At 38.0% G+C, this 65,051-nt stretch overlaps 1 protein-coding gene across 2 annotated transcripts; it reads right to left on the reverse strand.

Moving 5' to 3' along the window:
* Nucleotides 1–5,412: 5,412 nt before the first annotated feature.
* On the reverse strand, nt 5,413–28,412 carry PCF11 (PCF11 cleavage and polyadenylation factor subunit). Of its 2 annotated transcripts, none has more exons than XM_039231790.1 (16): nt 27,762–28,412; nt 23,913–24,038; nt 21,856–22,044; nt 21,306–21,500; nt 19,359–20,476; nt 18,792–18,972; nt 18,202–18,685; nt 16,104–17,668; nt 14,511–14,610; nt 11,244–11,363; nt 10,652–10,757; nt 8,623–8,806; nt 7,953–8,108; nt 7,611–7,703; nt 7,034–7,069; nt 5,413–6,139 (listed from the first exon to the last, which is right to left on the reverse strand). In XM_039231790.1, exons 1-16 carry the CDS (start codon nt 27,951–27,953, stop codon nt 5,924–5,926), a joined length of 5,061 nt encoding a protein of 1,686 aa, XP_039087721.1. In that variant the 5' UTR covers nt 27,954–28,412; the 3' UTR covers nt 5,413–5,923. The 2 variants fall into 2 exon arrangements, with proteins under 2 accessions (XP_039087721.1, XP_039087722.1); XM_039231791.1 differs by having other exon boundaries at nt 18,595–18,685; nt 27,762–28,409.
* Nucleotides 28,413–65,051: the final 36,639 nt, after the last annotated feature.

Consider the following 65,051-nt stretch of genomic DNA (forward strand, 5'->3'; position numbering starts at 1 on the left):
ATTGCGGATATTAGGGACCTCCAAAATTAGAAGTGAATTTAGCATAGCCTTATAGGCTAATTACAGGCTAATCTTGAAAATTGCCTTGGACAATTTTCTGGGAAAATATGGATTTCAAAAAATTGACTCGAGTTAGAAAACTTTAATAAAAGAAGCATAAAAGAATGCCCTACATATCCCTGACAAAAGTCACCAGGAACAAAGCATAGAAAATGTAGTATATCCCAACTATGAAGGTAGCAGAACAGTAACAGAGTCTAAACAAGGATACTGGGGGGAAAAAGAACAGTGCAGTGAGGCTTATGAATATACATGCAAAAAACTTAAGGAAACTATGAAGCCAGCAGTACATTTAGAGAACAACATAACCAAGTTGGGTTATGGTCATGGATGGTCAACATAAGACATGTGATGAGAATTTTCTACATTGAAGAAGAGAAACTATATAATCTTAATTGATACTGAAAATTACTGATTTTTTAAAAAATATTAAGCAAGTAACAAAAGGAAGCTTAACTAGATGAAGGGTATCAACCAGAAATAAACACACTTAGTGTCATGGTCTAGGTTATCTGCTCTCATTCCTGCAATTAGATTGTTCTGAGAATTTGGGATCCTGTGTAGTAAGATAAGGTATGAAATCGGAAAGGAAGAAATTAAGATATATGATAATTTTATCTGGAAAGTCTAAGACAACTAAAAAACTATTAAACATTGGAAGGAAGATAGTAAGCTCTCAGCAACATTCAGAAGATTTTTTTATACACTATAGAATAATCAACTTTTAAATGTAAGGAACTCATTCACATTAACAGCAACAGTGGTGAAATATTTTAGAAATCTATCAAGAAATAAGGAAAACCTAAATCAAAAAACCATAAAATTTCATTTATGGGTGTTAAAGAAGATCAAAATAAATGGAAAAATAATGCTGTGTCCCTACATGAATAGGCTCAGCATTGTAACGATAAGATTCACCTCATATTATAAATTTGTTGCATTTCAAGGAAAAACATTAACAATTTTTAGTGAAGATCAAGATAGTTTTACTTTTCTTTGAGGTTTTGGGTTTTTTTTAAGTTCATTTATTTTGAACGGGTGTTGGGGCAGGGGGAACAGAGAAAGAATCCCAAGCAGGCTCTGCACTGTCAGTGCAGAGCCTGACATACCATGGATCACAGCTAAGCAGAAGGATGCTCAACTGAATGAGCTACCCAGGCTCATTTTTAAAATGATTTTAAAATTTATCCGAAAGAATGTATATGCGAGACTAACCAAAATGTTTAAGTATGAGAACCCAAATACACATCAGAACTACAAAGCTAGAGTATTTAGAACAGGGAGGTGTGGGAATAGGACTGGACAATTCAGTTAATGGAACAAACTAGAATTCAGAAATCTCATGTATGTTCATTATAGAGGTGGCATTTCAAATACAGGAATGTAGGCTCTTCATTTCCATATACAAAAATTTCAGCAGAATTAAAGGTTGTCTTATACATCTTAGGAAGGCCTTCCTAAGCAATACTATCCCCAAAGACCACAGAAAATTTATAAACATTTAGAAAGCTACAAGGTATGCTACCATGACGTTGAAATTAGGTAGGCAAGGTTTATTATCAAGTCTGAGAGAATCACTCCAGAAAAGTAATGTGCAGAGATAATTAAAAATACCAAAAGCAAGTGCACCTGAAACTAATGAATGTTGTATTACTTGACATCAATTTGAAAAAAGCAAATTAACAAAAGATACTCAAACTCATGAGAATGCTCTTTGCACATCATTGATAAAAACTAAAAGATGGATAATGTCTATTGGAAGAGGTTGACTAAACAAAATACTGTGCTGGTGAGAGATTAAATTGGTGTGACCCAAGGACAATTTGGCACTGTCAAAATCCTAAATATACATTGAATACTTGGGTGACTTGTATATCCAGTTGTAAAATCTTAATAAATTAATCAGTTGTAGCAGAATAGTCATTGCAGCATATAGTTGTGAATAATTAGACACTTGAATATCATCAGTGAATAGGTAAATTATCCTACATTCATGTGAAATGTTACACAGTTTTAGAAATGATCTACATCATTAACAGGAAAAGATACAGTGAATTTTTAAAGAGGCAAAACAATACACATGCAATCTGGGTATTTTTAATTTTTTTTGTAAAATATTTTTCAAAAAGATCTATATAGAAGTTTATAGAGCAAGAAAGATGTGAAAGGAGACTTTATATTTGATTTTTTTAATTAAAAATTCTTCCAAAGTAAAAATACAGAAGGATAGGAAAACATGCACTACTGTATAAAGCACAAGAAAATACTTTTTAAGGAGTATATGGGCCAGGAGAGATTAAGAGGCTAAGAAAAACACACTTGTTTTGGCAAGGAGTCCTTGGAGGCGAGATGTAAAAACCCAGGATGCACAGGATTTCAAGGTAAGTGAGGGACTGACGGAAGGAAATTTCTCACATGAATCATTCCAGAACACACTGAAGTGGGCATCTCAGAGAAATGGGGACTCTAAGTAGGAAGCTTGTGGTTCCACCTCTCCGGTTTTCCAAAGAGGGGTCTGCCTAATCCCCCGTAGATGGCATCTATGTTCCAGAGGAGGGAGTAAAACCAATACCAGGTAACCCTCCTCTCTTCTGTCTAGGTATTCTTGCTTCCCAGGCAGCCTTGCCCTCCCTCTCGTGCACACCTGCAAACTGACTAGGCACTCCATGGGTGCTTTTTGGTTCTTACTTAATGTGCTCTTTCACACCTGCACAGCAAAGTGACCCTGTATAGGATTAGGAGAAATCCCTACTTCTACAGTTCAGGCCTTTCTTGACAGTAACCTAACTTTCCATTTCTACCTCCAGACTACTTCCTCTTTAGTCCACTAAATCTTTCCTCTTGCAGTCATGGTTAGATGCCGCCTTATATTTTTCTGAATATTCTGTATAAACCTCATACAGCATTTAATAGTTGCTAAATAGTTTGTAAAAAAAGAAAAAAGCCAGGAAAACAAAGTGAACTTAAAGTGTTCTATTTTAGGTTAAACTGTTACATGAAAATTTTTGAGTTTTTATTATATAATTGAGTCTTTTTTTTTTGGCCAAAGCTTATTTTATTTTTAGCTAAATAAGATTATATTTCACTATTTCCCAGAACATTGAAATTCAAAGTTTTAAGTAAGCAAATTATGTTGAAATCAGAACATTGTAGAGAAAGTATAAACAATAAAATGTGTAGGTTTTAGGAAATAAAATAATCCTTTTATTCTCACAAACTTCAACAATAACTAAAAGACAATATTCCATCTTCCCTGAGGCGTCCTTTGGCTTTCCTTGCTACGCTTTCCATTGTAGATTACTTACTAGTTCTAGTTCCCAGGGGTATGTGTTGACTGTTACTTTTCCATCATTTGGGACTATAGTTTAGTGTTGCTTCCTCTAAATGCTATCATATCTAGCTGTTCATTAAAAAACAACATTGGTGTTTCTTTAAATTAACATGACAGTATTTTCAGGTATAACTATGGAAATTCTTAAATGATAAAGGCTTCAATGAATGAGAATCTACTAAATGAGACCCTCCAGAAATAATCTGTTCTTAATATTCACTGATTATAATGCAGTGAAATTTTGGGGCCACACATCTAAATCACTACCCAACATCCAGCTTCCTATGTAAAAAACTAGGAATCAAAATATCCATTCCAAATGTAAACACTTGTAATCATTGTCCCTCTGCCACCCCAAAGCTAATTCTTTTTGTGCTGTTGATAATCTCTTTCCAACTCTTGAGATTGGTGTCTTCGTCTAATGAATTCCTTTTAATACACCCATTAACATCTTTTTGTCTCATTCTAACTACAATTAAATCTCTAGTTAAATTTCATAAAAGAGCAGCTCTTACTATTGTATTACCTCTTACCCACACAACCCATTGCAACTATTGGTGGTTTTGTTTTTTACCATTCTGATTTTATTTTTTCAATAGGGCTGCTTTCTCCCCTTCCCACCTAGGACTCTAAATTTTGTTCCCCAAGGACCTGTCTTGACCTTCCTCCTTCGTATGAATACTCGGTACACTGGTAGGTTTGACTCTCCCCTTTTGATTGTCATACTTTTAAGCCTTTGGTAAAAGTTATGGTCTCCCCAAAGGCACAACAGAAAATTTTGCCTATGTTTTTGGATGCAGACCCCAGCATTTTTCCATGACATTGGTTCATGTATATTCCTAAATTCAGCTATCACATAATGTGCTTTTACCTCTCAAATCCAGTGGACATCTAACAGTTTTCTGACTGAACCTTTCTAGAATAGCATTTGACAATCTCTTGTATTCACTTGATTCTTAAAAGAAAAACACGCAGATAGTATGTTTACAATTTCTAGTGGCTCCCGTGCTCACCAGTGTAACACAAACTTCTAAGCATGACAAAGACGACTTCATAATTTTCTCTTCAAAATTGCTGGGTTTTAATCACATAAAGTTTTTTGAAAACGTGTTTTCAAGATTTTATGTTTGCTGTCCATTCTCCATGTATACCCTTCCCGCAAATGTGGACTCCTAGTTATCCTCCAAGACTCAAATACCACCACCTTTATAGTCTTTCTTAACCCACTTCCAGGTAGTTTAGTGTACCTACTTTGGGTATTTATTTTTTTCATTGCAGAAATAGTATGTAATAAAATGAAGCAGAACCAAGTCTACATTCTTGTTCTACAACTTTTTGAGTGATTCAGTCTGTACACTGGGGACTCCATCTACTATGTAGGATTATCTATAAACACCACAGAAAATATATGTAAAAAGTTTGCCAATGCCTACCACATAACTGCTCAACAAACTGACTTTCACTGTTTTGTATGCCCATTTCTGATAGATGACAGGAAAGGTTAATCTTGCATCTCAGAGTCCCTGGATTATATATAGCAGGTCCCATGTTCAGGTTTTAAAGAACAGAGTGATAAAGGCGTAAGAAAAAGATGTCATATTCTAAAGCCATTGAAGAAATAAAAAGATACAAACGGAAGTTTCTTCATCATTCTATTTATTACATGTATGAATATTAACATCTCATGGTATCCATCTAATTCAGTCAAAACCAACAAAGGAAAAAGGTTAACCATGTTTCAAATGAACATTCTTACAGATTCCCCTGTAACTTAAAATATGTTCATCTGCATTAAGTCGCTTGACAAATCTGAAAAATGTCACTTAAAAAAAAAATCACCTTTAGTACTTAAATATATTTGTTAATCGCTTGATGGCATCAGTGTCCAAGTTCAATAAAAGTTGCTTCATTAGATACTTTTCAAAAATGGACATCTGGATGGTTCTCTATAGCTGGAGAGATATATATGCAAAGTCCTATTTCAGTTTAAAAAATGTTTTCAAGTCTGGCTTTTCTATTTGAGAAAAGTCCTGCAGTGCTCTCTCACAACCCTCGTTTAAAGGATAAAACTAACCAGAATTTGCTTCTTTAATCATGGGAAGCTACTAGAAAAAAAAATCTCTTCTGTTGACGTTGCTGTTTAATTCCATTTTCACCCAATAAAAAGTACAGAAACACTGTCTTTATTTGATGGTGTGCATAAATATTACACTCCATGGATAGCAAAAATATTTTTTATTTATAATTTACAGTTTCACAAGTGAAAATCGTACATTTTTTACACATACAATTTCATTTTGTTAAATTTGCACACATCTACAGAACTTTCACACAACAAGCACCTGAAACTGTGCAGGCAGTAGGAAATGCAAATACTAAAATGTATTTATTAACCAAATGATAGCTGAAGGCCCTGCCTCAGCTAGACAATTTATATAGATATATGTCTATATATACATAAAAAATTCTTCACCTTCTAGATCCAACAGCAGCTTTTTTTTTAAAAAGAAAAACATACCTTTCTCATTTTATTTAAACTGACTCGACTGTATCATTTTCTGTTTTAATTTCAGTGGGTGTTGCTATGCTTTCCTCTGTACAAGCTGGTGGGGTATCAATTCGTTCTTCCTTAACTTTGGGACTTTCACAGGATTCTTGCAATTCATTTTTGACAATGTTCAACATAATGTTCAAAGGGTTTTCAACTGGTGTCTTGCTGGGAGATGGTGTACAATCAAATGAAGATGTCTACAAAATGAAAAGTCCTGTGAGTTCTAATTCAGGTTCAAAGTACCACATTAGTTTTTTAAGAACCTTGTATGGACAAAGAAACATACACATACCAAATAAATAATACCAGCTTCCCCATACAATATGTCATAAAAGCAGCCATAAATAAGCATTTAATACATACTTAGCATGTCATAAATAAGCATTTAATACATACAGTGATCTAAGAAAAGCAGTATCCACTGTCAGGCCGAAAGAAGTTGATTAGACTATACCTAACCCCACAGGGACAGTAACCCCTACAAGAGCCTACATATACTCTGGAATTGTGACTATCCTAATTTCACATACTCTGACCTCACAAACCATCAAATATTCTAGAAAGTCTATTCTTTTGATGACCTAAATGTATCTTCTAAACTGCTTTTTTTTGGGGGGGGTGGGGAGGAGATGGAGAGACAAAATTCCAAGCAGACTCCACACTGTCAGCATAGGGCCTAAAGCCAGGCTCAAACCCATGAACCACAAGATCATGGCCTAAGCCAAAATTAAGAGTCAGACGCTTAACTGACTGAACCACACAGGTGCCCCTCAAACTCCCTCTTGAACCAGTTAGTGTGTTTATTGAATTATGTTCACATCACGATCCTTCTCATCTTAAGTTCCCCTCACCTTTCTCTAGGCCTACTGCTTTAGTAAAAGATATCAAGACTCAAGTGAATAGAATGCAAGGAATACAGAAATTTGAAAATCGATCTATCAATCTAGCACCAATATTTAGTGAACAACCTAAATGCTACATCAAAACACAGAAAAGCTCAATAAAGCTTACCAACATTGCTCTGATGCAAAAAAAAAAAAATAATTGAAAATAATGTACATGAGAACAAACAGTAACCAAAAAGAACTTACATTTTGATAATCCTCATAACATGATGGATGATAAATCTGAAGCAAAGAAAAAAAAAACAGTTAAGTGGGTATTCACATGTATATTCATTTCTAATGGACTATTCTGATGGGATTTTCTATTTACACCAGAAAAAAAGCTATCCTGAAAAAGTGGCACAAATCACTTGATCACAAATGTGGATAAAACAGAAACTTCATCCCAGTTTCTCCTTAATCTTGCTTCATACATTTAAGTAGATAATATGGTATACTTTTAAGTATACTTTTAAGACACTAACAGTTTTTTATGATGAATTATGAAATCAAAATTAAAATGATGTGGTTTAGGCAAAAAGAAGACTGACTAGATTCAGAAGACCTACTCTGGATTTATCATTAACTAATTATGTGACCTCTTATATAAAATGAGTATAGAACCAGCTGATTGCTAAAATAACTTCCAATTCAAACACTCTATAACTAAAGTCTAATATCTTTTTTATAAAAATCAAAAAGTAAAAACAATTTTCTTTCCAAGTGATGTGCTAGTCCCTACAAAAAAATCTAATCTTAACACTTTTAAAGAACTGAAAATTACCTTTCCATCTACTCTAATAGCATTTTTTAAATGCCATTCCTCCTCTTCTTCATCCCAGTATTGTTCAAACTGTTCTTGACAGATTTCACAACTCTAAAACAGAATCATAAAAATGAAATTTACAGAACACATTCAATCACCTTAGGTAAAAATATATAAACATTTTATTAAAAGGAAGAAAATTTAAGAGTTATCTGAAAGTTCAACATCTAAATGCAAGATAAGCTCTAAGAATTTTGCATTCTTCCATGCAAAAATAGTCAACATTTATTTTGCTGCTATTGGTCACTGATAAAGTCAGGGGCATGAGCAGAGGTATAAAATTTAATATTCTTTTGTTACCTCAACTGCTCCAGCTGGTCCAGCAGGTACACTTTGGAATTCCTTTTCTTTAGCAGCCTCCTGAGTTTTGAGCACGACTTCTTCGTGCACCTTTTCAAAAAACTGGCTCTTTGCACGTTCTTCCAAATCAGCTATTTCCTCAAATTCTATCCAGTCCTTAAAAGGAGTTGATTTAAAAAGAATATTTTAATTTGTTTCTAAGCTTTTACTGTTTATCTTCAATACCATTGAAAGATAAGGGTACATTTGTCTACAAGAGGCTTTAATATTGATTATTTAAAATTATACCTTCTCTATGAACCCCGTAAGAGACAACATAAAGCAACTACTGAACAATTAAGATCTTAATGTTCATTTTTCCATTACCTCTAGAGTGACAACTACTAATTCAAAGAAGATATATTTCACATAATTTTTTACCAAAAGGAACGTCAGGAATACAGAATGAAATTGAAATTGAAATTCTAGAGCCTAGTAGAAACTTATGTCCTACTCTTATCTCAACAAAAAGTAAATACATACTCTTCAAATTTATTTTAAAAACCTAGGGATCAAATTCCATTCAGAAAACTGATGAGATGGCTCCCAGCAATTATTTAAACTACAACACTTTTTAGAATGAAATGATTTAAAGGTTATAAGATGGTTTGGAGGTACATTGATTACTTACTGTTAAACTGTAGTACCAACGTCTATGAGTGACTTTTCTGCTAACATCTTTTTCAGTTCTATTTTGCCGATAATGCCAGTCCAAGTGGTCTGCATATACATCTGTCTGTGATGTTGTAAACCTCATTCCACAAGAGTAACACTGAATACCAGTGTACAGTCGATTTATAACACTATCATAACGTCTATTTTGAAAAACACAGAAATCATCTTTAGTTCTGATAACGTGGCAAAATGGCCAAAAGCTGGTTGACACAATACCCAAAGATCAATATTGTTCTCCAGTATCATGTCACTGACCCTCTTTTAATTAACTTTGGTGAACTGTAGAACACGGAATCTATCCTATTGATAGGTCTCACCCAGTTATTTCCTTTCTAGCGAAAAACGGAATGATCATCTGCCAACTAATAAGCCAAAAGCTGGCCTGTTCTTAGGTTAGTGTCAACATCAAGGTGGATGTGGCAGATGGGTATGGCAGAACAAATGGATTTCACCTCTTCAGATCTTTGGAATTCTGAATAACTCTACTGCCCCACCCTCATCTAAAGAATGATAAAAGTAGTACAGAAGAAATAAGAATAGTACAGATAAAAAGAAAAATTAGACTAGTGGTAAACTGAGGTCAGCATCAGTTCTTACAATTCTGAGCTCCCTATCTGGAAAGAAATAGGTACCTAGACAAACTGGATAAATATGGCAGTTATGAACTGTTAATACTAAATAATGATTTAATAAAAATGGTTTTATAACTATATGGGGAAGAGCTGGGAGGACAGTAAAAGAGCTAGCAAAATCTTCATTTTTAGGAAGTCAAAAGATTGTCTAAATGTGATAAATAAAGAAATGTGACAAATCAGAAAAATATGTATCTGTTAAGAAAAGGAGAAGTAAATGCAAGGAACCATAACAGCTCAAAGTGGTTAAAAAATGGTTCTGGGTGGGGGTGCCTGGAGGGTTCAGTTAAGCATCCGACTCTTGATACTGGCTCAGGTCGTGATCTCAGGGTTCATAAAAACGAGACCTGCATCCAGCTCTGTGCTGACAGTGTGGAGACTGCTTGGGATTTTGATTCTCTCTCTCTGACACTCCCCACTCACACTCTCTCTTTCAAAATAAAAAAAAAAAAAAAATTTTTAATGCTTCTGGGTAAAGAGTAATGCCAGAAGAAAGGGATACTATCTTTTATTATAAGTCTTTACTCTAAGACTTTCATTATAAAGCTTTAATTATATGAATTACAGTTTAAAAATTGATTTTAAAGGTATAATCCACTAGGTGTCTATATTTTTATAAAGTATTCACAAGGACATAATAAGTCCATAAAGTACCTTTAATTTTTTTATAGGAGTAATACAAACAATAGAGTATTAGGAAAAAATACGCAACAAATGTTAAAAGAGTGGTTAGCAGTAAAGTGGGAATTTTAAGTTAAATTTATTTTTTTTATTTCATTTATCTGATTTTTCTAATTTTCTTTTTTTTAAGTAGCCTCCACACCCAACATGAGGCTTAAACTCACAATCTTGAGATCAAGAGTCACATGCTCTACAAACTGAGCCAGCCTGGGGCTGCAGAATTTTCTAATTTCCTACAATGAACATGAATTACTTATGAAATGAAAATAGATTTTTTTTTAAGTTCTTAAATACTTAAATCAAATACGGAAAAAATGATGAAGAGAAATGGAGATAAAAGGAAGACATGATTATCAATATCTAATATTTTAACTCCTTGTATTTCCTATACCAAACACAGATATTAAAAAATTTTAATTTGAGGATGGTCTCTTGGCCTAAATACTTGTGCAGCAGACATATTTTAAAAGGAAATTTAAAAACATAAAGGCTTCTTGAAGTTTGTTATGTATATTTTACTACATTAAGGAAAAAGAAAACGCTTCCTAAATTTTATAAATACTTATAAGAGGGGTAAAATGAATAGCGCTAATAAAAACATCCACTTTTTAACTAATTGAAGTCATTGTCCCATTTATCTTGGAAAATTAGAAAGAAAATTAGATTACATACTGTTTCAATTCTTCAATTGTAAAATTGGTAAGATCTGGAACATCTTGATCCTCATTTTGATCTTCCTCTTCTTCAGGGGCAGGCTGAGCAGTAACTTCATTTACTTCTTCAATTGGAAAAAAAAAACCAAACTTCTCAATGCCATTCTCTAAGCATTCATTATAGGGGAATACTATAGTGTTATAAACATATAGAAAACCCTATTTGTTTATTCATTGTATTTACTGGCCAAGGAAACAAATACAATTCTTCATTTTGATAAGTGAATTTAGGTCTGATTTCTTAAAAGTCAATTTTCATAACATTTTATTTCATTAATTTTCATATTATTTTAAAAAGCAAATCAATATAAAATAAATAGTAAAAAGTCTGCACATGGTATTTGCAGGGATGTTAACTGAAACAATGTCTGCTATAAAGGTACCATCTTAGAAAATTTTACAAGTATTTCATTATAAACCAATTATATTTGATTTTCAGAAAAAAATTAATTATTCAGATTTTAAGGACATTTATAACATATTATCAAATTATATCAAATCATACACATTTAATAAAGTTTTGTAAACATGAAATATAGAACCATACTCACGGGTTGTAGCTGAATCTGGCTGCGACAATTTGAGAATTCCTGTTTTTAGCAGTTTTGAAAATAATTCATTTACATCCACCTGACTGAGATGATTATCAGGATATGCCTTAGGAAGGGCTCCTTTAAAAAAAAAAGCACTCTTAAAATGAAAGTAGAACTCAAAGATGCAAAATTATACTAAGCATTCTTCAAAGTTTTCTTCAAGATGTCCTTATCAATAATAAATTTGGGGATGCCTGGGTGGCTCAGTTAGTTAAGTGTCTGACTTCAGCTCCAATCATGATCTTGCTGTCAGTGAGTTCAAGCTTCATGTCGGGCTCTGTGCTAACAGCCTGGAGCCTGGAGCCTGCTTCAGATTCTGGGTCAGCAAATCATCATCTCTTAAAAATATATTCTAGGGCAAATATTGAAAGCTAACCCTAAAAACACTGATACTTCATAAAATTTTAGAAGTATGTATAAGTACTGTAGAAATAGTTTGATTGAGCAGGGCTCAAACCCACAACAGTGAGCTCATGACCTGAGTCAGAATCAAAAGTCTGATGCCTCACTGACTAAGCCACACAGGCGCCCCAATCACTATTCTTTAAATCAACTGTAAACACAATATCTTAATGTATTTGTATGTCACTATTATCTATTATACATCTCACTACACCTCTAGAAAAACGTTCTGAACTACTAAAAATTTCTCTTAGTGATAGGAAATTCAGTTTGCATCCACAATACCCATAATCCCCACCCTTAACCACTGCATACTGTACGCTTGGCACAATCCATTGTACATTGTGGGCTAAATAATATTTGTTGAAATGAAATGTCTGAATACATGAACGAATAAATTAGCCTCAATAATCAATTACAATACCAATTCACATTATAGTTTGACATTTACATTTCATTGGAATTCGCTACTTATATGTTTCAGAGGTGTAACCAGCTATTCACAAGTCTGTGGGTAGCCAAGTTGAGTGACCAAGGGCATTAACTATGGAAACAGACTCCTGGGATTCTAACTAGAAATCCCATTTTCTAGTGTGTGACATGACCAAGTTGCTTATCTGTGGCTCAGTTTCACAGGTAAAGAAGGATCATCCTAGCACAATGCCTAGCATACAGCAAATGATCAGTATGTTTAAATAAATATTTACTACTAAGAAAGAGGTGTTTTTACTTTCATTTTCAAGAAGAAACCTTAAGAGAAGCTGAATACAGAACACCAAATACTTTTCACATCTCTTTAGGAGTGAGCAGAACTTGAAGATGGAAGGCATACCTAACATCTCACTCATTACCTCCAACCCAGAGGAAAAAGATTTGATTTCCTCTGTGACACTGCTATGCCCTGTATGTATACACATGCACCCCAAGGTTGTAAAAGCAAAAAGAAAATTTGCAGTTTTTGCACATTATCTCATGCTACCAACCCTAACAGGACAAATCCTCTACTCAACAAGAAAAACGGAGTTCTACAAAAAATACGTTAATACAGCACATGTTACAAAGTACTTTTGCATATACTACCTTGTTTGACTCTTAAAAAACAAACTTCCCAGGCAAATGATGAATTTATTGTCTGTCTAGAGGAAGCAACTGAATCCCGGAGAGGATATTTGCGTATACCCTGCCTACGTATAAAGTAGTAAAACATATCCTCTAACACTGGTCTTCTGACTTTAGATCCTAATTCTTTACTTCCCTTTTCAATACGGTGACAACAACAAAACAACAAAACACTTAAAGATGTTCATTTATCCTGTTAATCTAGAAATTAAAAACAAAGTTTTCAAACTGATTGCATTAATTTCTTGTGATGACATAATTTAAGAACTAAAGCATAAACTAGAACTTGACTGCCTAGGATTTCCCTAGTTACTTCAGAAGTTTTGGAAAACTCCCTAAATTTGTAAATTAAATACTGCCATGCTAGAGCATGTTTCTGAAAATGCCTATCTTAATTATTAAAAAAAATAAAGCAAGTACCACTACAAGTTGGTTGGGTTAGTTCTCAATACACTAAAACTTTGTAGTTATTTATAAATCACCATAATTTATATACTTCCCATTTTTTCATATTAAATTTAAAATTCACTTTTTAAGTTTATTTATTTAGGGGGGGAAGAAAGAGAAAGAGAAAGAGAGAGAGAGAGAGAGAGAGAGACAGAGAGAGAGAACAAGCAGGGGAGGGGGAGAGAGACAGATGAAGAGAAGAGAGAATCCCAAGCAGTGTGGAGCTTGACTGAGGGCTCAAACTCATGACCTGAGCCAAAATCAAGAGTCAGACGCTTAACCAACCAAGGCACCCAGGCAGCCCAAAACTAAAATTCACTTTTAAAGCTCTCATATCCAATACTGTTACTGTATCCATAACAATCGTTATGCCTCATCATACAATAACAAAAGACCTGGCTGGGGACTCATAGTTTTTCTCCTACTTCTTTTTTTTTAAAATTTTTTTTTTAATGTTTTATTTATTTCTAGGAGAGAGAGAGAGACAGCGTGAGCAGGGGAGGGTCAGAGAGAGAGGGAGTCACAGACTGAAACAGGCTCCAGGCTCTGAGCTGGCAGTCAGCACAGAGCCCGACGCGGGGCTTGAACCCACTAACCGTGAGATCATGACCTAAGCGAAAGTCGGACGCTTAACCGACTAAGCCACCCAGGCGCCCCTCTCCTACTTCTTTTTGTTTCTGTTTTTTAAAGAAAGAAAGCTCTACGCCCAACCTGGGGCTTGAACTCACAACCCCAAGATTAAGGGTCGCATGCTCTACCAACTAAACCAACCAGGAGCCCTATTTCTACTTTTTTAACATGTTGTGTACAATTATTATTTGAGTGCTCATAAAAACATATGAATGAATCAACTTTATAAAGCAACGTTCCCCGTATTCACTTCATGTTTACTGGATCATCATATACACACAGAACAAAAACTCAAAATATCAAATAATTGAGATTTCTGAGGTTTGTCATTTACTTCATTTTACCTCAACACAAACGTCACTCTTTACTCCACCCTCCAGCTGCTATCCAACAGGTTTCTTTTTTATGGTCTACAAAACCCTGGCTAACCATCTCTAGCTATAAACAGGATCCATGTGAATATACATTAACAAACTCAAAAAGGGAACAAAAAATTCTAGCCAGATTAAATTTATCTAAAATGCATATCCCCTCTCAAAATTGACTTTTCCTACAATTGACAAAAATAGCTACTCAACAAAACAGTATTTGTCTTTTGAAAAAACACTAAGTTCAGAAAGTACATACCTGAAGGATTCTGAACAAATGCTCCAGGATTTTGTGGATGAACTGGTAAAAACTGTTGTCCTTGGCCAAATGCTACTGGCTGAGCGACACCAGTAAGAACCTTTAAGAGAAACCCTGGTTTTAAGAACATCCTTTCTGTATTTTAACTAAAACTTTAACATTCTAATCATATAAAAATACCAATGGATATCATAAGGTGTGGTAAAAGTGTGCAAGTGTAACTTAACTGGGTCACTTCATTTCTTCACTTTCTACAAAAAGGAACAATAATAACTTCCCTTACCTGTTTCATGGAATTATAAGGAACTGAGAAGTTAAAGATACCATGGAAACATAAGACAGCCAACAAGCTGTGTGGCCTTACACAAATCACTTTACCTTGCTGGTGCTTTCCCTTATTTTACAAATAGAACTAATATCCAGAGATGTAACATGTACACAATCATAATGGCTAACTGGCAGCAAAACTGAGGTCAGAACTCCTGACCAGACTCCTTACCACGGATATGAAAAGCCTGCTTTAATTAGTTTAACTTTTTTGATCATCCTGCTTGAACATCATACTTTGGGTTGCAAAGTAAACTGTAAAAGACAAACAACTACTGTACAAACTGCTATCAATAATGCTTTAACATTTTAAAAATCTTTTTGTTTTACATTTTCTTCCGTGACATTACTAGCATAAAATGAATCTGTCCTAGTAAGAAAATGTCAGTGCCTGGAAAAACAGTAAATTTAATCCAGGAGAATTTCAGCAGGCAAAGTAGTCATTAATCACACACTGTAAGCACAATGCTTTAAAATTATTTCAATATGCATTTTACAATATATGCAAAACAAAAGCACAAGAATACCAACAGGTGATTGTACAAGTTTAGGTGATGTATTGAACATATTTAAAAGACATGTCACAAGTTTCCTGTGTTTACATTAATATCACACTACTGTATTCAACTGTAATCACTGGAAAGGTGGTGAAAAGTAGGAAAAGAGAAGAAAAAGAAAGGCTGGAAAAGCCTGGGCAGTCTGACTTTTTGTTTAACTCAGGCTAAGGAAGTTCTGAAGTCTAAACAGCTCCCTATAACTTTAAAGGGCTCCACAGTTCTACAATGTAGCAGAAGTCTATGAAACAAACTCACAATTGTGTAATACTTTACTAGCTTTGAAACCATAAAGGAAAAAACATAATGGAGAGGCTATGCATGTGTAAGGGGTAATACGGCAAATCTGTATTTCACAGCTCAACTTTGCTGTGAATCTAAAACTATTCTAAAAAAATAAAGTCCATTAAAAAAAACAAAAACAGAGTGAGGACGTGTGTGAGAGGGTGAAGGGGTGTGTGGGTGTGTGTGTAATAGAGACTGAGAGATTTCTATAGATCCAGGGACAGCTAAAATCAATTTTGGATCTAAACTGCAAATTTAAGGCTCAAAGACTCTCATCTCACTTGCCTAGCATGTGGACTTTTGGAGTACCTTAAAAACTGTCCAATCTAGAGAATAAATGATCTCCTAAAAATCTTCAACACTAGAAACATTAAAATCACTCACATCTGCAAAGAAAATCAGTTTAGAGTAACTACAACAGACTTACCTGTTGAGATGTCTGAATATTTCCTACTGTTATTGAAGCAGGTAAATTGCCGAAGTTTCCAAATTGGGAACTCTGAAGATTCTTTTCATCAAAATAGTGTCCAGAAGCTCTATTAAGGGGATTCGAGAAACTCTGGTTTCCAGGGCCATGTGGTCCGTTAAAATTTGGTCCTTGAGGTGAATCAAACATTTGTTCATGTCTTTGGAACTGCAGTCCTTGGGATGGAGCATTAAAAGCATTGCCAGGTGGATCATTATATGGGCCAGTCTGATTGAAAGATACTGATTCAAGCCTTTGTGAAGGATGATTGTCAAATCGTGTGCTTTGAAGACCAAGAGGAATATCAAACCTTGATGCTTGCTGGTGTTGTGGGCCATCAAATCTTTGAGGTACACCATCAAATCTTGGTTGAACCTGCTGTCCAGGTGGTCCATCAAATCTCTGTGGGCCTGGCTGACCAGTTCTTTCAAATCTAGGACCTGGCTGACCATGTAATCCATCAAATCTTGGCAACAGTGACGGCTGACCTGGCTGCCCATCAAATCTTAAAGCATGACAACCTTCAAATCTTGGACCACCTTGACCTAGAGGCCCTTCAATTCTCAGGCCACCTCCTGGCACAGAAGGACCCTCAAACCTCATTCCACCTCCTTGCTGGACTAATGGTCCTTCAAACCTGATCCCAACCCCTGGTTGACCATGTGGACCCTCAAACCTAAGGTTCCCACCAAGTTGATTATGTTGTCCTTCAAACCTCAAACCAGCTACTGACTGCCCATGGGGGCCCTCAAACCTCATCCCAACTCCCTGCTGTAGCAAAGGGCCCTCAAATCTGATCCCACCTGACGGCTGACCATGAGGTCCATCAAACCTAATTGCACCCCCTGAAGGACCATGACCCCCTTCAAATCTAAGTCCACCTACAGGCTGGCCTCGGGGATTATCAAATCTAAGTCCACCCACAGGCTGACCATGAGGTCCTTCAAACCGTAGACCACCCACAGGTTGACCCCGATGTCCCTCAAACCTGAGACCACCCACGGGCTGGCCCCCTGGTCCTTCAAACCGCAAACCACCTGCAGATCCTTCAAACCTGAGACCAGGGGAACCTTCAAACCGAAAACCACCTCCTCCTGCCTGACCCATCGGCCCCTCAAACCGCAGAGGTGTCCCTACTGGTCCTGGAGGACCTTCAAATCTCAAAGGACACCCACCTCCTAGCTGACCTTGCGGTCCTTCAAATCTCAAAGGGCCACCTCCCCCCATCTGTCCTGGTGACCCATCAAACCGAAGAGAACCTGGTGTAGGAGGTCCATCAATTCTAGGGCTTAATTTATTAGGTCCTTCAAAAATCATCTTGGTTGGGCCATCTCTTGTTACTGATGGCCTACTAGGTCCATCAAATAACGGTCTGTCTTCAGCTAAAGCTGTAAGTCGCTGATTTGTATCGAGGCCGGCAAATCTTGATGCTGGGCTATCTACAAATGGTTTATCTGAATCTTCATATCTGGGTCGCTTAAGTGGAAAACGATCATTGAATGGTGATCTCTGCTCTTCTCGTACACCTTTTAAAAAGAAAAAAAAGTTATTTTCCCTCAGTCTTTCTTGTTAAATTATCTTAAATCTTTTTATTTTCACGTAAATGGTTAGCCAAAACTATCCAAAACTAGCTCACTTTATTAGAGGGGAAGGAAAAGATGGCATATCAAGCAGCAAGAAAGAGGATGCCCTCTAGAGTCAGACACACCTGGGTTAAAAAAAAAAATCCCCATTTTGTCAACTAATTATTTGACTTTGAGAGCAAGTTATTTAACCTCTCTGGTCTTGCTTCCTATCTGTAAAATGGTATAAAATATATTTAATTGGGTTGTTGTGAGGATTAAATCAGAGTACATATATAAAGAACCTAAGTTAAGTACCTAACACATAGGGTGGCCTTAAGTATTAGCTCCCTTCCCTTCCCTTTGAGGGAAAAAATGAAATGAAACAAACAAAAGGTAGTCTGAACAGTCACAAAAATCCATCCCCACTTAGCTTGTTCATTTTCCCTTCACTGCTGTGTGATTCAATAGGCATAATCTGATTTAACTTTTTCTACCTTTAGCAGAGACTTGCTCGTCATGTCTTCTACGGCCCTCATGGGGTGAAAGATTCTCAGCATAAGTACGACTCCCAGATATAGGAGAAAGACGTCTTGCTCTTTCACTAAATTGTTCTTTTCTGTCAAACTGTGCTCCACTATTCCTACTTGCATGTTTACTTTTGGATGGCTCACATTCTATTCCAGACAACAAGGCATCAGTCAAAGGGTAGTCAAAAATATCAGGATCTAAGAGATCAAGTCTTGGAAATGAATGCTGAACCTGTGTCCTTTTCAGTTTTGCTTTATGTTCATAGTAGGTTAATTCAGCATCAGATAAGAGAGGTTTCTTTTTTAATCCACCTTTATTTTCTTCTGTAGGACTATCCCGTACATTGCATCTATGTTTACCTTCTTGATACTGAAATAGCTGTCGAATTTGATGCACAACAACAAGGAACTCATCCTGTGTAATTTCACCAGATGCTAAACGTTCACTCGTCTGTGTAGGGGTGATAAAAGGAAATCAAATATTTTAAATATAAAAAGTACTTACAAAAAAACGTACACAAAAGAGAATAATGACTACATGTGATTATAGTAACTACCTTTTGAAGTAATTCTCTTTTGCTTGCAAGAGTTAACTCTTTAGGAATCTGAAGATTGGCATCTACACTTAATCGATGCTGCTGCTTTGGGGCTCGAGGCGACAAAATTCCTTTAGTGCTTGACCAGCTCTCCCTATGCCTTAGATGAGGAGATTTACTATGTTCATCACCCTGTTGTAAGCTGAAACCATAAAAGCAGGATGTTACTTCATAAACATTTTTCAAGTACTCAGGACCATATTCCAAAGGATCTGGTTAAAATGAATATATGTAACTACAGAAATTAACTAAATGATCAAGAGCACAAGATCTGAAGTCCGGAAAATGAGACATGAATTCTAATTCCTGCATGTCCTAGATATGCAGCTTTAGGTAGACTTGTTAACCTTTCCAAACTTTAGTCTCTGTAAAATAGGAATGATGGTATTTCACCCAGAGTTATTGAGAAATAAAAGGAAAAATAAACCACTAATTATAACATCCAATAAATATTACCAATTTTTTAATTAACACTGTATTTTAAAACATGCGTATTATTTTACTTAATTAAAAATATTAACATCCTACCTTTTATTTTCTTCCCAACCAGATTTCCATCTTTTGGTAGACTTGGAACTTTGCCAATTTTCTATATTCTCCTTTGGTTCAGTGCCTGATTTTGTAGAATGCTGATTTGCAGCTTCTTGCGGTCGTTCCTCTTCAGTCTTTTTTACTCGCCTTGGATCTCGAATATCCTGTTTATTACTTCTTTTAGCATTTCGCTCTTCCCTGGAAGGTAGCGTAAACTCTTCCATATGTGACTGCTTAACTCCCGACTGGCGAATCTTTCCAGCTTTGGGTGTCGAAGTTGGAGACATACTCCTTTGCCTTCGTTTGGGTGACCGCCTATCTCTTCTCTTTGGAGAATGTATAATTGGTGATCGAGACTTGGGTGATCGTGATCTTGATCTCTTTCTAGTACTCGATCTCCCTGGTTTTGTCCCTTGTTTTTCGGATTCTTCCGTTATTATATCCTGCTTTTGTACAATGCCATTGATGATTTTATTTCGACTTCCAACCAGTCTGTGTTCAGATGATTTCATGTGCTCATCTTTATCCTTTTTTTCTGCAGTTTTTCTCTTGTCTTTTACATCATCATCTTTGCTATCAGTCTTATCCTGAAGATGTTTTTTTAACCTAGGATCTCTCTTGCTCATATCAGACACCCTGGCACTTTCAGAGTCTTGATTTTTCAAGTCTTTTGTGTGGGATAATTTGTTTTTCAAGGGTGATGGTGATTTAGATTTAGATTTAGATTTAGAATCTAATTGGTCAAGTTCTTTCTTGGTTATTTTTTCACCTGATTTGCTTTTCTCTTGTTTGGATGAATTTAGTTTTTCAGAGGGTACAGTTTTACCTGTCTTAATATCAGACTGGTTCAATGTGTTCATTAGGAATTCTTTCCTGTGACTCTGATCTTTTCCATGCGAAGAATGTTGACTCATTCTATTAAGACGAGGATCCCGGTTAGTTCCTTTCAAATCCTGAATTTGTAAGGACGGGCCTGGACGACTTTTCTCTGGTTGAACAGGAACCTGATGGGGAGGTTTAACCGCCATAGGGGGAATTTGTGGAACATGTAATTTGGACGGTGCAGATCCAGGACCCAAGTTGGATGTCTCCTGCTGAACACTAAGAGAAACTGCCTAAAATACAAAATAAGTTGTTCACGTTAATACATAAAACATGCAGATTGTCAGAGAAACAAAAACTAAAGAATGTAATGTTTTTTCAATAAATCCAAAAGGGCTTGTTATTTCTTACTAGTCCTTTACTTTGATATTTTTATAATATAACCTTTAAGAGAATGAAAAAAACATCCTCCTCTACCTAATTATTCAGGATTCTGAGCCAGAATGCTACTAAGAAATTGCCAGATAAATCACTGCACCCTAGGTGCATAAGAATCAGAGTCATTCCAGCTAAATTTTAGGTCACAAAATTTAGTTCCTCCTAATTTCACAGATAATGAACTTGATAAAATTTTGCCTTCCTGTACTTCCTCATGCTCAAATTCAAGTACTAAGTAAAATAACTTAGCAAAAGGTCATTCATGCATGGAAATATGTAATCTTGGCTGGCCTCCTTAATTTTGTGATGGCTTTTCTTTCACAGGTTTTTACGAACCGGATTTGTACTCATGCAACATTGGAGACTACGCAAAAACATTCACAACAACACACCCACCATCTTGGGACAGGTAGTTAAGTCCCCGTGATATAATGCTAATCAAACTAAGGTATTATATTAAAAGATAGCAATTTAACAGAAAAAAGTGTTTGAAACAAACTAGTGTACAGTTTAACTCAAGTAAGTTTTACAATAAACGAAAATTTGGTAAGATAATTTACCAAATAAATGTGGAAAAATACACTCCCTAATAAAAATAACACACGAATACAATTCAAATACAAAATAATTACTTCTTTAAGGACAGGTTTAAAATATTTAAAATGCCAAATCTCCTCTACTTACCAGTTGTGCCTTAGCTTGCTCTAGCTCAAGCTCCAGCTTTTTCTGCTGAAGTTCTAACAACTGTTTTTGTTTTGCCAGTAACTGCTGCCTTATTAGTTGTTCTTGGGTAAGATTCTTTTGTATATCAGGAACAATTGGAGGAGTGGAGATGCTAGGGGAACTGACCCCTGTGCCAGGTGTTGAAGGCTCTTCGGGCTATAAGAAAAAATAATGTGTTAAAAATATATATATCAGAGCTAAAAAGGAAGCTAAGTGGGAACTAAAATTCATCAGCTGATCTCTTAATACTATCAATAATAATAAATGGTCTGTCATATTTAAAAACACACAGAAAATCTTTCAAAAATTTAAAAACCTGATATAAGGATATTACGTAATACCTAAACAAGGAGAATGTATTTTAAAGGCACAGTGAACCTGAGTGGGGAAAAAAAGAAATATTTGTAACGAAAACAATTCGGCACAGGTATTCTTGAGATTTCCGACAAGTTTTAGATAAATCAAAATCTAATAGTTAAGAGTATTATATACCATTCTTATTAAAACTTACCGATTTATTTAAAAATTTGGGATTCACATGGATGCTAGATGTATTCACATTGGGGGGCAGAGGTTTAATAGGCCAAGCAGGATCTAACGAATTGACTCTGACATCCAGGGCATAAAGTTTCTTCAAAGGGAATATTTCATCCCATGTGGAACGTAATTTAAATAAACTTTTTCTAGTATTTTCATCCACCTAGAACAACAGAACAATTCTATGGCTTGTTAAGTTACTATAGAATGTTTTAAATATTAAGTATTAAAGCTATATAAATCTCTGTTCTACTCAATACAGAAACATACTACCCATTCATAAGTATAAACAATGGTAACTTATTAAAGGTATATTTGGTTTGGAAATGTGAAGTTAATAAACTTCTCCCTCAAAAAATTTCAGAAAAATTAGAGTCATTATCCCCTGACCTTCATGAAAGCAAACCACTAAGCAACTCTACTTTTAACAGTACAAAATGTTTCCAAATTTTAGGGTTTGATCTAGTATTCCTTATGTTACTTACTCTGGACAAAAGTGTAAAACAATGAGAAAATAGCTTAACCTGTAAAACAAATTATCTCTCTAACCAATCTTCTGCAATACAGTATGACTGGCACCTATGAACAATTTATTTGTGGTATGCAAGGCACCTTAAAAAACTGAAATTCACAAGAATCTTACCCACTGTTAAGCCTGGGGAATAACTAACAATTATATTCAAAAACTAACCAGCAGAGAAACCTAGTACTTGGGAAAAATGAATTCGAGTTTTAACTTTAATAAAGCCTTGACTATATATAAAGTATTTATATACTTTATATATATACTTCATAAATATATAGTAAATATAAAGCCTCTAATATAGTCAAAGGGGTCAAAGCCCTGTTAGATTCAGTAAAAGGTATTCTACCAAACATCCAACTAAATTTGAACATAATGAAACTGAAACCAAGAGGCTAGTTTAGCTCCCCAACTTCTGTAACACAAAGCGCGTCTCCTTAACTACTTCAGGTAAGCAGTATTTAGCCAAGGTCTACAATACACTACTCATCAACAAGTTCCTTAATATAATTTGAAATCCAGCTTTCCAAATTTCATCTGCATATACTTACTAGCAGTATTTTTTTCTAAGAACTTAGAAGACAAAAATTACTCAAGTAGCAACTACACATTTACTTACTGTTCTAACAAACAAGTAAAATCTGCTATTTCTTTCAAAATAATCCCTATTCTCCAAGTCTGACAACTATTTTCTCCAAACACAACATGTACAGCTAATAAAATATAAGAACTACCATTTGGGGGGGGGGGGCTAGGAAACAATATTTAAAACTAAACTACTTATAAATGTCCTTTTGCTCAGTGTGAAAGATGAAGTCTGACAGGAAGAGAATAACTCCAGCAAATCCCTTGTCTTCCTCAACATAATACTGTATTAAACAAACTACCAGATACAATGTTATGGAAGGAATTTGCAATCCCTGGGTATAGAAACTAACACGCCTTTCTTCTAACCACTAAGAGGGGATGAAAAGTATTTCCAAAGTAACTTAAAGCAATTAACTAGTCTACCATTCACACATACCTAGAACATTCACAGAAACACACTTAAACAAAGTAACAACAGGAAACATTTCCAGGGGAGGAAAAATATCACAAAAGTTCCAGGCGCCAATCACAGGTTGGGACATACTGAAAGATTATGCTTTTCTTTTCCTGACAGGAACAGTCAACATCCCAACACCAGTAATTGGAACAATGAAATTTGAAGTACTCTTGATAGTTTCATATATTTTTGCCCATATTCTAGTGATGGAACAGATCTTCAATCAAATGAACTCAATTAAAAACAAAAATTCTAAAAGCAAACCCATCTATTCTTGAATGGATAATGGAAAAGTCCTAGAATCTGCTTTAGAAATCTAACATAAAACTTTAGCATAGTACTTGGTAATTATACAAGAGAATAAAACATTTCACCACCCAAGAAAACCCAACACAAAGACAAGTATTTATTTAATCAGGAACACATTTTTTAAAATTTCAAATGTTTCTAAATGCATATATACCTTTTCAAACACACAAATAAATGTTGCAACTAGATTTTTAGTAAAGGCAGTGAGATACTCTCTTCCAACGTTTTTCACGATAGAATCCATAAGGTACATAACAGGAAGCTTCTCTGAGGAAGGAGCCTGAGTGATAAAAAGAAACTGAGAAGTTTAGTATAATGAATTGTCACCAAAGAATTACTTTTAAAAGTGAGTTTTCAAACCTACAATACAAACTTCTATTCTTGTTGATGCTAAATATTTTTGAATATTAACCTTTATGAAACGTAAGTGTTCAATCAAGGTGTCATCTCTTACAATGATCTTTAGTTGATCATAGAAGCTCAGAAACACCAGAAAGAAAAACCGTAACTTTTAGCACATTAACACTCAAATGTAATTTCAGGCTCATATGGTAAAAAGATCTGTGTTTTAAATGAGTAAAAAGGGAAAAAGGTATTTTCTGTGACCCAAGTGTAAGCTTTGTGACTCACATTAACTTAGAATAGTGTGCCTAGACTCAATGAAGTAGTTTCCAGACTTCTGGCAGAAACCCTAATTCTCATAGGCATATTTTATGTTAGAGTCTATGATGCTTTAGTTACCTGTAAAATCATTAGGATTACTTTTCTACAATCCAATGAACAAAGAAATTAAGTACACTTCACATATGAAGTTAATGGCAAAAAACACTGAAACTTGCACATGGACATGCAGGAAGGTGCAAGTTGTTACTGATACAAGAAAAACTGGATGGAGCAGCTGCTGAGTCATGTAAATCAGGTTGAACTGGACTCTGGAAACCAGGATTTGTTCTGAAGATTTTCTTCACAGCATGGACTCTCCGTCGAAATATTTTTCCTCTGACATGCACAAACCAGTGTTTCTAAATTTGTGCAAAGCCAGTGTGGTGATGCTGATACAGGTGGCCCTTTCCAAAGCAAAGAAATGTTGCCCCAGTTCAACTGCAATGCCTAACCCACCACTGGCTTTTAGAATGTACAGCAAGTTTCCAGAAAGCATCAGCAGGTTCACAGACTTGAGGAGCATTAAGACACACCATTAAAAAGTGTTAACTCCCGACTCCACAGGAGCACCCATGATTTAAAGGCAAAACAAAACAAAACAAAACAAAAACCTTAATCCCCATTTACCCATCCCATGTGTATCGGAATCTTAAACCTGAACAACACTTACCCATAGCTATCTGTAGCTAGGGTAGGCTCACAGTTCTGCGGTACACAACACCATCATATTTCACAAAACCAATTGCCCATACAAGTGTGTGGAAGTGCTCTTGCTTCTGATAACACCTTTACAACCAAAGTTGGCCAAGGAAACCTTTAAATAACTTTGTATGAAAAACTTTTAGGGTCCTATCTAATAAAGAGGTACACAAGGCCACTGCATGTGGGTATACTAGTAAGTACCAACATGTCAAATGCTTTATTGCTGTGTCTTTATCTTACCATGTCATGTTTTACACCATTTTAGTTAGTCATTGTTGTACTTATGAAGACAGGCTCTCTTTAAAACCAAAATCTGTTTAGTAGGCTAATTTTTTTAGTGTACAAGTGAATCCTGTATGTAATATTTTTTCACTACTACTACCTCACGGGAGGAGTCAAATTAGGTGTGAATCCTTTAGTAATGCCGAGACGCTAGAGAATAAGGACACAAACATTCACCTCCAGAAACACAAAACCAAGCCAGTTTGCTACCAAATGACAGAAAATCCCTCCCCTCACCCTCAACCCCAACCCTGATTATTTCCCCAGTGACTTTTACATCTTTTCCTCAACCTGGCTTTCCAAAAATAACCAGGAAACGTGTGCCAAAAAAAAAAAAATTCAGCTTTTATCAGCAAATAGTCCATCTATTTTCACCACTCTGTGTCGCCATACACAAATACAAATTTTAATGTGGTCACTACAGTCAGCATTTAGTTTTCACTTCTCGAAGGTCTTCTGGATCCATTAAAAACCAGTAAGGAAAGCTGTTGAGTGACAACCTGAACTGCTAAATATTAGACTCTGTGGAATATTAGTAATCCCCAAACTACTAGGTAATTAGATTTTAAAAATCAATGTTATTTTTTTTTTTTTAAAATGCAAGTGTTTTGTTTTTTAAAAAAAGGCATTCAATGTCAAGGTAAGCCTTCCACAAGGCAAAAACTAAGTTTTCATGTCCAACATGTTTGTGGTATCAACAAAAAGGATGTTGAGTATGAGGAATGCTTCCTTTTTAAGTCTCATACTTTAAAAAAAGAACAATAGCTGTTTCACAGACATTCACAGGAAAAGGTGAATGAAGACTTGTATTTTAGCTGTCAGGCTGAGCATGACAAACTTGTCGGGCTCTTAAAAACAAACAAAACAAAACACCTTTACTTTGTCCTCTTTAAATTCAGGTATGAAAGGACCACCTGAAACCGTGTATCTTGTGAACAGATTTACCCAAAAGAGTGGATGGAACCTAAAGAATGAACCCAAGTCACTTAAAGACTTTTGTTTAAAACACACAACCACGTAGATAAAAATAAGTCTTGGAAACAGATTCTACACCTTACAAAGGTAAATAAAAAAGACAAATACATATTTTATATGTTTTATTCACAAATTTTATAATACCAGTCACACATTTCAAAACCATTTATTAAGAGTCAGACCACTCAGTTGTACACTAGACAGAAACCGCCTCTAAACAATATATTGGTGGTTGTTGTTAAAGTGGCCTTTTAAAAGGGGTTCACTCTGCTAAAAGGAGGCTCATCCTGTTAATTTCAATCACTAACAACTAGAAAAAACTAAACCATAAGTACAAGCTTGAAAAATAACTTAAAACGTAATACTGGGAAGCTATTAAAACTCATCATGATAACTAAGTTTAACAGTAACTTAAATGACATATCGCTCCCACATGAATCCACAGAAGAGGAGGACTACAGGGAAATATAGGGTGGCAGAGGACCACTTCTGTCAAGGGGTGAAGAAAAGCACGTCTTCACTATCAGGGAAGGGAGGAAAAAAAGAGAAAAGGAAGAGGAGGAGGGACTGAACTTTTCAAAAAAAAACCTACAAGTACTTGTTACCCACTGGGCCAGTTCTCCACCTACAGGTTGGATAAGATCTCCTCCCCCCCACCCTCACCCCACCCTCACCCCCAATTTCCCGTATTTTGGGGCAAATTAGACCCTCCGATAGGAGACTAAAAGATCGATCTAGCCGCCCCCACCCCAAAACGGGGCTGACGGGTGTGAGCAGCTGCCTGGCTGGCAGGGAATGGATTCTCCTCTCTTCCCTTTCGCATCATGTGCTTTTCAGGCGCCATGTTGGGCTCCTAACAGGCGGCTGCTCCACTCGGGGCCAATTCCCTACTCCCACCCGCCAACAGCTCGCTCCCAGGTCCCCCTTCACCTCCTTCCAACCCACAGAGCACAATTACCCAAAAGGGTACGGGGGGGATGGGGTGGGGGGGCGGGGAATGGGAGAACCACCACTCCCCCACCTTCCCGGGGGTTAAAATGGTTTTAACTCTTACTTCCCCACACCACAAACTGCCTTTAAGTGCCCCCCTCCCAAAGGGCTCTATTCAAAACGTGTGTGTCGGGATATACAATGTGGTGGCCTAAATAGGGAGTTGGTAAGCGGAAGTGGGACTCCACCCTTTATCCTCCCCACTCCCTCCCCCCCCCCCCCCGAGAGGCCCACGCTCGAAGCCTGGGCCAAAGACCGAGCCTGAGTTGGAGGTGGAGGGTTGGAGAGGAACACTGTGCCCCCCCTTTGGATAGAAGCGAGACCTGGGATGAGGCTGACACTAAAATCAGGGAGTATTAGAAGAATAGGAGGCTGCGGGGTGTATAAAAACCTTGGCGGTTTGGGCCTCGATGAGAGAGACGATCTCCTTGGCGAAGGGCAGGTTCTCCTCGGCTAGAATGGTCAGCATATTGATGTGCGGTTTGCTATTGAAGGTCAGGTCTTCGAGTGATGATTGATAATCCCGACAGGCGTCCTCCCGGGCCCCCGCAGTACCGGCCTCGGCCGGCGTCTGCTCTGACATTGCGCCGCGGCCCCCCTCCGAGGTCCGCCGCAGCTGAAGCTGAAGCCGCTCTCGATACCCCGCCTCCCTTCCGACTCCTCTTCCTCTCCCCGGGTCTCTCGCGGCTCCGGCTTCACCACATGCTGACCGCGGAGGGGGGTTAGGGGACGACACAGGGGGAACCTCGGGTATGAAACGCCGCCGTCTCAAGGGTGATCTCCGTCCACTTCCAGCCGCCACAGAAGCTTCTTTCTCCACAGACACAAAATGGCGGCGGCAGCGGCGGCTCCAGCTCCGAAAATGTCTGTGTTCCCAACCGCTGCGTCGTGCGAAATGAGCAAGGGGAGGGGAAATGTGCGGTAAAAGGGCGGGGCCGTTGATAAATCCAGCGGTGATTGGTTCAGCCAGTAACGTCACAAGCCCCGCCTTCGGCCCTTCCGCAGGACGTCCTGGCACCGCCTTCTTCTCCGGGCACTACCCGGGCTTTCGCAACACCTACTGTTCAGAGGTGCGGTAAAAAAGACGGCCCCTCTCATTGGCTGATTCATAAGGGACTGTTCGGTCATTTGTTACCATAACAACCCATTCAGGGAGGCCAATAGGCTTGGGGGAGGCTGTTCCCGAGGCCCGACCCGACCAGTTTAAGGAGAAAGCTCAGCCGTTCCCCCCTCCGACCCCCCCTCGCTTCGTCCCACCCTCCGCAATCCCCTAGCCACTGAGCGGTTCCGTCAATCATCCTCCCTCCTCCCTGCCCCGGAGGCCGCGGCCTGGGAGTGGGGGCTAAGAGGAGCGGAGGCTCTCCGCCCGCCCCACCCCACCCCACCTTGCTGCCGGCTACTCAGGTGCTTTCGAGAACCAGGGCGGGTCCAGCTGCGGGACAGATAGTCCCTCCTGGAACTGGCTTCGGGAGTGAGACGCCAAGTTTACCTGGAACCTCGGGAAGTGGCTTCCACGCTGCTTCCCACATCCACAAACAAAAACACCTTTCTTGAGTCGAATCCCCAGGAAAATGCTTTTATTTAGAGGTTGTGTGCGAAAGGCTTTTCCGTAGGGATTTTGTTATCTTTGGGGAGCCTACTCATCTCTAGGAAGGGTTTCTCAAACAGCCACACCCAGCCCCTAGCCTGACAGCTCCTCTCTGTCTTCACTTGGAAACAGCCTTCGAATACGCTATGTGGGGCACGTAGGAAAAAATACACATTTTCACTTGCAAGAGTCTTTTCCCAGACTTCTAAAATCCTCCAGTTTGGAGGCTGGAAATGATGCTCTCGAAACAAAGCATTCATAGTTCTGCCGTGGAGCTGCATCATAACACAATAAACTAAAAGGGTTGACTGGTTGTTGTTGTTGGTTTTTTTTTTTTTTCATTGAATAGATGGTAACCTAAATGTAGTCTTAAAAAAAACAGGTAGTAATTACGTAAAATTTGCTTCACGATTGTCCTTAGACTACTAGACTCTGCAGAAATATCTTGTTCTCCACTAGAAACCACCCTGAAGAATTAAATGAATTCCTTTATTTTTCCCATATAAAGTAACATTTTCATCTCTTTGTTCGATTTTGAGTTTTTTTAAGCAGCTTTTTTGAGGTATGATATGGAGTAAACCGCACATACTTAAACACGATTGTTTTGACATGAGACTGTTTTGACGTGCTATCACACAGGAGTGAGAAGCAAAGCCTGGGTAAGAGAGCTTGTCTTTTCTCACTTGAAGCTGGGAAATATTGTTGCGTAGGTTTCATTGATTTCAGTAATTTCAGACTACAGTTAGTGGTGATACTTAGATATAATAAGCACAGTTAAAATTAAGGAACTTTCAAAGTACTTGCTTTCGGGAGGGAAATGTCCGGGGTAAAGCAGTCCTCCAATAGGTTTCGTTGCAATTTTAAAGGTGAATTTAGTTACTAACCTTTGAGTTATAAAAGCCATCTGCTTTCCTTATTTTTTATATTCTGTTAACAACCAAGTGCACTTGTAAAAGAGTTTTCGAAGCTCTAATTTGGCTTCTACTGTATCCATAACACACTGCACAAAGTAAACAATGTATGCTTGGCATTTAAATCAACAAATCTGTGTACCCTCAAAAGACATGGAAAACTCAAGTGCCGTAGCAATCTTTTTCTTTTCTTTTTTTTTTTAAATGTTTTATTTCTAGGAGAGAGAGAGAGAGAGACAGCGTGAGCAGGGGAGGGTCAGAGAGAGAGGGAGTCATAGACTCTGAAACAGGCTCCAGGCTCTGAGCTGGCAGTCAGCACAGAGCCCAACGCGGGGCTCGAATCCACGAACCGCGAGATCATGACCTAAACGAAAGTCGGACGCTTAACCGACTAAGCCACCCAGGCGCCCCCGTAGCAATCTTTTTCAAATCATGTGCTAAACTACAACAAGAACCTTTTTTATTATTATTTTTACTTATTTATTTTAAATTGAGCTCTGTGCCCAACCTGGGGCTTGAACACACAATCAAAAGTCCATGCTCTACCAACTGAACCAGTCAGGTACCCCAAGAATTTTTTTTTTATATCCTCAGGACAGACTGTAAATTAGATCATCACTGTTTTTAAATATACAAATGAGTGAAACTTCTCCCTTGATTTTCAGTGCTAATTCTTTCATTAGAATATGCAGATAATGCGATCTTTGTACCAACCCTAAGCCCCAGTTTTCTGCCCTCTTTATGTTAGATGCAGTGGTGAGCATGGTGGGCCCATGGACTGACCTTCATGAAACTTATAGTTCAATTATAATCTCATGGAGTAGATTGAAAAAGTACTGACAGTGGATATTCCAGAGCTATTTTCAAAAATCAAACCCACTGATTATTTTTTTTCCACAGAATGTGAAGTCTTCCTTTTTTTTTTTTTTTTTTTGAGGAAAATAACTATACTCCTCCCTTGGTTCACCAAGTATTTACAAGAGGAGTTAATTCCTCCAAAACAACCTCTGTTCTAGACAATCAAGTACCCTTCTGATGTAAATAATCAATTAGCACTGCCAGCAGGTGGAATTTCCCCTTCAGTATGTGAATCCAGTGTGTGTAAATAATATGCAGGAATAATATTTACATTTATTGAGATATATTCATACTATATATTTATACTATGCTCACACACATGTACTCCGTACACACACACACACACACACACACAAATACACACACAGTTGACCCATGAACAACATGGTGGGTTGGGGCACAGACCAGTGGCATGGTGGAAAATCTACATATAACTTTTAACTCTCCATATATTTAACTACTAATAATCTACATTGACCAGAAGCCTTACCCAAAACATAAAGTAGATCAACACACACTTTGTATGTTATATGTATTCTATACTGTATTCTTACAATAAAGTAAGCTAGAAGAAAAAAATGTTAAGAAAATCATAAAAAAGAGATAATACATTCATTGTACCATAAAAAAAATCCACCTGTAAGTGGACCAGGCAGTTCAAACCCATGTTGTTCAAGGGCTAACTTTATATATGTGTATGTGTATGTATACATATATATAATATATATACATTACATATATTCTTACTAAAACATGGGCAAGCATTTTACCTATTTAAACATTCTTTATTGTTTATACACATTTTATAATTACAAAATAATTCATGCTTGTTCTAAAAAATTCTAATACAAGCACATAAGTAAAAAATGAAAGTTCTCCCTCTCTGCACTCGGCAACAGGATATCTTCTGTTCACAATCTAGTGTGCATCCTTCCATGCCTTTTTCAGTAAACACACACAAACAAGGTGTGTCTAGCTTTTTATTTTTGATCTTTACTATTATACTTTACTATTACTATCATCTAATAGTTTATGACTTGCTTTTTAAACTCAAGGCATCATGGACATTCTTTAATGAGCAGTCCTAAAACTGTATAATTCAAAGCATTTGTTTTTTAAGTTTGTTGCTTAGGAAGCTAGCTATCATAATAGGGCCATTCTGGGGTTAGCTCAAAAGGAGACTCTAACACTGGCCGGTAATAGCCATTCAGTGAATATTTGTTGACTAATCCAGACCTTCAGATTTCAGTTTCACCTTGCTTGTTCCTGTTGTATTCATCTAGTTCAAATAGGCAAGTACAGGATTAGCTGAGAACCTGGAATAGAGGTTGGACTGGACATTACAGGGTTTAGAGATTATCAGGGAGGGAGGATGACAGACTATTCAAATGACGCAATCACCATGTTCCGAAAACCAAAACATAGTTTGGGGCCTTAAACTTTTTATTTTGCCAGCAATGCTAGTCTTAGCAATCTTTTCACATATTTTCAGAGAAACATGACGGAATGGAAATAATTTCTCAATTTAAGTTTTGCTCCCATATATTTATCTTAACTATGTTTCATTTCCTTCCAGTTGTGGATGAAAAAGCAGAAGGACATGCAGCGAATGAATACTAACAGAAAACCTCCCAAATATTATTTCATAACAGAGTATAAACGGATAGATTTTTCTCACAAAAAGTGGTTCATTTTTTTATTTGTTCGTTCAACATGACCCCTGCTGTCAGGGAGCTCAAGTCTGCTGGGTGAGATAAACAAGTAAACCAAAAATTACCCTCCAGGATGACAGGAGTCAGACCACCCGGTTTAACAAGATAGCAGCAAAGACTGGGAGCATGAAAGAAGCATCTAAATCAGACTGGAGTGGTCAACAAAACCTGCCCTGAATTGTTGACAGTTGGTTTCAAAGGAATGAACTGGATTACCTAGATTGAGGGAGAAAAGGGTATTCCAGACAAAAACATACAAACAAAACAGGTAGATCTAGGTTTTGTGGGGCTCACAGCATACACAATTTGGAAGATATTCTTGGAGAAAAAGAACACAATATTATAAATATAAAATTTTATGGCTCATGTGAGGGAAGTTTCATTGAATATCCCATCCATCTGTTTGAAGAGGCTTGTTCAAAGGAAATAGGTCTTTGAGATCTGTATTTCAAAAGAGATCAAAAAGTGTGTAGGAGAGTTTATGAGATAAGAACCAATCATGAGTAACCTCTTATGAGCTTTATAATACCAGGAATGGGAGACCAGTGAAGGATTTTTATGGGGGGTGGCCAGATTTTTGTATCAAAAACATACTTCTGGCAGTGCCAGGTTTGGTAAAAATTAAACACATTTCTTTAAAAACACTTAGGGTTCAGGGCACCTGGGTGGCTCAGTAGTTTAAGCATCCAACTTCGGCTTAGGTCATGATCTAGCTAGAGGTTTGTGAGTTTGAGCCCCGAGTGAGGCTTTGTGCTGACAGCTCAGAGCCTGGAGCCTGCTTCTCATTCTGTGTCTCCCTCTGTCTCTGCCCCTCCTCTGCTCATAGTCTGTCTCTCTTGCTCTTGCTCTCTCTCTCTCTCTCTCTCTCAAAAATAATAAATAAACATTAAAAAAATAAAAAAAAAACACTTAGTGTTCTCTTCTTTGTATGTTTAAGTGGAAGACGATATAGCTTAATCAAAGGTAACAGTACAGTATAAGTTTCATGGGGGTTAAACTGGATATAGATCATAATATTTTATTTTGACATGTAAGTTGTTTATAAAGTTTACTTGAGAATTAGGTGAATTAGTTTTAATTAACTGCATCAGCTTCTAAAATTCATTTACCAGATTGTGTGGTGGTTGAAATTCTTGTGAGTCAAAACAAAAAGCTCTATTCTTCTTATCACTTAAGAAGTTTTCTGGTACTGACTTTGGCTTTGAGAGGCCCAGTTCATCTAATTCCAACACTGTTCTTTGCCAGGAAATAACTTGGGCCAAGGAGAATAGAGCCTGTTTTCAGATAACTGAATATGTACGTATAGTGCTTGGAAAAACCATAGCTCAGAATAGTGGCTTAAAATGTGAAGTCTGGTAAAATGGTTTTACTCCTATCTCTGCAGCAGTTTCTTAGCCTGATGACTCTAAGACAGTTACCTCATTTCTTTAAGGCCCCATTTTCTCATATGTAAAAAAGAATTAATGACCACTCTCACCTCATAAGGTTATTACAAGGATGAAATGAGACCATACATATGCACTTTTGTGAGAGTCCACCAGGGTATATTTGATGGAGCAATTCCACTTCTAAAAACACAAGACAAATTTAGCCACACATTTGAAAAATAAAATGTGTAGAAGGTTACTCATTTCAACGTGGCTTGAAGTTGCAATTAATTGAAAACAAATGAAATGTCCATTCAGAAGGAACAGGTTAAATTAAGGTACATCAGTGCAACAGAATGACAGCCTTCAAACTTTTTAGCGTCAGGACCATGTTACACTCTTAAAAATGATTGAGAACCCCAAATAGTTTTAGTTTATATGGATTACATCTATCAATGTTTATTATTCTAGAAATTAGAACTTAGAAATAAAAAAATATTCATTTAAAAAGAGCAATAATAAATCCTTTACATGGAATATAAACAGCATATGTTTTAAAAATAACTATATTTTCCAACAGAAAAATCAATTTAAAAAGTGGTATGATTTATATTTTTGCAGATCTCTTTAATGCCTGGGTTACTAGAAGACAGCTGGATTTTTAGGTCTGCTTCTGCATTCATTCTGTTGCAATGACACAGGACATAGAGGCTCTGGAAAACTACATCACACTCTGGTGAAAGAGAGTAAAACAGGAAAATATCATCCTCGTGTTATTATAAAAACAAGGCCAACCTCAACACCCTCCTCTCATTTTGAGAACCACTGCACTGGAACATTACATGGCTTTTTAGAAGAATAGGAAGCTCTTTATGTGTTGCTGTAGAACAAACTCTGAAATACATTGTTAAGTAAAATATGCATAAATAGGGACACCTGGGTGGCTCAGTCAATTAAGCGTCCTACTTCAACTTCTGCTCTGGTCACAATCTCACCGCTTGTGGATTTGAGCCCTGCATCGGGCTCTGTGCGGACATCTCAGAACCTGAAGCCTGCTTCGGATTCTGTGTCTTCCTCTCTCTCTACCCCTCCCCCACTCACAGTCTCTCTCTCTCAAAAATGAAAAATGTTAAAAAAAAGTTTTTTAAATGCATAAATAAAAGCAAGGTATAGGGGCACCTGGGTGGCTCAATCAGTTAAGCCTCCAATTCTTGGTTTCAGGTCAGGTCATGATCTCACAGTGGAGACTGAGCCCTGCATCAAGTTCTGTATCAGGTTCCATGCGGAGCATGAAGCTTGCCTAAGATTCTCTCTCAGGGCACCTGGGTGGCTAAGACGGTTAATCATCTGACTCTTGATTTCGACTCAGGTCACAACTGGCTGTGTGCTGAGTGTGGAGCTTGCTTGGGATTCTCTTTCACCCTCTCTCTCTGACCATCCCCTGCTTGCATTCTCTCTCTCAAAATAAATAAACATTAAAAAAAAAAAAAGAGGGACACCTGGGTGGCTCAGTTGGTTAAGCTTTGACAGGCTCAGGTCATGATCTGACCCTCTGTGAGTTGGAGCTCCCAGTCGGGCTCTGTGCTGACAGCATGGAACCTAGAGCCTGCTTCAGATTCTGTGTCTCCCTCTCTCTCCCTGCCCCTCCCCTGCTCATGCTCTTTCACTTTCAAGAATGAATAAACATTAAAAAAAAAAAAAAAAAGATATCCTCTCTCTCTCCCTCTGGCCCTCCCCCACCTCATGTGTTCATACATACACACTCGTGCTTCCTCACTCTCTTTCTCTCAAAAAAAGAAAGGTACAGAACCCTGTAATCGTATATTAACAGTGCATTCATTTTAAAAAATCAAGGAAACTATGTACTTATCAATATGCATTATATTTGTATGTACAGGTAATATTACAGAAAGAATATACAAAATTCTGATAAATTGTCTCTAGCCTGGGAAATGGGGTAAGAAGGAATCTTTTCACTTTGTCCCCTTATTTACCTTTTGAACTATCTAATTTATGAAAGTTTTAACTAATCAAAAAATTAAATTTGTTTTTATTTTTAAAAAAATTTTAATTCTTTATTTATTTTTGAGGGAGAGATAGAGACAGCATGAGCAGGGGAGGGCCAGAGAGAGAAGGAGACACAGAATCCGAAGAGAGGCTCCAGGCTCTGAGTTGGCTGTCAGCACAGAGCCTAATGTGGGGCTCGAACTCACGAACCGTGAGATCTTGAACTCACAAACCGTGAGATCATGACCTGAGCTGAAGTGGGACGCTTAACTGACTGAGCCACCCAGGCGCCCCTAAATTTGTTTTTAAAAGAGGGGAAGATATATATACTTTACACAGTGCCTGGCGGTTGCTTAATAAATTATACATAGTGCCTTTTTATACTGAGGTAAAATAATTATTTTAAAAACTTTTTGATGATAAGAAGAAAATGGAAAACAATTGAAAATATTTTATTCTAAATATACATACTCTTTCTCAGGGTTCACAACTTTGAGCTCCACGTCGGGCTCTGTGCTGACAGCTCAGAGCCTGGAACTCGCTTCAGATTCTGTCTCCCCCTCTCTCTGCTCCTCCCCTGCTAGCTCTCTCTCTCTAAAATAAACATTTAAATAAGTAAGTAAATACACAAAATCTAAACGTCCTGATAATTGTGATTTAAAATCTGTTATAAAATGATCATAATAATCATCGAGATAAACAAGGTTATGAAGATAATATCCAATTCAATCACGCAGCAAATAGATGCGCTACCTGATCAAGAGAGAAACCTTCAAATTAGAAGACTTCATCGAGACAAATCAGCATTAAACTTTTTAAAAATATCTGGGGAACTGGATGGCTCAGTTGATTAAGCACCTGACTCTTGATTTTGGCTCAGGTTCTTGAGTTCGAGCTCCAGGCTTTGTGCGGACAGTGCAAAGCCTGCTTGGGGTTCTGCCTTCCTCTCTCTCTGCCCCTCCCCTGCTCATACTCTCTCTCTCAAAATAAATAAGTAAACATTAAAAATAAATAAAAAATTTTAAATGTCTAATACTAACCAATGGTTTGAAACAGTTTTGCTGCATATCAATCAATTTTAAACTCTCTGGGGCTTTTAGTCGTGTTTTGGAACCACACATCGGGTATAGAGATTAGGAATGAATGAAGAATGAATGAATGAATGAATGAATGAATGAATGAACTTAAAAAAATAAAAGTAATTTTTGGGGCTCCTGGGTGGCTCAGTCTGTTAAGCTTTAGACTTTGGCTAAGGTTATGATCTCCTGGGTTCATGAGTTCCAGCCCCACATCTGGCTCCTTGCTGTCAGCAGGGAGCCTGCTTTGGATCCTCTGTCCCCTACTCTCTCTGCTCCTCCTCTGCTTGCACTCCCTCTCTCTCAAATCAAAAAAAAAAAAAAACATTCTAAAAAATTAAAAATAAAATAAACTCTCAGGGGCTTTTAGCAGAACATATTGATTTCCTCTCTCACAGGCCTATAGGCTGGATGCAACTCTGCTAGCCTTGGCTGGAATCAGTTAGGCTTGACTCCAGGGTGCTGGTTGGGTGAAAGCCAGCTCCACATATTTCCTCATTCTCCTTGGACCAGTAGCTACCTGGGACATGTTCTTCTCATGGAGGGTCACCGGAGTCCAAGAGAGTAAGCAGAAACATAAGAAGCCTCTTGAGGTTTTGGGCCTGGAACTGGCACCCTGGTCACTTTGGCCCACATCTCACTGACCAAAACAATTATAAGGCCAAGCATGTCATCAGCTGGGGTGAGAGGAGATGTCTTCAGCTTCCTTGAGTGGGAGACACTGAAGTCATATGATAAAGACAGAAATGTAGAATTCCAATAGAGGAAGGTCATGAAGTATTTGGAATAAGGATTCAATCTATCACATCATTTCAACAGAGCTCAATATTTTCCTTAATGTTTCGAAAATAATGACTGGGTATATGCAGCCCAACGTACAACATCTCTGGTCCATGAACAGAACTGGTAGCCTAGGTTTCCTTGGGGTGGTAAACAGAGACAATGAAGCAAATCAAACACTTTTGGAATCATCTGTACATGTTTGGTGTTTATTTAGGGAAGAGGGAACCAAGATGGTGGCAGTAGTAGGAGTTTGTGGCCAGTAGGAGCTGCCACCTTGCTCTGGCCCCAGGCTGGATCCTTAGCCTTCAACCTTGCTGAGTATAGCAGGTGAGGTTGCTTCTGCCATCAGGCTCTGGGTTGTCATGAAAGATGAGAAGATCCAGGAGCAGGATATTTGCTGTGTGTGGCAGAGCATGAAACTGAAGGCCGTGCTAAACAGCAAAGACAAGGTCTTGTGGTACGAAAGCCTCAACATCCTACTAGAAGAGAGTCCTCTAATATACACAGAATCTATCTTTCCCTCAAGACAAAACTAATTAAAGATGTAACCCATTCCCGACCACCTCAGCCAAAGTGATCACCAACTCATCTTAAAGGCCTAACAGAAGAAAAGGTGGGGAGGTAATATGTACTTCAATCTCTATTTTTTTTTATTAAAAAAATTTTTTTTATTTATTTCTGAGAGAGAGAGAAAGAGGCAGCGTGAGCAGGGGAGGGTCAGAAAGAGAGGAGACAAAGAATCTGAAGCAGGCTCCAGGCTCTGAGCTTTCAGCACAGAGCCCAGCAGTGGGGCTCAAACTCACGAACCTTGAGACAATGACCTGAGCTGAAGTTGGACACTTAAACAACTAAGCCACCCAGGTGCCCCAATAAAAGGGTTTTAATACAGGTATACCTTGTTTATTGCACTTTACTCTATTGCACTTCACAGATCATTTTTTGTACAAATTGAAAGTCTGTGGCAATGCTGTGTTGAGCAACTGTATAGAGACCATTTTGTCCAAAAGCATTTGCTCACTTGTGTCTCTGTGTCACATTTTGGTAATTCTTATGGTTATTTCAAACTTTTTCACTATTATTATACTTGTTATGGTGATCTGTGTCCAGTAATTATGACTCACTGGAAGGTCAGATGATGGTTAGCAATTTTTAGCAATAGAATTATTTTTAAATTACGGTATGTACATTTTTTACACATCATGCTATTGCACACTTAATGGATTACAGTATGATATAAACATAACTTTTTAAAAATTTTTATTTATTTATTTAATTAAAACAGTTGTTTCAATAGTTTATTTATTTTTGAGACAGAGAGAAACAGAGCATGAGCGGGGGAGGGGCAGAGAGAGAGGGAGACACAGAATCTGAAACAGGCTCCAGGCTCTGAGCTGTCAGCACAGAGCCGGACACGGGGCTCGAATCCACGAACCGTGAGATCATGACCTGAGCCGAAGTCGGAGCTTAACCGACTGAAACACCCAGGCGCCCCTAAAACATAACTTTTATATGCTCTGGGAAACCAAAAAAATTTATTTGACTCATGTTATTGCAATATTTGCTTTATCATAGTGGTCTGGACCCAACCCCACAATATTAACGAGGTATGCCTGTATAGCTATTATATCTATGCAAAAAAAACCAAAAAACAAAAAACTTTGAGGTAAGAACTGAACAAAATGAAAGAAAGAGTAAAAGGTTTTAACAGAAAAAATAAATCTCTAAAAAAAGGAAATTATAGCAATAAAAGAAAAAAATGAGGCTACAAGCGCTGCTCAGTAAATTTCTAGCCATTATTTCCTAGTCACCATGATTCAATGTGTGAGATACTTTGGTATAGCTGATCTGGCCTTGAGAAACACCCTGATCTCATCAGCAACGTGTCAGCTCTAAAGTAAATAATTTCCTGGGAGGATTTGTTCCATTCTCTTTATGTTAACGAATATTTTACTTTTTTTTTTTTAATTTTTTTAAGGTTTTTATTTATTTCTAGGAGAGAGAGAGAGAGAGACAGCGCGAGCAGGGGAGGGTCAGAGAGAGAGGGAGTCACAGACTGAAACAGGCTCCAGGCTCTGAGCTGGCAGTCAGCACAGAGCCCGACGCGGGGCTCGAACCCACGATCCGCGAGATCATGACCTAAGCGAAAGTCGGACGCTTAACCGACTAAGCCACCCAGGCGCCCCATGAATATTTTACTTTTTGCCGAAACTCTGTGAATGCACCCTGTTTTGGATTCCTGACCTTATACACACATTTACCATCCAGAATGTTTCAGAGAGAATCCTATTACAAACAAACAAATAACATGTATTTATTTTAAAAATTGTTTTTATGTTTGTAGATTAATCCAGAAAACTTGTCTGCCCTATGATTCCCGGAGGAGCCAAGATTTTCATATACTTCTGTTTACTCAGCTCATCTTTTTAAACATTTTATTTATTTTTTGAGAGAGAGAGTGCAAGCAAGGGAGGATCAGAGAGAATGGGAGACAGGATCCAAAGCGCTGACAGCAGGGAGCCTGATGTGAGGCTCAAACTCAACGAACATTGAGATCATGGCCTGAGCTGAAGTCGGATGCTCATCCATCTGAGCCACCCAGGTGTCCCTCAATTCATTTTCAATGAAAGAAAAATTCTGATTTTACGACATTTTACATGGTTTTATTGTTACCATCTTTGAAATATTTTTACTCTTCCTGCAACAAATCAAAGACCTCAACATTCAAAGCCTTTTCTAAGAACATCTGCATCCAGAGGCACCTGGCTGGCTCAGTTAGTGGAATGTGTGACTCTTGATCTCATGTTTGCGTTCTGGCCGCATGTGGGGTGTAGAGATTACTCAAAAATAAAATCTTAAAAAAAAAAAGACATCTGCTTCTAAATCAGAATTGTAATACTATGTCTCAGATAATATACTTGTTACACCAAAAGAACTCTCATTGTTTTGAGATGAATAGTATTATTTAAGGAAACTGAATATTATATCATTTAAGTAAGTCACTTTTAAAAAGTACTATTTATAAGTTTACAGAAGTTAGTATTTTAGAGAATCTGACATATAACTTTATAATTTTCAACCAAAATATGTAACTGAGTGATTTTAGACTTACAAAACAATTCACTATTCATAAATAGTACAGTAATATTTAAAAGAACTCAAAAACTTGGAAAGATCTTCCTAATGAGATCAAGCATTTATAGTGCTTGAAAGGAAATAGAATGTATTGAGCTTAGAAATGTAGTTTAAAAGTTTAAAGAAATGCAACTAACCATGTTGAAACTAGGTTTAGTTGTCTGATGAAAATGTATTTATTCAACTGGAGTTGATTGAATATTAATCCAGCAATTTGTAACATTTCCTAGGTGTATAAATAAAATTATTAAATTTGCTATTTTAACTTAAAGACATCAAGAATATCGAGTTGCTTTAACTGCCATCTTAATATGTTGAATATTAATTTTTAACAACTTTAATACGCATGAAAATTCTCTCCTATATATAGAGTGACTCTTGGACAGTTAAAAATTCTCTTTAAGGGGCGCTTGGGTGGCTCAGTCGGTTAAGGGTCCAACTTTGGCTCATGTCCTAATCTCATGGTTCGTGGGTTTGAGCCCTGCATCAGGCTCTGTGCTGACAGCCAGCTCAGAGCCTGGAGCCTGTTTCAGATTCTGTATCTCCCTCTCTCTCTGACCCTCCCCTGCTCATGCTGTCTCCTTCTCTCTTTCTCTCTCTCTCTCTGTCTCTCTCTCTCTCTCAGAAATAAATTTTTAAAAAATGTTTTTAATTCTCTTTAATAAAGCCCTGTATTGAACTAGGTTAAGTAAAAAAACAAAAAACAAAAAACAAAAAAACACCTTAAAACTGTCTCTGGGCTATTTGAAATGAATATATCATTCTTTTGTTTAAATAGCACAATAATGAGCCTGTTAGAAATCTTGGAATACATTCTTGACAGCCTGTCCTTCTTCACTTTGCCAAAGAATTTAGAGGCCAAGCAGTATGGTGTAGGTTCCTATTTTCTCTATTCTGCAGCCAGAGCCACCATTCTAAACATCTGCTGCAAAGACTTAAACCCTTCCAAGCTGCCAATTGCCCTCAGGTTCAAGTCCCTAATCTTCTGACGCTTGTTTATCCCTGAGCCTCTGGAAGCCAGTCTGCCCTGGTTCTCTATATTCCGGCCACTAAAGCAAGGCTCCAAGCCTCTTCTTTTCTCAGGGCTTTAGCCATGCCATCCTCTGCTTGGATAGCTCCCCTCAGTATTCCCTAGCCCCAAGATGCCTGGCTTCTGTGACTTTCCTAAAGAGGCCTTCTCTGACCTCCAGATTAGGGTAAGCACTCCTGGTTGTAAGTCTTTGAAAAAGCTCAACAGATACCATCTCTTTGTCATAAGGTTGTTCAGGGAAGCTTAGTCAATCCCCCCTAAAATATATTCTGTTTGTTTATTGTGTAACTGTTATACACAATGACTCAATTAACACCTTTGTATATTATTAATATTCTCCAACAGATGCTATCGGTGCCCTGAATATGTTCCCTTGGTGCTCCCTGTTTCCTTATACCTGGGGCTCTCTTTCTACCTCAAGCACCTGTGAGTCCTCCAACTTAGGCTTTCTCAGTGGGAGGAGAGAGTTTGGTCCATGCATGGGCAGGGCATTAACAACCCAGCAGCCCACCATCCAGTGATGGGAATTTTTGGAAAACAACCTCAACTTACTGCGTAAGATACCTCTGAGGCAAATGGGCATTAACAACCCAGCAGCCCACCATCCAGTGATGGGAATTTTTGGAAAACAACCTCAACTTACTGCGTAAGATACCTCTGAGGCAAATTCCGTATAGTCCCCCTGAGTACAATTGAGCCCCAGTTGCCCGCAGCAGTCATCTGTTAATTAATCTTGCACCCCGTGTGGTGTCCATCCCTTTCCTCTCACTATGCCCACACCAGTGATTCTGAGGTCACTGTCCAAAGAAACCACTTAGACTGAAATCCTTGTCTCAGGGACTATTTCAGGAAGAACCGAACCTAAAATATTATTGTATATTTGCTTGCTTAGATTCACTTGATGATTGGTAAAGTAACTGACTCAATGGGTAGGCTCCTGGCTCAAGGGGTGAGCATTTAAAATTTTGATCTATAATGCTCAATGGCTCTCCAGAAAAGTCGGTATAAGGAATTCCTATATAACAAGGACCATTTGAAATTTTTAATGTTTTTAACATATATCGTATTTTATTTCATATAGAATTTGAGACACATTTATAGCATGGAGCAACTGTTTGCTAAATTATTTACTAGGATCTTTTGGTAGCTTATTAAGAGAACAGGGGCTTTGGAGTCAGGTAAACCCAGGTTGGAGTCCCAGATCTACTTATTAGCTTACTTGTTAATCTCACTTGTTAACTATGTGACCTTGACAAGTTATTCACGTCTCTAAGCATTATTTTCTTTATGTCTAAAGTAGGGGTGCCTGCGTGGCTCAGTTGGATAATCTGACTCTTGATTTTGTCTTGGGTTGTGAGCTCACAATTTGTGAGTTCAATCCCCGCATCAGGCTCTGTGCTGACTGTGTGGAACCTGCTTGGGATTCTCCCTCTCTCTCTCTCTTTCTCTCTCCCTCTGTCTCTGTTCTTCTCCTAATCATTCTCTCTCTTGCTCTCTCAAAATAATTAAATAAACTTAAAAAAAACAGGCAAAAACTTCAAAAATTAGTAATACCAATTTCACAGAATTAAATGAGATGGTATCATTTTAAGACAACAATTTAGTACAGTGCCTGCTGAATAGTAAGAGTCCAATAAAGAGGAATTATTATTACTGGAAAGAAAGGATAATGACTTATTCATACTTATGTCTTATGGTACCAAGCACAGTACACGGGACCTGGAAAATGCTCAAATGCTTATTGAATTGAATTACCTAATCTACATGGCTGTGGTAGAGATAAAATGCCAGAATGTGTATTAAAGTGTTTTGAAAACTAGAAAATACTGTAGAAATGTGATACCACCTGTTGCCTCCCTAACCCTTGACTAGTCACAAGCCTCACTTTTTTTTTTCAGAGAATAGTTGGCTAAGTGGGTGTCACTCTTCCTGATATTCTCAAAATCAATAGTTTGAGCCATTTTTAGACTTCACTCTGTGTGAAACTGCCATTTCCGCACCTCTCCTCCTTCCAGTTGCCTCACTAATCTGTCGGGAGCAACTGCTTCAGTATGGACTCCTACTGCCAGCCATTCTGAACCAAACTCCATGAGACCTAATGGGTTTGTGCCACACGCAGTCAGATTGGGGGCAGAAGTACAGAGGTTTCAAAACAAAACGGAACAGAACAGAACAAAACAAAAAGAAGTATAGATATTTGATCCAGAATTTTTTTATAGACAGTTCAAATTTTAAATATGCAAAGATTTTGTGACTTGTTATATTTCTTTTTCATATAAGCTTATTATCAATTGATTCCTTCCTTCCTTAGATTTTTATTGAATACCTATTTTGAGATTGAATAAGACAGATAGGATCCTTACCTTCATGGAGCTTAGAACCTTGTAATTACATGGTAATTACACTAGATAGAGTTTAATTTTTATGCTTTTATACAACTTTTTATATGAGTAAGTTTCACAAATTGGAAACTTTTTCATTTTTAAAAAATATTGTCACTTTAGGGGTGCCTGGGTGGTTCAGTTGGTTAAGCCTCCAACTTCAGCCCAGGTCATGATCTTGTGGTCTATGGGTTTGAGCCCTGCGTCGGGCTCTGTGCTGACAGCTCAGAGCCTGGAGCCTGCTTTTGATTCTGTGTCTCCCATGCTCTCTGCCCCTCCCCCATTCGTGCTCTGTCTCTCTCATTCTCAAAAGTGAATAAATGTTTAAAAAATTTTTTAAAATACGGTCACCTTAGCTGTCAAGAGGTGCAAAGGATCATACAAACTTTCCCCATAGTCTTCTCAGAAAGAGGAGGAAGAAGAAGGAAGAGAATTTTTAGAACCAGGCACTTCACTTAAGTTATCTAATTAAATCATAACAACTTGAGAGGAAGATGTTCTCATCTCCATTTTAAGAAGAACTGAGACTCAGAGAGGCTAAATGTCTTGCCAAAGTCTATCACTAACAAATGACTTTGCTAAAATTAGACCAAAGCATGGTCTGATTCTCTGACCCAAGCTCTTTCTCTAGTCCCATTCTACCCCAAATCAAGCAGCCAACTTATTAAGCCAAATAACTATTATTGAATGTTATGTGCCATGAGTGAGATACAAAAGAATGTGGTTCTTAAATTCCAAGGGCTTAAATCTTGTTGTGACAGAAAAATAACATGAATCTAAATGACTCCAAGTATAATAAGAGTTCCCAGAAAATACACATAAATGTGGTCTTGAATAGTTCAAACAGTTTCATAGAAAATATAGAAGTTGGCAGAGGACACAAGTAGACATTTTACCAAAGAAGACATCCAGACGGCCAACAGACACATGAAAAGATGCTCAATATCACTCATCATCAGCAAAATGCAAATTAAAAAAACAAACAAACAAACACAATGACATATCACCTCACACCTGTCAGAATGGCTAAACTCACAAACACAAGAAACAACAAGTGTTGATGAGGGTGTGGAGAAAAGGGAACCCTTGTGCCCCGCTGGTGGGAATGCAAATGGTGTAGCCACTGTGGAAAACAGTATGGAGATTCCTCAAAAAAATGAAAAATAGAAATGCTATATGCTCCAGTAGTTCCACTACTGAGTTATTTACCCAAAGAAAATGAAAACACTAATTTGAAAAGATATATGCACCCCCCATGTTTATTGCAGTCTTACTTATAATAGCCAAGATATGGAAGAAACCCAAGTATCAATGGATAGGTGAATGGATAAACAAGATGTGATACACACACACACACACACACACACACAGACACACACACACACACTGGAATATTACTGAGCCATTAAAAAAATGGAATCTTGCCATTTTGAACACCATAGTGGATTTAGGGGATATAATGCTAAATGAAGTAAGTCAGTCAGAGAAAGACAAATACCATATAATTTCACTTGTGGAAATTAAGAAACAAACAAACAAAGAAAAACAAAACAAAACACAAGACAACACAGTCTTAAATATAGAGAACAAACTGGTGGTTTTCAGAAGGTTGAGTGAATAGGTAAAGAAGATTAAGAGTTCACTTACTGAAATGAGCAGTGAGTAATATATAGAATTGTTGAATCATTATATTGTACACCTAAAACTAATATGACTCTGAATGTTAATAATGCTTGAATAAAAATTAAAAATAAGTAAGATGGGACACTTGAGTAGCTCAGTCAGTTAAGCATCTGACTCTTGATTTCGGCTCAGGAGTATGAGATTCTCTCACGTGGCTTGGGATGCTCTCTCTCCCTCTCTCTTGCCCCTCCCCCACTCAGACACACACACACACACACACACACACACTCTCTCTCTCAAAACAATAAATAAATAAAATTTTTTAAAATCTTAAAAAAAATAAGTAAGTAAATAAATAAATACATAAACTAAAAGGTAAAAAAAGAGGAAAGAAAATATGTAAGTTGCCCTAAATTCTTCCAGGCATACATAGTTCCTGAGCTGCCAAGTGATCTCTCTGATCGTACTGTGTTCAATGAGCTCTCCTGCCTTCCTTCCCTCTAGGAGTATGAGCTCCATGGGATCAGGAACCACATTCTTATTTCATTAACCTTTGTGTCCCCACAATCTAACATAATGTCTACTACATAATAGATAGTAGGAGTTTGAGAAAAGTTTAATTAAATCGCGATGGCTCTTGAGAACTGGGTTTGGGAGGATGATTTAAAGATTAACAAGAGAAGAGGAATGCCTGGGTGGCTCAGTCAGTTGTTAAGCATCTGACTTTGGCTCAGGTCATGATCTCACAGTTTGTGGGTTTGAGCCCTGCCTCAGGCTCTGTGCTGACAGCTCAGAGCCTGGACCCTGCTTCAGATTCCGTGTCTCCCTCTCTCTCTGCCTCTCTCCTGCTTGCACTCTGTCTCTCCCTCTCTCTCTCAAAAAATAAACATTTAAAAATTTTTTTAAAATACTAACGAAGGAAGAGCACTCTAAGTGGGGGGTGACAGTTGTGGCAAAGGTGAGGAAGTAGGATTGAATATGGCCAGTGTGGTAGAAGTAGTCTGGATGGAGCAGAGTGAGAAGTTTCACAGTTGTTCCAATGTTCATGAGGGCATCTGTGACCTGGAAAGGAAGATACTGCAATCTAAACAACTAACCTGAGATTATAGGCACCTTAAGGGAAAATGGGAAAACATGGTCACAACCATCATGAAAACCGAAGCACTGGAGGAACTTGCAAAATGCTCACGATCTCCCAACAACTCAGACCGTCTGCACACGGCCAGCCCAGAGGAAACAGGCTGTGGCTATCACCTCATCAGTGCTGCTAGACTGCATTCCAGGGCTGAGCTAGTGATCCCATCTTTCCATTTGATCCTAAGTACAGCCTTAGGTGAGGCTCACGAAAACATCCCGTCCTTCTTCCACCCTACACGCCAACTGATAATGACTCCTTCTCATTGGCTGAGTTGTTAATTTCCTACCCACCAACTGATAATGACTCCTTCTCATTGGCTGAGTTGTTAAATTCCTTAGCCTGCAGGAGCAAATCAAGGAGAGACTCAAAGGACAAGAGAGAAATAAAATTGAGAGTTATACTCTTTCTCTCCGTGTTAACAAGAGGCCCAAGTTTTCGAGGCTGAGGCAAGGCTGAAGCCGTGTAGCCCAGGTTTCAAGCACAAGCAGAACTTGGATTTTGGCTGCTATTTAGGGTTGGATTTGGTAGGGGCAAGAAAAGGCCTCGACTTAAATATTAATCCTAAATGAAATGTGTCCATCTTTAGGACTGGCTACACCAGCAGAAAGGATGGATTCGAGTTGAGAGACTTCCAAATGGAGGACAGTGTCCCAGAGAAAGTAATGATTAAGCTAAAACTTAAGATACAAATGGGAGTGTGCCTGGTGGACAAGGGGAAAAAGGCATTCCTGGCAGAATGAACAGCTCATGCCGAAGTGTAGAGGTGCGAAGCCATATTGCTTCAGTGTAATCATAACACGCTAATCAGTACAAGAGTTATACTTTCTGGTCTAGCTCCTTCAGTCAGCAGCGCCCATCTCTGCAATTTGCACCAAGTACCATTCATTCATTTTTTAAATTCATTTGGCAAATATTTATCAAGCCTCTGCTATATGGTGGACTCTGTTCTAGGGACTGGGGATATAACAAAACAAGGAAAGGAGCTGCCTTTATGGAGCCTACATTATAGTGGGAGGGAAGAGGAAATTAAAAAAAATAACACATTTGGGGGTGATAAGGGTTATGTAAATAGGTAGCCACCGCAGCATAGAATCTCAGTTCTAGGAATACATTATTTAGGATGTGTTTGGCTATCCATAACAGAAAAACTGGATATAATAGAGACTTACACAATATAGAGTTTATTTCTTGTGTAAAAAAGGTAATGTGTGGCTATTGTGACAAGTTATTAAGTTTTCAGACACCAAGGCCCCTTCTAACTCTCTATTCCACCATCATTAGGGTGTGGCTCTAATCCTCATGTTCCCAGACATGAGCTGGAGCTCCAGGAATCACATCACCATCCAGATAGCAGGAATGGGGAAACAGAGAAGGGTAGGCCCTCTCCCTTTTCAAAAGATATTATTCAGAATAATAATATACCATTCCTACTTACTTGTGGGTCTACCTAGCTACAAGGAAACTTGAAAAATATTTTTTTAGCTAAGTATCAATAGATTCAGGTGAAAAAGGAGCATTCTATTTCTGAAGAAGTGAAAATGAATAGCAGGAAGTATTAACAGTCAAGATCCCAAAAGAAAAATTAATCTCAGAATAAGGCTGATTTATTTTCAGAGACTTTTAATCACCATCACCTATTTCATCCATCACCCCATCCACCTCCCTTCTGATAACCATCAGTTTGTCTTCTATATTTAAGACTCCGGTTTTGTTTGTTTGTTTGTTTGTTTGTTTGTTTTTCTCCTTCTCCTTTGTTCATTTGTTTCTTAAATTCCACATATGAGTGGAATCATATGGTGTTTGTCTTTCTCTGACTGACTTATTTTACATACCATCATACCCTCTAGATCCATCTATGTTGTACAAGATAGCAAGATTTCATTCTTTTTTATAGTCAAGTGATATTCCTCTGTGTGTGTGTGTGTGTGTGTGTGTGTGTGTGACATCTCTTTATCCATTTACCTATCAATGGATACTTGGGTTGCATCCATACTTTGGCTGTTGTAATTAGGCTGGAATAAACAGGGGTGCATATATCTTTTCATATTAGTGTTTTTATTTCCTTTGAGTAAATAACCCAGTAAAGGAATTACTGGAGCATAAGGCATTTCCATTTTTCATTTTTTGGGGTATCTATATACTGTTTTCCACAGTGGCTGGACCAGTTTGCATTCCTACCAACAGCGCACAAGGGATCCCTTTTCTCCACATCCTCGTCAACACTTGGTTTTGACGTTAGTTATCTGTCAGGTGTGAGATGATATCTTGTTGTGGTTTTGATTTGCATTTTCCTGATGATGAGTGATATTGAGCGTCCATTCATGTGTCTGTTGGCCATCTGGCTGTCTTCTATAGAGAAATGTCTGTTCATGTCTTCTGCCCATTTTTTAATTGGATTATTCATTTTCTTGGGGTTGAATTGTATATGCTCTTTCTATGTTTTGGGTACTTAAGCCTTTATCAGTTATATCATTTGCAAATATCTTCTCCCATTGTCTTTGTTTTTGTTGACTGTTTCCTTTGTTATGCAGAGGAATTTTGATATAGTCCCAATAGTTTATTTTTGCTTTTGTTTCCCTTGTCTTAGGAGACATATCTAGAAAAATGTTGCTAAGGCCATTGTCAGAGAAATTACTGCCTGTGCTCTCTTCTAGAATTTTTATAGTTTCAGGTCTCACATTTAAATCTTTAATTAATTTTGAGTTTATTTTGTGTATGGTTTAAGAAAGTTGTCCAGTTTCATTCTTTTGCCTGTGGCCTGTCCAGTTTTCCCAACACCATTTATTGAAGAGATTGTCTTTTCCCATTGCATATTCTTGCCTCCTTTGTTGAAGATTAGTTGACCAAATAATCATGGGTTTATTTCTGAACTCTCTATTCTGTTGTGTTGATTTACCTATGTGTCTATTTTTGTGCCGGTACCATATTGTTTTGATTACTACAGCTTTGTAGTATATCATGAAACCTTAGATTGTGATACCTCCAGTTTTGATATTATTTTTTAAGATTGCCTTGGCTATTCAGAGTCTTTTGAGGTTCCATACAAATTTTAGGATTATTTGTTCTAGTTTTGTAAAATATGCTGTTGGTATTTTGGTAGGGATTGCATTAAATCTGTAGATTGCTTTGGGTGGTATAGACGTGTTAACAATATCTGTTCTCCCAATCCATGAGCATGGAATATTTTTCCATTTGTTTGTGCCATATTTAATTTTTGTCATCAATGTTTTATAGGTTTCAGAGTATGGGTCTTTCACCTAAAAGAAACTATTATAGGGACACTATTATAGGTGGTTCAGTTGGTTAAGCATCTGATTTTGGCTCATGGTTCATGAGTTCAAACCCCATGTCAGGGTCTATGCTGACAGCTCAGAGCCTGGATCCTGCTTCAGATTCTGTCTCCCTCTCTCTCTGCCCCTCTCCCACTCATTTTTTCTCTCTCTCAAAAATAAAATAAACAGAGAGAGAGAGAGAGAGAGAGAGAGACTCTTATTAATGTGAAGATCGAGGTCCTACAAGGTACAATGCAGGAACCTGGAGGCTAATAGCCTCTGAGTTGTTACAGAACCCAGAAGGAGATAGGAATGGCCTAGAGAGGAACTGTGACCTGGCTGAGGGACTTAGCCAGCTAGAGTGGCTCTGCTGGGAGGAAGCCAAGGGAATAAATGCCCTGTCCTCCTGCCTTCATCCCTATACTTTTGTGCTAGGACTTCCTTATGCCAGTGGGGAAGGAAAGTGAAGAGTAGATCTAGGGACAAACAGGAAACATTAAGCACAAGAGACAGTGACAGTCCCAGCCACAGGGGCAGGTCTGTAAACACCAGACTTCCCTTTCCACCCTGAGTCTTACATTCAGTCCTATTTCTCTCACACAGGTCTTCTTCCTCTTTCTTCTTTCTCTGGTGACCCATAGGCCTCTCCCTGCCTATTTCTAATCCTGCTATTTTGATTCTTCCTGATGAAGGTTCTACCTTTCCAACAGACCACATTTCATTGGATTACCTCTCTATGTAGCACTAAACACTCTTACTAAGAAACTACTCTCATAGGGCATCCTCCCACTTCAATCTACTTCTGTTCTGAGAGTAGGGTTAGTCTAAACTTCATAGAAAGCCACAAAGTCTGAAACCTAGACAGTTCATGAATAATGACGCAAATTCAAACACGGTGATTTCAGAATTTTAGTTATCGGTCTTGCTCCTACTGCCTTCTTCCTAATCTGCTATTAACTGGGCTATTCTGCTGATCTCTGTGTTTGAGCTAGTTTAAATCTAGGTGTTTGCTAATAATAGAATAAAAAATAGTTCCCCATGCTTCACGGTCACTGTTTTGGTGTTCTACGATGAAGATACTGACTGACGACTAATTCAATGACCTAACCTTGGAATAGGACAGTCAACCCAGGCACAATGTCTGATTATGAGAGGAACATCAAGGCATATGAAGTAATTGTAAATCCTGGAGAAAAACCTTGGATGTTAAGTAATTGTGATTGATTTTTTGTGGGTAGTCTATTTTTACAAGGTTTAAACAAATCCTTAGATCATAAATACCCTGTTTCTATAGAGAAATCTCCATTAAAACATCCGTAGCAATGTACTTAAAACAGAATTAGTAGAATTAGTTTCAATAAAGTGCCAACCACTTCATGTGTGGCTCCAGGCAAGTTACTTCAGCTCCTAAGTCTCAGTTTTCTTATCTGTAAATTAGGGATAAAAATACCTACCTCCCTAGAGATTATAAGGATTAGATGAGACAAAGTTTGTAAAGCTAGCATCACAATGCTTAATATTTAAGAGGCCCTCAAAAAAATGTCTGAGTTCTTTTTCCTCCATCCTTCATGAAACTATCATTTGACCTAAAATTCTATAATTACAACACATCTACTTTCTACCAGGTCTGGACAGATAGTCTTTGAATTCTGGAAGGACTTATTGGTAAAAATCTCCACTGTTATATGTCAATATACCTCAAGTAAAAAAAATTCTTCCAGACATTCATTCTCTTCACTATCACAATATCTGGCAGATAACAGGCATTCAATAAATGTCTACTGAATGAATGATTACATAATTAACAGAATTCTTTCTTCTTTGAAGTCCTATATCATGTTATTTGTGTTTCTCTCTCATCTTTAAAAATAGACTTTATTTTAAAAATTTTTAATGTTTTATTTATTTTTGAGAGAGAGAGAGAGAGAGATCGAGCGTGAGCGGGGGAGGGGGTAGAGAGAGGGAGACACAGACTGAAGCAGGCTCTAGGTTCTAAGCTATCAGCACAGAGCCCAATGCGGGGTTCAAACTCTTCAACCGTGAGATCATGACTTGAGCCAAAGTTGTATTCTTAACCGACTGTACCACCCCAGGCACCCCAAAAATATATCTTATTTTTTAGAGAAGTTTTAGGTTCACAGCAAAACTGAAAAGGTACAGAGATTTCCTATATACTTCCCGGCCCCACATACTGATAGCCTTCCTCATTATCAACATCCTCCACCAGAGCAGTACATTGTTATGGTTGGTGAATTACATTGACACATCATTGTCATCCAAAACCTGAAATCCATCCAACCAAAGTAAACATTAAGGTTCACTCTTGGTGTAGTACATACTGTGGGTTTGAATTTATAATGACATGTATCTACCATTACAATATCATACAAAGTAGTTTCATGCCTAAAACTCTTCTGTGCTCCGCCTACCCATCCCTGCCTACCCCATAACCCCTGGCAGTAATCAATCTTTTCAATTTTGTTTTTCCCAGAATCATGGCTGGAGTCATACAGTATGTAGCGTATTCAGACAGGCTTCTTTCACTAGTGATACACATTTAAGTTTCCTCCAACTCTTTCCATAGCTTGATCATTCATTTCTTTTTAGCACTGAATAACATTCCACTGTCTGGACATACCACACATTATTTATCCTTTTACCTACTGAAGGACATTTTGGTTGCTTCCAGTATTTGGCAATTATGAATATAGCTGCTATATGTTTGGGTTTTTATGAGGACATTAATTTTCAACTCCTTTGAGTAAATACCAAGGAGTATGATTGCTGGATTATAAGGTAAGAGTATGTTTAGTTTTTAAGAAACTGCCAAACTCTGGGGAGCCTGGGTGGCTCAGTCAGTTGAGCATCCGACTTCGGCTCAGGTCACTATCTCACAGTTCGTGGGTTCGAGACCCGCGTCGGCCTCTGTGCTGACAGCTAGCTCAGAGCCTGGAGCCTGTTTCAGATTCTGTGTCTCCCTCTCTCTCTGGCTCTCCCCTGCTCATGCTGTCTCTCTCTCTTTCTCTCTCTCTCAGAAATAAATAAAACATTAAAAAAAAAAAGAATCTGCCAAACTATCTTCCAAAGTAATGGTATCATTTTGCATTCCCACCAGCAAGGGATGGAGTTCCTGTTGCTTCACATTCTTATATATATGTATAAATACAATATTTATATATAAATATATATACTTTTATATATACACACATATATATACTATATATATACATATATACACACCTTTTTTAAAGTTTATTTATCTATTTTGAAAGAGAAAGAGCACAAATGGGAGAGGAACAGAGAGAGAGAGAATCCCAAACACAGTGCAGAGCTCGAAGTGAGGCTCGAACTCAACCAACTGTGAGATCGTGACCAGAGCTGAAGTCTGACATTTAACTGACTGAGCCATCCAGGTCCCCCTCTCTTTTTTTTTTTTTTTAAGTTCATTTATTGTGAAAGAGAGTGCGAGTGAAAGAGAGTGCGAGTGGGGGAAGGACAGAGAGAGAGAAAGGGAGAGAGAATCTCAAGCGGGCTCTGCACTGTCAGCATATAACCCTATGTGGGGCTCAAACCCATGAACCATGACATCATGATGGATGCTTAACCAAATGAGCCACCCAGGTGCCCACTGTTGCTCCACAGTCTCATCAGCATTTAGAGTTGTCAGTGTTCTGGATTTTGGCCGCTCTAATAGGTATGTATTAGAACCTGTTGTCTTAACTTGCATTTCCCTGATGACTTACGATGTGGAGCATCTTTTCATATGCTTTGTGTTTTTCTTTTGGCATTTACAGTGTTTTACATTTTATTTTAGTGGTATTTGTATGCTAGCTTTTATCTGTGCAATTAGCTTCACTCTCTGACCTCTTCTAAGGATACTTCAACTTGTACACAGTGTTAAAAGCCATTTGTTCAACATTTATCAGGATTATTTCAGTTCCTTTCTTTTCAATAAAAGTAGCTTATTTTTCTACTACTATGTTTCCAATCAAAATAATAGTACTAGTCGTAATGATGATGATGATGATATGATGCTGATGATGACGATGACAATGACAATGCTGATGATTTAGAATCCTGTATCAGACGTCTTAAATTTTTATTCAGATGGCTTCCATAATTATATTGAGCCAGAATATCTAAAAAAGAAGATAATAAATCCAAATAACACACATAATAAAAGGATGTAAAGTTAAATTACCTTGTATAACAAGATAATTCATTAGAAAGCTGAGTGTATGTTTTATGCTTAATTTATCTTGAGTTCAACACCCCATAGCTGCTTTGTCCAAGGTGGGCTACATGTTAACTAGTCTTCACTAACACAGTGGTTCACCAGGAGTGCTGGCTAAAAATGAAACTTCCTAGTTTCAACCCCAAATATTTTGATTCAAGTAGTTAAGGATAAAACCCAGGGGGTGCTGGGTGGCTCAGTTGGTTAATCATCTGACTTCGACTCAGGTCATGATCTCACAGTTCATGGGTTCAAGCCCCGCATCGGGCTCAGTGCTGACAGCTAGCTCAGAGCTTGAAGCCAGTCTTTGGATTCTGTATCTCTCTCTCTGACCCTCCCCGCTCATGTTGTCTCTCTCTGACTCTCAAAAATAAAAATTTTTTTAAAAATAATAAATTTATTTCAAAAAACCCAGAAATCTGTGTATATATATTTTTTAATCTGTATTTAAAATTTTTTAAATATTTATTTATTTTTGAGAGAGAGAGAGAGAGAGCGAGCACAAGTGGGGGAAGGGCAGAGAGAGAGGGAGACACAGAATCCAAAGCAGGATCCAGGTTCTGAGCTGTCAGCACAAAGCACGATGCAGGGCTCAAACTCATGAACTGTGAGATCATGACCTGAGCTGAAGTTGGACGCTTAACTGACTGAGTCACCCAGCTGTCCCTTGAATCTGTATTTTAAAACAGTATTCCCAAAAAGAAAAAAATCTTCCCTGGGGTGATATTTTTAAAAAATTATTTTGCTTTATAGCATTGTTTTCTTTTCTAATTTTTCTACATTGACCGTGTATTGCTTTATTAAACAGGAAAAGAAAACCAGTACTTTATTTTTATTAAAAATAAATCTTCTAGCCTGTGTCCTGGAAAAATAGCTTTTGGCTATGTCCCAGCATAGAGTTTGGAGGTTTATCGACTCATTCTCTTGGATATTGAAGCCAACTTTGAGTTATTTCTTGAGACTTCTTGAGGTACACTATTTGGCCTGTCCTCTTTTAGATTACTCCCAATCAATTAACAGATTTCCTGAAAGTTGCAAGCCAATATCACAAGACTTAGGTCCCAGTCAGTCATTCTATTATTAACTTTTTTGTTGTTATTGTTAGTAATTTATTTATCAAGAGAAACTATTTCAAAACCCAATTTTCATGTGTCATAGTTCAGAAACATAGGTCAGCAACAAACTTGCATGGAACTCAACCCAAAGAAATTCTTTGTATTCCAACACCACTTTGCACTCTGAAAGATACCACCCTCTTTCATCTCCACAAAGTCTTTTGTGGAATCACAGTTTCTGTAGAAATCTGCATATTCCTTCTTGCTTGGTGTGGCCACAGCAAACATACAGAAAGATGCAACCCCCGGAGATACAGAGAATGCTCCAACAATATGAAATCTCAAATGCTTTGCCAGAAGGTCTCACCTCTGAGGTTTCATCAAAGCTCAACACCAACCTCAAAACCAACATCTTTCTTGATAAATAAATGCTCACCATTAAAGCATTAAATGAGGAATGTAGGTCTAAACTAGATGAAAAAGAGGAAAGGTAGAGGTTTAAGAAAATTGATTAAATGAAACAGATAAGAATAATACATAAATCTGTATAGATTAGTATTTTCTAAGATACCTGCTTAGAGGGGTGCCTGGGTGGTTCAGTCAGTCAGTTGAGTATTCAACTCCTGATTTCAGCTCAGGTCATGGTCTCATGGATCGTGGGTTCAAGCCCTGTGTCCAGCTCCGTTCTCACTGTGTGGAGCCTCCTTCAGTTACTCTGTCTCCCTCTTTCTGGCTTTCATGCTCAGACATGCACACACACTCTCTCTCTCAAAAATAAATAAGTATTAAAAAAATTTAAAAATACTTGCTTAGAAATCAATGGTCAAACTTTTTAATTACAAAAATTATATGTAGTTATAATTATAAATTAATGCATACTTATTAAATACAATTTGAGAAAACAGAAAAGAAGAAAATGATTAATTTCCCATAAACTACCAATCAAAAAGAACCACTATTACATTACATTTCAGTCATTTCCATCCTTTTTTTTTTTTTTTTTGGTAACACAGTAAAACCTTGTTTGCAAGCATAATTCGTTCCAGAAGCATGCTTGTAATCCAAAGCACTTGTATATCAAAGCTAATTTCCCTAGATGAAATAATGGAAACTCAGATGATTTGTTCCACAACCCAAAAATATTCATATAAAAATGATCACAATACTGTAAAATACAAAATAATAAAATATAAAAGAAAATAAGCCAATTAACCTGCACTTACCTTTGAAAATCTTTGTGGCTGGGATTAGGGAGACAAGAGAGAGGAAGGTTATTGTGTAGAATGACTTTCATGATCCCTAACAAAATCACAGCTATCTATTGGCTCAATGGAGTCTTTTTCTTTTTGTGCAACTTTAACAAAGAACCTATCCAATGACACTTGCTTTTGCCTCCTTTTGAGCATTTCGCAGAAATGTGACATTGCATTGTCATTAAACAGATTCATCATTTGCACTGCTACAGCCTTATCTGGGTGCTGCTTTTCTACAAAATTTTGTAGAGTTTCCCACATTTTACACATATCCCTAATCTCATTTGAAGTGAGGGATTCCTCTGCCTTTTTCTCCTCCTTCTCTGCAGATGAGAGGCAGATGTAGACTTCTTATAAAATCTTGCAATTTCAGCCACTCATATACCTCGTTTGTACTTCTCAATGATTTCCTTCTTAAGTTCTGCCACAATCATCTCTTTCTTCTTACTGCCTTTCTTTTCAACCTTTTTCTGCATGGGGGCCATTGTATACACTCACGCAAATGTTGACTACAGTACATTATTAAACTCTTGTCATATACTGTATTTAATGTAACTGGCAATAAGGCAGCAGAGGAAACGGTCTATATCTACAGGCAGCTTGACCAAGAATGAAGCAAAGCATTTCTAAACTTCCTCTTGTATGGAAAAGCAAAGGATTGTCCATAGGTGCTTTGAAGTGACAAAAAATACAGTAATGCCGTTGTGGGCACCTTCAAATGTTCTGAAAAATTACTGATTTCTGCCAAACACCACAGCCTGAGACTGAACATCTGAGCATGGGAGACAATCACCCACAATCCTGCAGATTGAGAGAGAAAGAGAAAGAGAGAGAGAGAGAGAGAGAGAGAGAGAACCATAGGATAGGTTGTGACCATGTGACATGTGACATCATGTATTACTCATATTGCAAGACGTGGCTTGTTTATCAAGTTAAAATTTATTAGAAATGTTTGCTCATCTTGCAGAACACTCACAGAAGTTACTTGCAATTCAAGGTTTTACTATATACATAAAAGTATACTATACTTTGAACATCTTCTGTGGTCTTGCTGATTTTATTAATTTATACTTTGGGACAATAATTCCCAAACTTCACTATCAAGGCTTTTTTTTTTTTTTAAGTACACATAGACCTCACCCCTTGCCATCATGGATCCCAGATTTTGAAAATTATTTTTAACTAAACTATATTAATTCACAATAATTACTTGTTTCATTATTTTTTAAATAGTCAAGATCATCTGTGACAGCCCATCAGAGCTGATCTGTCCTATTGAGTTAACCATTACAAACTTGAAGTTATCACTCTTACAGACCCCTTGAGTACCAAGGAACTCCTTACTGTGAGTTAGTCTTCGGGAAAAAGTGTTTGCTAAGCTAAGGTACATTTATCCTAAACCTAATCAAAATTATGACCACAAGTCTAAATGGGTAAAATCTAGACTAATGAACATTTGGAACTCATTTGTTCTTATGGTAAGCATACGATCTTCACCTTGGAACTAGAAACCTTCCTCATGAAAGACATGCCTTGAAATGGAAGTGTTTTGGAATTTCTTTTTGAATAGAATATAGGTTATGCTTGAATATATAAACATGTGGAACTTCTAGTGATTACATCATTTACTTCTAGAAATATCAGTGTCCATAATGATTTCAACAAGAAGTACCAACGTCAGAGGTATCAACCATTTTCCTAGCCACACCCTTGTATGTCTTAATGATGCACACAGCAAAACCTACCAGGCAAGATGAGATGTTGACATTATTGAATAAGTTAAATACAACCGGAGTCCAGGGCTTTTACAAGTAGTCTTCCTGTAGGAGTCTGAACCTTCAAAGTATTTTCTATCATTAATTTGATGGACAGAACCACAAACTAGGTAGAACAAAATGCTCTCTGACCCTCATAATGACTTTAAGTTGTAGCTACTAACTTGATGTCCTGAAGACCTACTGTAAATGTAATCCTCTTCACACCCTGGAGTGTTTATTATTACAGAGTCACTAGCCCTAAGGGAAGTAGACCTTTGACAGTAAAAAATACCCCTTTTTCCCCCTGGCTCCTTTGCACCAGACTGGGTTGGAATTTTAGCCTATGTGCAAAGCAAGCAACTGTTTTGATCAAAGAACAGGTAGGTAAGGGCTGCTTTCCTAGGAATGTGTGGTGGTTCTCTTTTCTTAGGTCAAAGGGTTAGAAGGAAAGACTTGAAGAGATTTCTTCAGTTCCTAACATGTGCAAGGCACAAGTGAGAAAAGTAAATGCAGCAATTATGAGCATGAGCACTGGTGCTAGATTGCCTGCCCCACTCTTACTCACTGTGAGACTGTAGAGATGTCTATTTCCTCATTTAAAAAAATATTTTTAACACTTATTTTTAACATAGAGAGAGAGACAGAGTGAGAGATGGGGAGGGGCAGAGAGAGAGAGTGAGACACAGAGAATCCAAAGCAGTTTCAGATTCTGAGCTGTCAGCGCAGAGCCTAACATGGGGCTCAAACTCACGGACCATGGGATCATAACCTGGGCCGAAGTTGTTCGCTTAGCCAACTGAGCCACCCAGGCACCCCTGTCAATGTCCTCTTCTTAAAATCAGGGCTATAACAGCCCCTGTTATGAGGATTAAATGAAGTGATGCTTACAAAGTACATTAGTAGACTGTGTGGCATGTAATAAGTGCTATATGTTTCATAAATTCATTTTAATTGTGTTTAATGTTTACCTATATATGTCTTGGTTTTTTTCTCACTGAATTATAAATCTCCACGGAATAAATAAATCTTGGAAAGAGAAGAGGAAATTCACATTTTCCTTTGTGTTAGAGAATGCCCTTAAATCTACTCTGACTTAGATCATATCTTATGCTTTACACACATTTAATTCCAACCTTCTGAGACAGATGTTATCATCTTTTTACTGTCAAGGAAGCTGAAGCTTAGCGAGTGCATTATTGGAGACAGATTCAAATCTGGTCTAATGACAAACTCCATGCTCACTACCTTAATAGTTACGAGTTACAAGGATATGAAGGGGATGATCTTGTGCTGCTGTCATGATCACATTCTGCTCTTGTTATTATCTCTTATCAGTTGCCCTAAAGCATTTAGTGTATGTTTCTGAAAAAACACAAGGACGCATAGTCAATATGGGCCAATAGATCATAGGCACAAAAGCATTTATCCTACTTCCCCGAAATAAATACAACTTTACGTGAAAGAAAAAGAAAAGAATAATGATTATATTCCTGTGGGGGGGGGAGGGAACGTTAAAGGAGTGGAAGGGATGAAAAGGGGGCAGAAGAGGGAGGGAGGGAGGATATTTTGTTGACTAATAAATGCTCTAAACTTAATTTATAAGATGGATGAACACAAACATGCAGGAAGGATCATAAGGAACATAAAATTAGCCTCTGCCTGGAGGAAAGAAAAGGCCAACACACAAGCGTATCATAGGCCACCAGGAAGCAGCCATGTGAACCGACTCAGGTGCAGTCAAGCATAGGAAGCATTCCAAGGACAGCTGAGTTTCAAGCCAGGTGTTAATAAAATAAGAAGCAAGAGTGAAGAGAAGACTGGGGCCCATTGTCAATGCTGCTGACCTTCAGGTAAGACTGACACATCAGTGGCTTTTGGAGTTGGGTTTTGAAAAATGCTGTTCAGACTACTTATGAAAGATTGTTCCATAAGACAAGTAGTTGAATGAGAAGCAGAAAGGAGATTGAGAGACCAGATGTGGAATAGGCAAGAGGAAAGGGAGAAGGGAAAAGAGAACGGGGTCAGTAGAGAAGAATATTAAAAATACAGATTAAAAAGATCAGACAGTCAATCAGATATTTTAAATTAGCACCTACTCTATGCGGAACATTGAAACTATCTCCTGAGGACACAAGAAAATAATAACAAATACCACCATTTTTTGAATGTTTACAAAACATCAGGTACTATGGTAATAAGTTACACCCTTTATCCTGTTTTAATCTTAACGACTGTCCTGTGAGCTAAAGTTTCTAGGCTTGAGCAATTAATCACAGCTAATTACTTGCAAGCCAGCCCTGGGCAGCTCAGTGGGTTGAGCATCAACTCTTGATTTCAATCCAGGTCATGATCTCATGGTGGTTCATGAGATGGAGCCCTGAGTTAGGCTCTGCACTGAGAATGCGGAGCCTGCTTGGGATTCTCTCTCTCCTTCTCTATCCCTCCTCCTGGCTCACACACACACACACACACACACACACACACACGCATGCACACTCTCTCTTAAATAAACATTAAAAAAGGATAAGACACCTTCCTTCTCTCTCTTCATCTTTCTTTAATTTTTATGGGATTTAAAAAATTTTTTTAAACTGTTTTATTTATTTTTGAGAGAGAGAAAGACAGACAGAGTATGAGCAGGGGAGGGGTGGAGAGAGAGGGAGACACAGAATCAGAAGCAGGCTCCAGGCTCCAAGCTGACTGCACAGAGCCCAACGCGGGGCTCGAACTTGTGAACCGAGAGATCAAGACCCGAGTGTAAGTCGAACGTTTAACCGACTGAGCCACCCAGGCACCCCTAATTTTTATGGGATTTTAAAAAATGCATTTATGTATATTGTTAATTGCAAAAAGGACACATATTAATTACAGAAAAACTGGAAAACACTGGTAATATGATAGAAAGGTAATAAGATTTTTCAAACCTATGCTATTTTAAAGAAGTGTAAGAAACATCCTGCTAAAGCATGTGTGAAAGATCCCGTTCTTGCACTCACATCAACATTGACTATCATTCTTTTTTTTTTAAATATCCATTTGATAAGGGGAAAGGAAGCTAATTGTAATTTTAATTTCTCTAATACTACTGAGATTTTATGGCTTTTTAAGTTCCTGGCCTCTTCTTCGTGTCTGTGTGTGACACACTAATATCCCTTCTTCATTGTTTTTTTGTTTTTTGGTTTTTTTTGGAATGTCTGTTTCTTACTGATTTGTAAAATTATACTAAGAATATGACCTTCATTTTATGTAGCATTTTTCCTAGTTTGTCTTGTTTCATTTTCAGGACATTTTGACATAAAGAAGCTTTTCAGTCTTGTGTAAACAACTCTATTGAACAATTAGTGTTTTCCTCTTTTGCCTTCTTCCCTTTGGAAAGGCTTTCTCTATCCCACAGTTGATTTTGTTATCTTCTAAGGGGCTGGGATTTGAAGGAGGCAAGGGACATGGATTGACCCAGAGCAGGAGGAAGGGATTTAGGGACTCAGGGCAAATGCAGTGATGCGGCTGATGCAGCCAGGAGCAGGGATGAGGGCCAGGGATTGACAAATAGAAATGGGATTGCATCAGTCTATGGAAGGCAGGCAAGGAAAGGAAACTATATAGGCTTGGGGCCTTGAAGGCCAGGTTGTGGAGCCTGGTTGACTTTTAAACAGAAAATAGAGACTCATACCAGCTTCTCCCAAAGGGGAATCCCCGGTGGGAAAAGAATAGTAAATAAGGATACATTTTCAGGAAGTTGCACAGATACAGCAGCCAGAAGAGCTGGGACAGTTGCTGCAATCCAAGCCCCAGGTGATGACATACTAATTGGCACAGCCAGCTGGAGAAGTCAATTGGAAGAGGCAGGTCCAAGAAATGTTTCTGTAGGGAAAACCACAAAAAATAAATAGCAGCAACAAGAACAAACCCAGGACTCAGTGATTTAGTACACTAGGAGATACACAAAAGACAAGATGCTGTAATTTCTGGGTGCCGATGGCATATTCCCAAGCACCTGTCCAATGGCTTACTGGGGGAATGAAGGAGCCTTGATGTCAAGCAGGAAACTGAAGGGTTTGATCCTTTCTTTCCTAACACATGACTATGAGCAAGACCTTTGCTTAAAGGAAGATAAAGCAGCTTTCTGTCTCCATAAGGATATTTGGAAACGAACTAATCAACGAGCACAGAGCCTACCTAAAAGGTGTAATTTTATGAAATGACGATATCCGTGTTGGTATCATTGCTTATGGTAAGTCCCTCTAAGAAGGATTACCAGATGAAATACAGATCTCAGTTACATTTGAATTTCAGATATACAGTAAAAAAAATTTAGTACAAGTCTAACGCAAAGGTTATATGGGAGATGGTTATAACTACAGAATTATTGGGGCACCTGGGTGGCTCAGTAGGTTAAGTGTCTAACTTCAGCTCAGGTCATGATCTCCCAGTTTATGGGTTCAAGCCCCATGTCAGGCTCTGCTGACAGCTCGGAGCCTGGAGCCTGCTTCAGATTCTGTGTCTCTTCTGTTTCTGCCCCTCCTCACTTGCACTCTGTCTCTGTCTCTCTGTCCCTGTCTCAAAAACAAACATTGAAAAAATTTACAGAATTATTTACTGTTTATCTGATATTCAAATTTAACTAGTAAGCCATACATTGGGCTCTCTGCCGACAGCCTGGAGCCCTCTTTGAATTCTCTGTCTCCCTCTCTCTGTCCCTCCCATGCTCATGCATTTGTGCATGCACTCTCTCTCTCTCTCAAAAATAAACAAACATTAAATTCATTCCTAGAGTCAGTCATTTAACAAGCATGTATCGAGAACTTATATGCTGGGCTCAGGCCTTGGCACTAGGAAGGAAGTTGAGGAAGATAGTGTTGGAACTTAAAACGAGAGGGAGACTAGAATAAGAGTAAACATTTGGAGACCAATTTAGGATGGAATCTAATTAAGATCTAAAAGTGTGGCTTCAGGGGCACCTGGGTGGTTTAGTCGGTTAAGCGTCCGACTTTCGCTTAGGTCATGATCTCACGGTTCATGGGTTTGAGCCCTGCGTCGGGCTCTGTGCTGACTGCCAGCTCAGAGCCTGGAGCCTGTTTCAGAGTCTGTGACTCCCTCTCTCTCTGACCCTCCCCTGCTCACGTTGTCTCTCTCTCTCTCCTAGAAATAAATAAAACATTTAAAAAAAAATAAAAAATAAAAAAATAAAAGTGTGGCTTCTAAGAGCAACAGGGTGGGCAAAGAAGTCATGTCTCCTCTATCTTCAGGGCTTACCTTAGTTAGCTTCAAAAGGCAGCCTAGTTCAAAGGACATAGGAACCAATAGAAGGTCACATATTAATTAAAGGACAGGGGCTCTGAGCCAAGCCTTGAGTCACTCTAAAGTTCTTTCCATGACACAATACTGCTGCTATAAGGAAAAGCTCATGAAACATGCCAGTTGTTTGTCCCCACATGAAGATGAGCAGTCTGTTCTCCTCACAGGAATATCTTTTAAGAAGAAAGGGGGGCGCCTGGGTGGCTTAGTCGGTTAAGCGTCCGACTGTCGCTTAGGTCATGATCTCGCGGTTCGTGGGTTCGAGCCCCGCGTCGGGCTCTGTGCTGACTGCCAGCTCGGAGCCTGGAGCCTGTTTCAGAGTCTGTGACTCCCTCTCTCTCTGACCCTCCCCTGCGTACGCTGTCTCTCTCTCCATCTCCTAGGGAAAAAAATTTCTAAAAAAAAAAAAAAAGAAGAAGAAGAAAGGGCTAAGCAGGAGCACTCTTCCTCCAGCCTCCTCCTTTCTCCCAAGACCCTGGATTCTTGGTATGTGAGAGTCATTTTTCTGTAAGAAAGTTGAGAGTGTGGATGGGTTTTCCTGATGAGGATGAAAGTTGGTGAAGGATTCCTTTCTTGACAGACCTGGCAAAGCTGACTAGTCTTTCCTTCTGCCAAAGTCCCCTTCATGTCCTCCTCTGTGAGCCTGATACAGATCCGGATCCAGATCCAGAGAGGGAAGCCTGGCGCCTCACTGACGGCACCGCATCTCCTTTCTTAGGGCACAGCTAGTATAGGACCAGTGACAAAGGGCCTAGTGTTTTCTAGAGTACTTCACAATTTATAAAGGGCTAAATTCCATGCATTTCTCTTGTTACTCATTTTCAGATGGGGAAACCAGATCTCAGAGATAATAGGTGATTCATCCAAGTATGCACTGCTGAGAAATGATATTCAGGGTTGGGACGTGGGGCTTGGCTCTTCTAATGGGAAATCTCACACTTCGCTCACGTCACAGACGCCAATTCCTTGTAAACATACCAGTAAAACCCTGTTCCTGGGGCCCATCTTCTGAGGACTTGAGGCCTTGGATATGAGAACTTATTACAAGGGCTCTGCTTCTAACTCTCTTCCTTCTTTCTCTGGTAATAAAAGCTATGATTTACTGAGCACGTTCTGTGTACCATACATCATCATGCCAAGTAGTTTACAGGCTCCGTTTATTTAATCTCCACTACCATCACATATGTGGATATTCATATACACTGTGTG

This window comes from Hyaena hyaena, unplaced genomic scaffold (genome assembly GCF_003009895.1).
Source record: "Hyaena hyaena isolate Hyena2069 unplaced genomic scaffold, ASM300989v1 scaffold_59, whole genome shotgun sequence".
In the NCBI taxonomy this organism is placed as follows: Eukaryota; Metazoa; Chordata; class Mammalia; order Carnivora; family Hyaenidae; genus Hyaena; species Hyaena hyaena.

Bases quoted from the DNA above. Each gene is read 5' to 3' on its own strand.
- PCF11 (XM_039231790.1), bottom strand. From the start codon at position 27,953: ATGTCAGAGCAGACGCCGGCCGAGGCCGGTACTGCGGGGGCCCGGGAG. The intron at 18,973-19,358 runs GTAGGATGTTAA...TTATGGTTTCAG, and splicing joins GGTTGGGAAGAAAATAAAAG to CTTACAACAGGGTGATGAAC. The intron at 7,070-7,610 runs GTAATTTTCAGT...TCTTTGCTTCAG, and splicing joins CTATTAGAGTAGATGGAAAG to ATTTATCATCCATCATGTTA.